Source organism: Ambystoma mexicanum, chromosome 5p (genome assembly GCF_040938575.1).
Source record: "Ambystoma mexicanum isolate Mex_15411 chromosome 5p, UKY_AmexF1_1, whole genome shotgun sequence".
Classification (NCBI taxonomy): Eukaryota; Metazoa; Chordata; class Amphibia; order Caudata; family Ambystomatidae; genus Ambystoma; species Ambystoma mexicanum.
The window spans coordinates 792,856,384-792,928,472 of record NC_090930.1 but is presented as its reverse complement, the minus strand read 5'-3'; positions in this window follow the sequence as shown (position 1 = coordinate 792,928,472).

Here is a 72,089-nt window from a genome sequence, read left to right as displayed (position 1 = left end):
GTTAATTATACAATTATTTTGATGTTCTTATATTATATTACTTTCAATGCATGTATTGCCTTTTCTTTTTCGCTTTTGCCTTGAATATGTATGCCATAATACATTGTTCTGCATATCTAATTTTGTATCAGTTTGATTACACCAGCCCTAATTTGAAAAAGGCTGATAGGGGCCGAAACACGTGTAATTAGAAGGGCAATTTTCATACTACAGATGAGAATAAATTACATCTACATTAACTTTTTTTAAAGGCGCAATGTCCTGGATCTTTTTGTATGCTTTTGCATATCTTTCTCACTATTTTTGACGGATTTCTTGTGGTTTACCGTCGGTCCAGTGGTTTGCGACACATAAATGAATGTGAGGAACAGAGGGGTGATTCCTGTCCCCAGTTTGGATTTGGTTACAACTATTTTTTGCATTAAGTTAATGTTGAACGAGTCGCCCAACAGACCAGCTGTAACCCTAAGCCCGGCACTCTTGTCTTAATCTGCATATTAATTGAGTTGAACTTGTATTCGGCTACCTGCCTGCCTTGACTAATTGGAAACTGTGTATTTCAAGCTAAGCCTCACATGAAGACTAGTTAAAACTCGAATCACGTGTCAGGCTGTCTCTCCATTCGATAATAAACTCAAGACTTCAATTCCTAATTTGAAACTTTCTTGGCGCAGCGTGACTGGGACCCCTCCTTCTGCTTTACTGTTTCTCCACAGTGCCAGTATATTGGCAGTATACCCACACCCTATTCACCCGCAGACTTGTGCCTCCTTATTTTCTGTTCATTACAAGCACTGTGGATACTTGACTTACCCTGCCAACAGTTGTCTATTAAAATAAAAAGTTCTTGCTCCTGCGAGAGCCTATTTTATGAATAGGGAACATAGGTGCAACCATACATAGATGATAGGCTGGTTCCATCCTGCCTGGAAGGACTCAGAGTATGTATAAATTGGCAAGGACATGCATTTTGTAAACAGTTTCAAAAGTCCAGCTTGGTTTAATCTCCAGAGCTTTTGTTTCTCAGGGCCTTGTTTCACATGAACTTGATGAAACCTCTTCTTTCAGGGTACAAGCTATTTACTTGCGTATTTGGCTGGGAAGAATTCTTGGGGAAAGAAGCATACACCTACATATGGATGTAGGTCGAAGGAAAAATGTCCACCTGCATAGCCATGGTTTCTTATTCTTGGCTTCCCCAGAAATCTTTTCATAATCATCTGTATCATTGGTCTCTGGTCTCACAGGAGTACAAATGGATTAACCCAATGGATGTGCAGACCAACGCGCAGCCCATAACACATTGTAGTGTGCTACCATTGAAATATGCCAGCCTATACACTGACTGCCCACACCCTATACGGTATGACGTCCTTTCATCGCCGGATGTTTATTCGCTGGGTTTTTACAGCAGATTTTTTAATGAAAAAAACTCATCGACATTTTTAGGGGGGGTTAGAAAGATATTTCTTTGGGGTGTGGGTGTTCGGGAATATATAACAAATTAAAGGGTATGGGGGATTGGGACCCCCCAAAAATAAAAAATAAAAAATTCAATTAGTTTTTTTGTTAAGAAATCTGCAGTAAAAAACCCAGCGAAAAAACTTCCCACGATGACATGACATGGAACCATGCTATATAGTGCTCCACTGTTCTTGTGCTGGGTACACTTCAACACTAAAGACAAATATGGATGATTTCCATAATGCAGGAGAATTTTACAGATGTGGGTTGGTGGGTTCTCCCCAAAAACACAGTGTGCTGCTGGAGTCACATAGGTACTCCAAATGACGCTGGAAGTTACCATGCTAATCAGCAGGTGTGCATAGTAGCAGAGCTAGAAACTGCAACATTGCATGGTTAATGGATTTCCAGGGCAGCAGAACATTTGTCCATCTTAATGGAATCCCTAGTAATAGACAGAGAACTCAAAGCATAGTTGAAGGAACACAAGGACAAACAAATGATGCTAAAAACAGGTCACAAAATCTTGAGTCAGAAGGCAGAGAGGGAAACGAGACCTCACTCTCTGGGTTGCCAAACATAAAGTCCTTCAGCAGAATATCTTTTGGACTCTATCAACAGCATTTCTCCAAGGTCGCTACAATGTGTGTCGTATTGAGTCAGGCTTCCTGTACTCTATCAACTTTTGCCTGGATTCTCAATTGTTTGAAATGATAATTGCTTGGTGAGGCTCCCAGTGGCTAATAGGTTTGCTTTGTAAAAACTCCAGGATTCCTTGTTTATTTTTCCTGGCTGCATGGAGGATAAGTGAATGATGGATGATCTGTTATCCCCTTTTTCCATGTGTCATCTATATGCATCTCCCCCTTTACCATTCTATCACATGTGCTCTTTACGATTCGGATGGAGAAATCTGAAGTGTCGTTGATTGCCTAATATTGCCAGAGAATGCCTTATTGCCACTGTTTTTTTTAAACTCCACCCTAACGTCCATTATCCCTGCCATGGTCGTCTGCCATCCCAGAAAACCACGCTTCCTCCAAAGCAATTCTTCAGGCACAATTTATACTGTGAAAGGTGAATTATGAGTATTCACCGTACTCATAATGAATCTGAATATGACCTTGGAGATGGCCTTCCCAATCCATAGTCCTCTTCATCCATTGTCTCGCCCATCCTATCACAGACGTTTGTCATTTCTTCCCACATTTGATCGTGAGAGCTCCATCTTGGAATTTGTGAGACTTCAAAATCATAGATTTGCTTCGTGATAGGGTTTTCTCCAGGCTATCTGAGAATACATATTGGAAGTCTTGAAATTCATGGGGTACATGTCACAGATGGAAAATGGTCTTCTGATTTCCTTCGGAAAGATAAATGGTTGGTGGAGATTCACAAGGCGCATTCTTGTTGGAACAGTGTTGGATACAAAACTCAGACCCTAAGAATAGGGTACCTGCATTGCAATTGATATGCAGAGGGTGTTTCTGGAGCCAATGAACTCCTAATACTACAGGAATGTGTGCAGCCTTGATCAAATCAAAAGAAAGTGCATTAGTATGCTGAGCTATTCTCATGTGGAGCTCGATTGTCTGTTCCACAATAGGCCCTGAAGAAAGAGGTTCCCTGTCATTACCTTCCACAGATTGAACATATTGCTTGGGTTGATTGGTTATCTTGTTTTGTTGACCCCAGATGTGATCCATGAACAATCCTGCTGCACCACAATCCACCAAGGCTAAAGCAGTTATGGGTTGAAAGGAGTCAGTGAAAAGGGTAATCTGCAGAATCATCAAGGAGAGTCACAATGCTGCAGTCAAAGGCAGCACTGTGTTAGAGCTAAATTCACTATCCCGATTCTTTGGTTCCTCTAGGAATGGAAGAGAGCATTTCCTGAGCATCGCAGAGTCACCAGAGTGCAATTCCTCAAATGGTGGCTTTTGGAGCCACAGTACCTACAAAGTGATTGTACTGTTCTACGACTTTGTTTTTCTGGAGTCAATGGTCTCAGTCTAAACGTAAATTGAATGGTGCACAAATCCAAAGAAGAATGTAAGGCTTTATGTGATCCATTATATTTGTCTACCAAGGCCCCCAGAGGCAGATTTAAAGGCATGGTCCGGTAAAAAATGTTATTGTCCCTACGGGTCGGCCATGTTTTTTTAAGCCTAAGTGGCTCGATTTTAGAAAACTTTCCTATGGACCTTACCCGAGTTTTCGTTCATTAAACGCAAGCGAAACCAGGCACCAGGGAGCTGCCATTTTGTGATAATCCTATCATTTCCCCCATCGCCCTGGCTGACCTGCTTCTGCGGCACTAAATCAAATCCCCCACCCCTGAGCCTGTCATCAGCAGACTCGTACCGCCCATTTCCCAACGCCAAAGTACGACTCGTGTCAACAATCGCTGCGCCTCAGCTAATGACGTGTCGCCATGGAAATGGCAGGACGCCTCTTTTCTCAATAAGTATAAACAGACCGTTTCACAACACACAGCAGCAGATTTTAATTTCCATTCCTCTCTCTGTTTTACTTTGAGTATTCTGTGACTCGTTTCTGTGCTCTGGTCAGCTACCTTCGCCGCTTGTAGCCCGTGTGAACACCTGTACCATCTCTATAAATTGTTTTACTTTGTTTACCACACAATGGCTACAATAATGCCCTACATGTACGAGCCCGAGTATACAGAGGAGGAACTACTGGAAAGGGAAACATGCGAAAACGATGGGGATTTGGACAACAGTTGGGAGGACGATTCAACAGATGAAGAGCCTGGGCCTAGTCGCATGGACGGCGTCTCCACCTGGTGCACATGCAATCGGTGCGAGCTAATGCCAACCAAGGACGAGAACTGCTGCTGCCGAGAAAACTCGGGATGCCTGGCCTACATTTCGGAAGGCGAGCCACGACCGCAATGCATCACCGAGCTGCCAGACTTCAGGGCAGCCTGCCTCACATGGTCCGTGTTGAGAATAATGATGGTGCTTATGCACGAACTTCGCGCAACTGTTCATCCTCGTAATCCGAGTAACGAGCAAGTATACTCTGCATGTCATGCCACTCCTATTTCATGGTCTTCTACTGTATCCAAAATTATATATTCATATCATAGTAATGCATGAAAGTCGTTCAATAGTGTGCATTGTCTAGATAGCATTTGTCCATGCAGAATGCCATTAGTTACAAGAATTGTTATTGACAACAAACGTTTATTAAACTTATCTTGGTCATTTAAAAACAGTTTGTTTCATTCCTTTTCACAGGTGGTACAGGCTGGTGGCCTATCGTTCCTTTACATGGTGGCTCCACGGGAGGCTTGGACACCGCGTTCGAAGTGTGATACCCGTCTGTGCCGTTCGTGCCATAAGACAAACGTTTCCGAGTGACAGCGGTCAGTACAGGGGATTTTCTCTCACTGTGCTGCAACCTGACCTGTATAATCTTTAAAGTCTTGTATTTTTGTGTCATGAAAATAAGATACAAAATAAAACACCACATATATTTTAACAACGGTTGTTTCGATTTTTTAAATGAATCAAGCGTGTCTCCATTCAAGGATGGACATCAGACATCTGTGCTCCGAATGGGTGAAGGTCTGGTCGCTGTGAAGCAGGGTGGTCACTATCTATCTAAGCTAACATAAAATATTCTCGATAATGCATGCACTAAATAACACTTGTTCAAAGTCTTTCAGTAGGTTATGTCTCTGTAAAAGTCACACATATATCTATACTAACAATTAACATTGGATTATACAGGCCTTAGGTTAATGGTCTTGACCACTATAATACACCGGTTGAAGTGTGGGTCTGTGCTCACAAGAATCTCTGGTATGTGGCATTTGTTATTGATAAGCAACAATATACTGCAGTAGGGGTCTAATGTTAATTGGTGATCTGCTAGGTGGGCATCATGTCGTGGTCAGTGGTCTGGCACTTGAAGAGAATACCTTGCAGTTACACAGGGTCACAATGGCAGCAAGTTTCCACTGGCGAGGGTGCATGGGCAAGGACACGTTTATGGAGATGAACAAGCGATGTGCTTAGTTCAGGCTGGTTCACATGCAGGACAGTGATCTCAGAGGAAGAGTCATGCTCAGTGGTCCCATCTATGCGATTGTCAACCAAAGTTATCACATAAGTGCAAGGGGTGAACCCACTACTGGAGGCACTTGGTCCGAGTTTCTACTGAGAAGTAAAGCATGAGAGGGGCCATCGAGAGGGGCCTGATGGCCCCTCACTCCCACACACTTATCTGCATGCCCACCGGCCCATCCATCCAACCCCCCTATCAAGGGCAGTTCGCACCCGTGGATGAGCGCTGGCATGTGGGGCTGTCTGGGGCGCGAACGGCCAAGGTGCCAAACAACATCTACACTTCAAAAGGTATCTTACGCCCAGGGGCCATTGTTCACATGGTCTCCTCAGACCCCGTGTCTCCCGGCAGGACTCCCGTGAGGCAGGCCACCCCCCTGCAATCCACATAAGTGTGTCTCCATTCAGCAGTCTTCCTGTGCCTTATCTGCACGCCCCAGGCCCATCCATCCCACCCCCCCTCTATCAAAGGTGGTTTGCATCAGTGGATGCGCGATGTCAGGGGCGCGAACGGCCAAGGTGCCAAACTACATGTACACTTCAGAAGGTATCCCACGCCAAGGGGCCATCGGTCATATGGCCTCCTCAGACCCCGTGTCTCCAGGCAGGCCTCCCCTTGAAGCAGGCCGCCCCCCTAATACCACGACATACACACGTCATTCATTCACAAACACACCCCTGTTTCTAATACTTTATAAACCACTTGATATGTCTCATGAGAACATCTTTGTGCTTTGCAAGTCAACTCCTGAATGTGCTACCTGGCAACCTCTGAGATCTATGCTAATCTGCTTGTCGTCGTGCTATCTGTGAACTTCTGTGACCACTTCGAGCAAATCCATCAGTGTGCTACCTGTGGCCATCCACCTATTCTCCTGCAACATACTGCTCTGCTTGCTGAATCCAACTGTTTGTTGGTCAAGGTAAGGCCATGTATCCTAGTCATATTTCACTGATTTTTACATTTCTATCTGTTTGCGAGTAGAGTACCCAATAGTGCTATGTTCATTGGTCTCATTGCTATTGACTTGAGTTTCCATTGTTATGCTATCAATAGATCTATTTATTTTCATCTGTGTCAATTGTCATCGAATTGCATCCTTCGGGGGTCCAGTCTATAATGTAAGCATGTTTCCTTCTTGTGCAAGACAGAACATCCAAGGGACGAGTCACATCATTTATACATTTCTGCAACTTATGCAAATACTAAGCCGCACATGATGAACTGGTATAGTTCCTGCGTCCAAGACAAACCTTGCATTAATCATTGTATGATTCATTGACTTTTGTATCAAATCTTTATTCATGAATATTGTATAATAATGTCGATATTTACTTTTCAGATTTATCAACAATGCCTGCCTGTTCGATTAGCGGTTGCCCTTCGAAGACCCATGCGAAATCTGAAGGCACTACAATGCATGTATTCCCGAAAACTGTTGATCGAATAAGAGAATGGGTCAGACATTGCGGATATCCACTGGATGAGCTGGAAAGTAGAGTCCAACAAGTCTTACAGGACAAGAGGGGTGATCGATACTGCATCTGCAGCCGTCACTTTTCCTCGGACATGTACGCCACATCTTCGGTAACAAAGAAGAATAAACGGCGAACGACACGGAAATTGCTCGCAAACGCTATTCCCACTCTATTCGTCCACATTCCGCCACTGGTGAGTCAAGTGTCCGGATATAGCTTTAGGCCTTGCGGTAGTGTGTAGGTAGCCAAATGGATTAATTGATATTTTAGGTGTTGTATCCCTTGTAATACTTTCGATATTGATATGAGTGTATAGCTTTTTGAATAATGACATTTATCAATAAATTCTTTTTCGATTTCATAACCCACAAACAAAATGTATATATATGGGAACAGGGAACTGTGCTATATTGCGCATTTTTCAAGTATTCTGTCACCTTACATGGCTATTTTTAATATTGGCATTTCATTATCAATCAATAATTTACCTTTACAACTTCTTGACTATCCCTTGAATCTGAAGCAAGAACATTCTACATCCTTGACGCAGTTATCAACCACTTCTAGTGCGTATCAGGTAATCTTACTAGGCTACTCCGCTACAGAACTGTTTTATGCATGTCAAGTAAGAGTTTTATTCTATCGTGTAATTATTTTACCGAATGTTTGGTTAGTGCTTTCCAATTGATATACACCTTAGTTATCGTCCACTGGTGTTTGTTTTCAGTTATAATTAGTGTTATCCATACTAATGCAAGTACTGTCTTTCAGGGAGATGCTGAAGTGTCCGCCACATCTACAACATTTCTAGATGTTCTTCACCAGCAGGAGGTATGGATACTGACAGCTCCATCGAGCGTCATCATCCGAGCTGTAATACTTGTCATTTGATTGTTCTACACAATGTTTCATTCGTGGTTAGCCATTGATATGTACCTGTGCTTTCGACCCCAAGTGTGTGTTATGTTTTCAATATTGTAAACCTTAGTAATGCGAGTACTATGTTTCAGGCAGTTGATGGAGTGTGAACCCCTGCACTTGATGCAGAGCCTGACATTCAAGTAATTCCAGGGGAAGTGGAAGCGGGACCTTGCGTATACGAATCGGCGCAACAGCTTTCGGAAGTGCGCTCTACATTTGCAACATCCATAGATATTCTTCAGCAGCACGAGGTATGGATACTGACAGCTCCATCATGCGTGATCATATAACGTGATTCCATTTGCTATACTTTCTTCCCTATTAACGCAAGTGCTGTGTTTCAGGGAGACGACGGAGCTTCCACTACAATCACAACATCCCATTTAGATGATGCAGATGTAAATAAATCGAAGAAATAAGTCGATGAAATGTGATCATATTTAGATTTTCCTTGATTCTTTTAGACAATGCATCATTTGTGGTTATCTCTTTATATGTACCTGTGCGTTCGACCCCAAGTGTGTGTTATGTTTCCAATATTGAAAACCATACTAATGCAAGTACTGTGTTTCAGGGAGACGACGGAGCTTCCACTACAATCACAACATCCCATTTAGATGATGCAGATGTAAAGGAATCGGAGAAATAAGTCGATGAAATCTGCATATTTATATTTTCCTTGATTGTTTTAGACAATGCATCATTTGTGGTTATCTCTTTATATGTACCTGTGCCGTCGACCCCAAGTGTGTGTTGTGTTTCCAATATTGAAAACCATACTAATGCAAGTACTGTGTTTCAGGGAGATGCTGATGCCTCCTCTCCAATACAACCATTCATGGCAGTCCATGCAGAGCCAGAGGTATGGATACTGACAGTTCCATCGAAATAGATCATCACAGGTCGAATACTTGTCGTTTGATTGTTCTACACAATGTTTAAATCGTGTTTGGCTATTGAGTTGTACCTGTGTGTTCGTCCTCACGTGTGTTTTATGCTAACAATATTTTGATACATAGTAATGAAAGTACTATGTTTCAGGGAGTCGATGGAGCCTCATTCCGTGCTGTCTATGCGGATACAGAAAATATAGTCGTTGCAGCGCAAGAGGAAGGGATGACATGCGGAAACGAATCGGAGCTACAGCGTGCAGATGTTGAAGGTCGAGTCAAAAAGGTTGCAAAGAAAAGAAACCAAAAAAAGGTTAGTTACAAACAGTTCATAACTTTAAAAAAATGTTTGTGCTGGGGACTATTTTATGTTTTTTTCCTGTCAATTGGACTACACTTCATCTTGTGTTTAAACTGAACATCCCTTTTCCAACCTCTCCTCTAGTTACCTGTGGGTGTCAGAACTATACATACACAGACAGTGAAGCGAATGAGAGATGTTGCTTGCCAGACCATGTACACTATGGTGGAACTATTAATTGAGGCGCGGCGTGTTCAGGCTCGAGATGCTCTTATCCAATGGCCAGAAAATGAATTGATTGTGTCCAGAGAATACAGCAAAGTTGCATTGGACCATTGCTATAGTGCGACCGCACCACCGCAAGAAGATGATATTGCAGATCAATTCACACAATCTACACCCGCCAAAAAATTGCCACCCAAAAACCTGTTGACATTGTTGTGTTCTCCCATCAATGTTGAAGTAACAGATGTCGAAATGACAGAGAATGAACCAGCAGCAACATCCACCGACGCATCAGAACTTGATGTCAGCGATATTTCTTTCAAAAGTGTTGAAATCTCTGCAACGTCACAGGCCGAAACAACGTTGACGCCGGATGACAGTCTAATGAAAGAGAGCAAATACATTGTATTTGACAGTTGTTTGATGGATATTATAAGTATGCTGAAATGTGGGCATTCCGTTAGAGGGAAAGTATGTGGGAAGCCATTGATTAATGTGACTCGTCAAAAAAAAGGCAGTAACGTCAAAATAAATGCCGCCTGTAGATTAAATCATACGTTCTCATGGTCTGCGCAACCGATGCTGGGGAAAATGCCAGCAGGCAATCTACTGTGTGCAGCAGCATCACTTTTTAGTCGCTCCAGTTTTAGAAAGTTAGAGGCTTTCTTTCAGTTTGTGGGACTCCATTTCATTTCTAAAACGCAGTACTACAAATACCAACATGATTATCTGTTTCCGGCCCTTAGTGATGCTTGGAAAATTGAACAATTGTCTCTAGCAAGTACATTCGAAGGGAAACTATTCAGGCTAGCCGGCGATGGACAGTGCGACAGCCCTGGATTTTCTGCCAAGTACTGCACCTACCACTTTCAGGACATGGATAGTAAGAAAATTGTGAGTTTGGTGGTCGTGCAGGTAACACAATGTACATCCTCAGTGGCCATGGAGAAGCTAGGAATTATAAAATCAGTGGAATATCTACAATCAAGGGGAATGCACATCGACATCATAGCCACAGACAGACATGTTTTAATTGCCAAGACAATGAGAGAGCAGTTCCCGCTTATTAATCATCAACTTGACTTATGGCATCTTCCTAAATCAATCAGTAAGAAAATCTCGGCTGCAGGAAAAAAAAAAGGTTTTGAAAGTATTTTGCAGTGGTCCCAGTCTATCAGCAACCATCTTTGGTGGAGCTCAAAAACTTGCGAAGGGTCAGTGGAAATACTACTTGAAAAATGGCGGTCACTGATGCACCACTGTACCAACGTTCACTGCTGGTCAGAAAACCTACATTTCAACCAATGTGAACATGACCCTGAAGAAGAAGTGGTTGATTCCATCTTCACCAACACACAAAGCCATTGAGAAGATTGTTTTCGACAAAACTCTATCAAGAGATTTGAGAGGACTGACAGAATTCTGTCACACAGTAGGTTTGGAGGTGTTCCACAATATGTGCCTAAAGTACAGGCCAAAGCGCTTGCATTTTAGCTTTCGGGGCATGAAACATCGCACTCTACTAGCGGTCTTGGCCCATAACAGCAATGTCGGCCGTGAACAATCTAGGACTAGGGGTAACGTAAGGATGCCTCGCTACACTAAGTCCTTTTCAAAACGAAGTAAGCAATGGGTGATCAAACCAGTCTATGATGAAATGCAGTTCGACTTTGTGAAAGGCCTTATTGTTGGTGTGTTAGAGAAGCACAGATATGGAATTTTGGATGTTTCTGTGCAGAGCAGTGATCCATTGCCTCCGAACATTGCAACAGTGCCATTTCCACCCAAGGGAGAGCTGGTTGTGAAGTACAAATCCCGGTTTAAATAATTGCAATACGATTGTCTTTTTGTAAATAAATGTTATTGTACAGTGTACCTGTAACCCTAACCCCTACCTTCGCCATCATGGGTGGCGAACAAGCTGGGTGTCATCTTTGAATTCTCTCTCTATTCCCCTCATATTGCTGACCATGTCTATATGTGTATGTATATATTTTTCTCATGTCTCATCTCATGTAAATGTAACTGCTGCGCACTGTTAACGGAGGGGAGGCTTGCGTATTGCAAATAATAAAACAAACAAACAATAAATCTCACTTTTAACTCAACTCCTCTGGTATGTTATACTTTCCCTGACCTTCCGCCAAAAATTAAATGTCTCCATAGTTATGATTCTTTGGGGCTGCAAAGCTCGCAGACAACGGGGACACAATTGGGGGCCTTAGAACGCGCCAAGCGGGCCGTGGCATTTGGGAGAGAAGCCAGTTCGTATTTGCACATTGAGGCGCACTACATAGATGGATTCGAAACTTCAAGTTCTCACAGATCCCTTTACTACGGGATGTTGCAAATAAAGAATGCAAAGGTCAGCGGCTTTGATTTTCAGCTCGTGGCCAGAAGAGGCCCACAAGTCGCACTGGAAGTATAAGGTTCTATTGTTTTTTGACCTTGAGACAGGGACCATGCCGAAAGAACTTCATTTGAAGGGGGTGCGCAATGACGTAAGAGACGATAAGGCAGACAATTCTGAAACTAGACTGAGGTCCATATTCAGTATACAAAAAATCGTTGTCAAGAGCACAGTCGGATTTACAGACTGCATTACGCAGAGACACAATGGAAATTTCAAATGTAATGTGAGTAAATCTTTAGACGCTTTTATACTGGAATGAAGAATTAATGAATGGATGCATGAATAAATGAATAAATGAAGAGCTAGGAAAAGCAAGGAAAATGTGTTCGTAGTGGGCACATGGGCATGCAGGTCCACAGGTCTCACCGATCTCGGTCCTTGGCCCAGCCACTCTTCCCTGCACTGCCTACCTGCACTACGGGACTGTCTCTGTATCCTTCAGCCCCTTCTCCCGGCACTTACTTTGCACTTGCCACCAACTGGCCCTATTATTTATCTTGTATTCTACTAACCATGTACAGCACTTTTCCCCCCTCCCCCCTGCCCCTTGCGCAATCTGAATGACACCTGGCCTAGTAGGATCGTTGTCTGTCTCCCCTTGTTCCCCCCCTACCTCGTCGTGCTTGAAACACTTGTGTATAGGCGCGTTACAAATGCCATATCATATATCATATCATTCTCACGCATGTAGACAAACAGTCATTTCTCATTGTGTGTTGGCCTCGATTTATTTCGTTACTTTGGCATTGATTTTAGAACCGAACATCAATAGACACCTGCAGCTTCGTGTGAACAACTGGAGCACGTTAACCATAGTATGGGACGATCGCCAAGGGCCCACATGCCCTCACGCTGTACTAGTGGCTAGAAGCAACATATCAACCATTACGGTGGACTAGTGCCTAGTTGATGGAACAGCCTTGCGGTTCACCGTGCTTCCAAAGTGCTTCTTTTAACAAAAACCAACACCCTGTGTACCATAAAGGAACAGCGCGTGGCTCACGATAAACTTTTACAGATTTGCGGATACAGATAAAAGAAAATAAATGGCTTTCGGAGTTCATATGGCAATTGCTGAATATTCTCTAAACATTTAATGTCAAATAAATGTACTTTACCAAATGTACCCTGTTGCTGTTTGATTTTGAAGTACCGTTTCAATTCCGAATTGTGGCGCGCTGTGTTGTGAGATGGTCTGTGTTGGTTTCCGGGTTCTGTGTGGAGTCGCGTAGAAGACGACTGGGCGCGTTTGCCTACGTAGCACAGTAACGTCATGGAGAGAGTGGAGGAATATGAATGTTTTGGTAATGTCAGGATCAGGGGTGGGGGATTTGATTTAGTGCCGCAGAAGCAGGTCAGCCAGGGCGATGAGGGAAATTATAGGATTATCACAAAATGGCAGCTCCCTGGTGCCTGTTTTCGCGTGCGTTTAATGGACGAAAACTCGGGTAAGGTCCATAGGAAATTTTTCTAAAATCGAGCCACTTAGGCTTAAAAAAACATGGTCGACCCGTAGGGACAATAAAATGTTTTACCGGACCATGCCTTTAAGTGAATGTGTCTCAGGTTAAGACAATACGTCCCAAGGCTATATTCTCAGTTTTGAGGTTCTGGACCTCAGTAGGCAGCTCCTGATCCATGTTTTCTAGTGTTTCCTCTTGGCATCTCAATTTGCAAGCAAAGGACCACTGAGCTAAGAAATAACATGAGGGTTGAGACGTGCCGGGCCATGGATGCCTGTGTTTTAAATAGTTACTTTGAGGGAAGGTGAAGTGGTGTGACAGTATCGAGGCTGACGGGAGCATAGCCATCTTTAATGGGGTAAGAAGGATGCAGAGGGATACAAGTAGGTCATCTTTGAATGAGCATTTGGCTGACTGGAAACAATTGTACAAGCAAGATGCCTTGGCAACTGCTATCAATGCCACAATGGCCAATTGTGAGTTCAGGGCACTGTGACAGTTCCATTATATTTTGCAAAATTCACAATCCAAGAACCTCCCAACACTTCAGAATTTATCAAGGTACCACTAGTTTATGGGCCCAGCATCAATGTAAAAACTATTTCGAGGAGGATGTGTGCTCTATTATGGACAGATAGAACACATTTGCTCAAAAGACATCCATCGCTTAAGAACAAACTCATATGTTTGCCACAAGGTTAGGACATTCTTGAACAAATTGTCCAGACTGGCTGCAATAAAGGCACAAATCCTCCATTCATCTACATTCCTTCTTCTCATTGGTTAACAATTGTGTAATATTTCCAATTTGCATGGGCATTACCTCTCCTACAGATTCTCCTACTTGAGTGAGTATATTCATTTTGGAGATCAAGGATTCACATCTACGTTCCTACCTCCTATCCTTTCTACAGGCCTGTTGCTATTGATCTACACTTAATGTTAAATCAATTAGTAGGTAGTTGTGGGAGGGCAATTCACTATCATTTATCAGGCATCTTTTAAAATCATCTGAAAGACCGTTATAAATGAGTGCTGCCGCTAAGTCATCAGTCCACGGTTGCCCTTTTTCTTGCTAGAAACGTGTCATGCAGGATAATGTAGCATTTGTGCTCCTCTGGAAGACAAGCATGGCCGTATAATTCTCTCCTGCCTAGTTCCGTGCTTGTGGAGTGAGCCTGAGATTCCAGCTTCACCTCATGGAATCCGAATGCGAGTCAAGGAATAACAGCTTCTTAGCCGCAGCATTGGTGGACACTGACTCCCTCCTCTTTCTTCTATTTAATATATATATAACTATCTATTATAATAAATACTATAGTTGTCTCCCTAATTTTGCCCCGTGTCATCACATATTTCATGGCCTAAACACTACAAATTGGTGACGAGGTCTACACCCACATGCAACGCTGTCGGGTGCTGTACTGCCTGCCCTTGAGGCCGCTCCGGTCACGCCCGAGCGTTGCAGCAGCCCCAGGCAAAGTGACTTCGTCAGAGGTAACGTACTTTCTGCTTCGGCAGTGTTGACACCTGGCTCAATCTGAGCATTATAGCTGCCCCAGGCTTGGTTATTCAAGGAGTTACGACATTCCTTACATTAGCACGGAGCTAATCTACTCAGCTGTGTTTTTTCCTGTTGGTGTTTCCTTCCATTTTCTGTTAATATACGTGCATGCGCGTTCTGCCTTTACTTTGGCAACGAAGTTCGTGAATGCAATGAAGTGCTGATTTTAAAGCTGTTTTACATTTAGTCGTGCATGTAACTACAGCTTAGTGGATGGTAAATGTTTAGTTGCCAAACAAGTACATTCACCTCCTCAAATGTTGTTTCAACTATTATAGAACCAGTATCTTATATGTTTGGAAGGAATTTTACACAAACTGACTAAAGGAGACTTCAGTGTCACGTTATATTTATACTATTAATATATCAAGAGGAATTATACTAAACTAAGTGATAAAATATTGCAGCAGCAATTATGGCCTTCAGCAGTGTTCCTCCTTCCATATTCTTCATGCCTGATACCAATGAACCCAGTATTCCATGGAAGAGGTGGATCAGGTCCTTTGAACACTATGCTGGAGTAGTTTGTGGCCCGAATTGCAGCGCAGAGAAGAGGAGATCATTATTATTACACTGTTTGGGTCCAGCTGGTCAAGAAAAGTACGAAACACTACCAGAACTCCCAACAGAAGAGGATATAGATATTAATGAATATGAACGCACGGTCAAAAAGATCGATAAACATTTTGAGAAGAAAATAAGTATTATATTGGAAAGATACAAGTTTGGCAAGAGAACACAAGAGGAGGGAGAAAGTGTTGAGAAATGTATTACTGCATTAAGGAAACTTGCCAAGACGTGCAACTTTACCGAACAACTTGATGAAAGACTGAGAGACCAGTTTTTGTTGGAGTGCAGGAGTGCAAAAGTAAGAGAAAAACTGTGCTCAGAAAATGATCCTTCACTAGACACGGTGCTGCGGGTAGCAAAAGAAGTGGAACATACTGAAGAGTGTGTAAAAGAATTAGAAAACAAAATCAAATGTATTCAAGTTGAAACCAATAACATGAGACCTGCTAAGATATCTTGCAATGTTGCTGAAGAAAGTGAGTCGATATCTATCATTAATTATACCTCAGTCAAATGGAAAACTTTTGGTAGGCTGTATAAGCCACCTCAGACTGACAAGGGGAAGTACAGAAACAATCAGAAAGGAATTTCATATGACCACACTAGGAGAGACAGTCCAGATAAACAACCTGTAAATTCAAGAAGACGTCAAGGCAAGAGTTGTAGGTGCGACAGCACTAATCATTGGGCCGACGACCCAGAGTGCCCAGCATTAAAAATCATATGCAGCAGATGCAAAGGGAAGGGCCATTGTTGCAGGTGCTGCAGTTTTCGCAATACCTCCACTAATTGGATTGGGGGCAACTCAGACAGTGGCCACAGTGGTGGAGAGGAAGGTGAAGAATGCATATTTGTTATAATGGATGATGATGACAAAGAGGTTTTAGAGAGTCCCAAAGCTACTGTTTCCTTTGATGGAGTAGAAATGAACATGATGATAGACTCTGGTGCGAAATACACATTGATACCGCAACAGTTGTGGAATAGAGAGAAACATGAATACCTACACAAAACCGACATCAACCCCAGAGTTTATGGTGGTGTAAAGATTGATACGCTAGGTTGGTTCTGGGGCAAGTTAAAATTCAAAAATAGGAAAGCTAAAGGAAGGTTACATTACCAGTGTAGGCAAAACACCCCTATTGAGCTGGACTCATCAAATAAATTACAAGTGAAATTAGACTCTGCTGCGGAAGAATCTGTCTTTGCAATCAACAATGATATGAGCAAGTCTGAGAGTAGTCCCGATGCAGTAACGAGTGACACCAATGATGTCATGGAAGCTGTGTTTCGTGATGGTGTCGGGTGTCTTTGTGGTTACGTGCATGAAATACAATTAAAATCTGATCATACTCCAGTGGCCCAGACATTAAGGAATGTACCTTTGTCCATGCGTGATGAAGTCGGGAAAGAAATCAAAATAATGGAAGATCAAGGAATTATTGAAGATATAGTTGCCAGTGAGTGGGACTCGCCGCTAGTGGTTATCAGGAAGAAGTCAGGCAAACTCCGGATTTGTGTGGATTTGCAGGAGCTGAACAAGTGTGTTGTCCCTGACAGACATCCCCTCCCCAACATACAGGAGCTGATTTCTACAATTGGGCCATCAAGTTTCTTTTCTGGATTTGACATCGGCGTACCACCAAGTGAAATTACACAATCACTCTAGACATCTCATTGCCTTTATTACGTTAGATGGCCTTTATCAATTCAAGAGGATGCCATTCGGACTGGTGTCCACTTCATCAGTGTTCAGAAGATGATGCACAATCTTTTTGAGAGAGTACCTGGAGTAATATGTTTTCAAGATGATATCTTGATATATGCTGACAATCAAAAGACACATGATGAGAGATTGAGATATGTGTGTGAAAAATTATATAAAGCAGGGATGACTCTGATCAAGGACAAATGCAAAATTAATTGCTCAGAGATTGAATACCTAGGACACAAGATCTCTGCTGATGGAATATCACCTAAGTCTCAATTAGTGAACACCATAAAAAGAATGCCTAGACCATGTAATAAAGAAGAGGTGTGCACATTCATCGGAATGGCAGAATACTATTCTAAGTTTGTTTGTGACTTTGCGGTACACACCGTCCCCCTGAGAGAATTGCTCAAGAAAAAAATCTTTGATTGGAGTGATGAATGTGAGGAAGTATTTGAATTTATAAAAGCTGCAATAGACAGGGCTCCAGCGTTGAAGAATTTCAGTAGTGACAAGAAAACCGTCATTACTACCGATGCTAGTAATATAAGTCTCGGAGCTGTCATCACGCAAGAAGATAAGGGCAAAGAAATGTTAATTGCATTTGCATCGAGATTACTCAAGGGAACTGAAAGATCGTATGCTGCTATTGAGAAAGAGGCATTAGCGATAAAATGGGCAGCAGAAAAATTCAAGAGCTTCATCTGGGTGTGAAGTGGAGTTCCGCACAGATAATAAGCCGCTGGTTTATGTCATCATGTATAAAGGGTTAGACAAAGTATCCAATAGAATCAGGAGATGGGTGATGCTTCTTCAAGAATATAATTGCACAGTACGTTATGTACCTGGAGTTAAGAACATCACTGCTGACTCTCTGTCTCGCCTTACCAATATTTCGGAAATCATAGATAAGGATGATGATATGGAAGTTGTTTTGAACATAGAGGCAGCATCAATCTCAAGGATGGCATGGAATAATGCCGAAAAGAATGATGAAGTGTTAGAACGCTTGAAGGAACTAGTCATCAGTCAAGGTCCATGGAATAAAGCAAGATTTGAAGAAGCAGATCTTATGGATTATTGGGTTGTTGCTGATGAATTACATGTACACAACAATATCATCATGAGAGGAGATAAAATAATTACACCCTCAAGTCTACGCTGAAGAGTGATTGAACTTGGTCGTGAAGGCCACCAGAGAATAGTAAAAACTAAACAGAGGATAAGAAATGACTTCTGGTGGCCTGGGTGCGATCTGCAAATAGAACGTTATATTTGAGACTGTATCCTTTGCAGTAGTAGTGAAAAGAATTGTGTGGGTGTGAAACAATCTATGGAGGTTACTGAGATTCCAAGTAAAGTATGGAGGGATTTGGGCATGGATGTATTAGGCCCTGTGAATAGCAATGGAGTACAGAAATTTTGCCTGATTGTAATTGATCTCCTTACTAGGTGGGTAGAAGTGTTAATTGCACCAAGTACCACTGGGAAAACTGTGATTGAATTTCTGACTGACATCTGTGAGAGAGAGGGGTGCCCAGGGAGCATCATGACTGACAATGGCACTCAATTCAGATCTAAGGAGATGGTGGATTTCTGCAGTAAGTATTCTATGGTACACAAAAAGAGTGCCATATACCACCCTCAGATGAATGGGACAGTAGAACGTTTTAAGAAAATATTGAAAGAGACCTTTAGAATGGCATGGTCCAATGGGGATAAACTGGGAGGAAGCGGTAATGGAGAGGATAGTAGCACATCGCTTCACACCGCATTCCACCACAGGTCTTTCTCCTTTTGAGTTAAGCAGAGGGAGGAAGGCAAGCACAGAATTAGCACCATTGTGGTTAGACAACAAAAGTAATGGAGTGGAGAAAGATTTTGGGACTGTATGTAGTAAGATCAGAAATGTGCAATGGAAGAACAAATTTGTCCATGATGAGAGAAGATCTGTAGATAAGTATTATAGGGATACTGTAGTGGGAAAACGTGTAAGAATTTATCTTCCCCCTGCCCTCAGAGAAGGCCTGTGTAAATGGTCTAGGCCAATCAGAGTTTTGGAGGCATTCAGACATGCTGTCAGAATGGAGGATGGAAGGATTTGTAATGTTGAGAGAGTATGGGTATGCAGTGACAGCAAATATCCCAATGTCAGTAGTGGGGAGGATGTTGGCGGATGTGTGAAGGTGACGGATGAGAGAACAAATTATCGGGATAAAGCATCTAGAGTGAAAAGTGTGGAAAAAGTATCTAGAGTAAAGGGTGTACAAAAAAGACTGTTCAAACGAATCTGAAGTTGTTTCCTTGCCAGCTTTCTTCAGAGATACGACTTGCAAGTCCAGATGGGGAAGAGCTTATCGTACACCAAAATGTATGGAGGACTATATGTGAACTTATGCCTATCTCCACTTTTAGTAGTTTAGGTTACTTCATTTTGGAACATTATAAAGGAAGGGAGATGTGTAGCATCCGTGCTCCTCTCGAAGACAAGCATGGCCGTATAATTCTCTCCTGCCAAGCTTCCGTGCTTGTGGAGCGAGCCTGAGATTCCAGCTTCACCTCATGGAATCAAGGAAAACAGCTTCTTAGCCGCAGTGTTGGCGGACACTGACTCCCTCCTCTTTCTTCTATGTAATATATATATATAACTATCTATTATAATAAATACTATAGTTGTCTCCCTAATTATGCCCCGTGTCATCATATATTTCCTGGTCTGAACACTACAGATATTAAATATTGTTTAACTCGGTGCAGGGTTAAAAAGTATTTGCGTGTGGACTGTTCTGCCTGTGTGCTTACACAAACAGTTGTGAACTAAGCCATAAGGTTGTCATCGTTCTCTAACAGATAGCTTTTCTCTGGGATATAAGGAGGAGCCCAAACAAGAGCGTCTTTGGACAGGCAAGAGAGGATAAACTTAATTTTGACATAATCATTCTTACACTTATACTTTTGTGGTCTATTAATGAAATCCATTTTAATGGAGTCAAGAAATTTTGACACATCATAGGTTCTCCAGAAAAGGCATCAGTTGAGGTTAAGGAAAGGGGTATTTTAATCACAGGGGGTGATATTACCGGTGCTGAAGTGGTCCTCATGCTAGTGTGCTGTACTTGTGGGGGTTGTAGGGCTGGGAGATGGAAATGTTCCTGCCCTTTCTTGTAATTGGTTAATTTCATCTAGGAGAAGAGCATAATCCACTTGTAATTGGTTAATTTCATCTAGGAGAAGAGCATAATCCACCTGAGCTATTTGCAGTTCTTTGTGTATGTCTTGAATGACCTTGGCTAATTCTGTTAAAGGGTTGTGCCGCCCCTCCATTCCACAATCTGCCAGGTGCCTCAAGAATAGATGGTAGTGTGGCTGGAAGATGAAACAACTTTCACGAGTTAGTCAATGGGCCTTGGTTTGGATGACCCTAATTCCCAGAATAGCATGTGGAAAATGGGACTGGATGGGTGGCGATCTGGTACGGGCTGATCCGGAGCCCCGATGATACAAAAGGGGAAAAGTCAGTGTCTGCAACGAGGACCTCCTAATTCTCACCATAGGTCTTATCGGATAAACTGCAAATGGAGGTCATATATCAATATCTGCGGGGGGCTCAGGAAGGAAGATCCAACCAAGAGCGTAATCAAGGTCAATGCCGCAGGTGAAATATACCATAGTCCAGGAGAGCATCAGATGCAGGTAGTGGGAGCAGAGGTTTCTACACTCTGCGTGCATCTCACTTAGGATGCTGAGAGCTTCACTTGACTTCACTGGGGTGTTGCGGATAGCAAGCAAACAAACTACACCTAAGAGAAGGCCTTCAATTAGAGGAGTGGGAGGTTCCAAGGATGAGTGAATCGAGTGGGGGCATAGCTGTGCTACGTAAATGCAGGAGAATCCATGACAAGGGAGTGTATGGAACGAGAACTGGACATAGGAGACATGGGAGGATCACAGAAGGCGGCCAGACACAAATGGGAAATGACAGAGCTAGAAAATGACATTGACAGACAAAATGTCCTTCTCACTGTTACTTTACCTAGGCTTGACCTGGAAGAACTCATTCACATTACCTTTCCCATTGTCTCGAAGACCCGGCATCTTGGAAGAGGGTTTAAGTCCTTGTATTCTTTCTATTTTCCCTCTGTTTAACCTGAGTCTTGTTCTGCTTACATTTTCTTCTTGATCCTTGCTGCTGTTCTATTGGTCCTCTTCTTACAATGTATTCCTCATAATTATTGGGTCAGGCACTGTACTGGAATTGTTGGTGTTAATGTCAGTCCAAGGAAATCTGCCTAAGTTATGTTTAGCATTTTAGCAGAATCAAGGTTGTGAGCCTATCCACCTGACCCTACCCAAAGAGTTGCCATTGGCTCCTGATAATCTTAGATGTCTCTAATTAAGTATGGAGCAGCACTGGATTTGCACAGCCCCCTAAAATCTTAAACTGTATTTTCTACCTCTGGCAGCACTTTTTCACGATGTTTATGTTGGTGTGTAAGTGGACCCTCTTTTTTGTTATAGGGGGGCCTGTGTCATGAGGGTGAATTTAACAGGAAATATATATATAAAACCATAAAAATAAAATATAAAACCAAGCGATTGAATGCATTAGACGTCACCTAACTCTACATATGACTCAAAGAAGAGTGCCCATAAACTTCATTGTAGAACTATTAGAACTGGCACTCACTAACAATTTCTTCAGTTTCAACAAGTCATTCTACCTACAAGTCTGCGGTACTGCCCTGGGCACAGCATTCACCCCTAGTATGGCAATAATATACATGGCTGAATATGAACAAAGCTTCATTCTTAATGATAACAACCCTTTCAAGGCAAGCATCCATTCATGGTGAAGATATATAGATGATATCATCTTTATCTGGAAAGGAGAGAACAGCGAACTACAGAACTTCTTCACCTGGATCAATGGAAGGTCAGAAGACATACAATTCACGATGGAACATAATAACATGAGCATTCATTTTCTGGATCTCAAAATCAGTGCTGATAACAACCAACTGAAATGCGCTATTTTCAAAAAAGAAACAGACAGAAATACCATCCTCCATTACAACAGCCACCATCCCAAAAACGTACGTAATAACCTGTCTTACGGACAATTCCTTAGAATACGAAGGAACTGCACCAATACAGAAGAATTCAAGTTTCACGCTAATCTTCTTCAACAGAAACTGGCCGCCAGGGGGTACCCCAAGAAATTGCTCAACAATACAATGAAGAGGGCCCTATACACACCCAGAGAAACGCTGTTAACTCCCAAGACACATGACCAAGGGACAGAGAATACATTGGCCTGCATCTCGCAATTTAGACACTTGATTAAAAAATACTGGCCCATCGTTCGACTCAGTCTACCCGACGAACCATTACCAAGGATGGCACTGAAAAGGAACAAGAACCTTAAAGATCTACTGACTCATGCCAGGTCCCGACGAAAACCAACAAGATCCACACTATGGAACATGCGGGAAATCAGAGGGCACCACCCATGCGGTACATGCCAAGCATGCAACCAGATGAAAAAAATGAAATCCTTCCAAATAGGAGACAAAGAATGGGAGCACCGCTAATTCACCAATTGTAAAACCACCAACATGATCTACCTCATTGAATGCACCTACAAACTGAGATATTTAGGCCAAACGACCAGACCGGTGCACAAAAGAATTAGTGAGCACAAATCAAGGATCAGGTGTAAAATACACACTGCACCCCTGGTATCCCACTTCATGGAACTACAACACCCCCATGACTCATTCAAATGGTGGGTGATCGACCAAGTCACAGGCACCACCAATATTGCGAATTCGCTGAATTACAAGGAGTCCTGGTGGATATTTAAACTCAACACGTTGACCGCTGGCCTTAACGAGGCGGCCCCCATGGACTACCAAACCACCACCTGAAGAGGCCCAGCCCCACCCTGTGGTCCTCACCTGCTCACCAATATGCAGGCACGTGCCTCCTGCCATCCATGGCAGGCCCTGTCCATCACCTTGCAGCATGACTCACTTCACCCTGCAGCATGACTCGAATCTACGTGCTTCCACTACAGCACATAGGCCGAGCTCCAGGTGCCTACCCCCTTTTAAATAGGGCCACAACTTTACTTTTTTGTCGACACAGGCTTCTTGCAGCTACGTTACATAGATATCTCAATCCTGGCTACCTCCAGCCTCTACATGTACCCAAACGAGGCTGGAGCGCACTCGCATATGGATCCAGTTGCCAACGCCCCCCGGTTGCCACGGACACTGTCCACTGACAACCGTCCACGCATGCGCGAGACGGCAACACTCACACGAGCGTCTCAGCACATGCGTGTTAGGCTCTAGCCACACTTGCCTCCTGGTCGCCACGGACACCATCCCCTGGCGACTGCACATGAATAGACGAGACCACAGACACACCTAGTCTCAGCGCATGCGCGCATAAACAGACACTTCCCGAGCACTCAGGCGCACTTATAAGATGCTCCACAGCTCCACATTCAGCACATCATGGATTTCCGACAGTCAAACAGCAAGTCTTTCCTCATTCAGGTGAGATCCCCCCAGGCCCCCTTCAGGACAAGTGGCACCACTCTGTGGCCACCCTTTGTCCTCTCCAATGCCATTATTTGCCAACTACCTGCGACCACACATTCCTGACTGTCGCCCCCCCCTCTTTTTTGTCACCCCCTTGTACCACAGGGCTTGAACTTGAGATTTGAACAAGGCAACCAGACACGCACGTGGATACCAGAGAATTATAGGCATTTACCACTCCTACAGAACACATTCTGTACAATGCACCCCCACCTACCACTGGAAGCACAGGAGTTTCCACACAGCTTCCGGGGACAGGTCAGTGGCTAGACTGACAGGGCTCACAGCCCTTCGCTACTTGTTTTTAACAGCACTCACCGAGTGCATTTATTTTAAACCTTCCCCCCATATACTGTGACCCTTATGGAAAACACTTGGTACCCTACTCTAAGTGGAGCTTTCTTTTCATTTTTTCTTTCCTTTTCCCTCAGGGAGACCTGCACATATAAGGCCCCAGAAGAAGATTGAGAATTACTATCAATCGAAACATCAGTGTTCCCCGTGGTTTCCCACTGCAAGACCACTACCAAGGAACACACTGAACTTTCTTTATTCTTTAAACAGACGTCGGACCAGTCTCTCTCGGTCTAGGACCAGCCTTGGCTGGCCACTATTATTAGAACTACTTCTACACAGAAGTGAAAATAACCCATCTAGATTATTATATGCAAAGAATCCAATTGCAAATATAATATTGGACAGCATTGTAACTGAGAGGTTGTGTTTCGATATGAAGTAATATGACATATACCTCTAATCCATTCTTTTGTTAAACATAAGGAGTTTCTGCATACTATTTATGCAGACATGTGAAAAGTTGACTTAAAAAACTGTTAACCTCCTCTTTTGTTTATACAACACAGTTCTTTACCAGTTTTTGATTGAATCATGTAATGTTAAAATCTTGGTGCTTGACTGTGCTTTCCATGCTTTCCTCTTTTCCTATACATTTGAATTGAATGTAATGTTTGTTTTTACAAAATTTACAAGAAAAAGCCATTTAAGAAATAAAAATAAGGCTACCACAAAAAACCAAACATTGCTAATGGTTGTTTTCTCACCCCATGTTCGGGATCCCTGTACCTTTGCATGGGGCACCTAGGAAGGTTGAATCATCTACTGCCTCAAATTGTGTGCAGCATAAAAACTCAGGGAGGACAGGACCACCCAATGTATACATACTTTGATCATTCAGCCCGCTATATCCTGTCCGAATCCAGGGCTGTCCCTCCAGTTATAAACTTTTTTACTGTTGTGGCATAAGGTATTATACATACGTTGAGGATGCTCAAAGTCTCCTTATATTAGATAGGAATAACGTTGCTGTCTTCCCGAAATGTATATTTTGCCTGACTAAGGAGAGCAATTGGGTAAACATAAACCACATAAGGTTCAATATATCAAAACTTAGTGCTGGTACGCATACAATCAAAGGCTGGGTGGGACCCGTGCATCTGCCCTCCAGAATGTGGAACCATAATACCCTAGCATCTCAAAAGCAAAAATTCCCCCAAGCCTGTTAGGTTCGGTTGTGATCACGAAAGAGGTTTGTTCATATTTGCTCTTTTAATCATCACATAATTCTTATAAATGATAATGTTTCAGCCAAACTAGACCACTGTGACTCTGGCTATCTGGTATTGTGTAAAGGGGACATTATGAAAATGCAAAGAACTCCAAGTATGACTTCCAGCTCTTTGCTCGAAATTCTTAGAAGGTCCCATATTTCCCCATCCCTGTTTCATTACATTGGTATACATAGACTTCAACAGAGTATGTGTTTGTGTCGCAAAAAGAGGGGCTGCATCATGAATTGCACAAACACCTTTAGAATGATCACATGCTCTCGAGGCCCATGCAGCTTTCTGGGTGCATGGGCAAAGTAAGGGCGCACATTGCGGCACACGTGAGTGCAAGACACAGTTGCAAAGGATGAGAGTCGAAAGGCATTTATTCCAGTGGGAATCTATCTGAGTGGGTCCAGAGGAGGCAAATGGGGAGAAACGGAGGGGTGTCAATGAGAGAAAGAAGGAACCAAAGGAAAAAGGGGATGAGGCCCATACCTGCTGCCTGTGTCTTTTTGCACCATGCAGCAGCCAGTAAGGGGGCTACAGCTTTCCATGCCGTTATACTTTCTATGATTGGATATCTTCTCTCAAACAGAGAGAGGATTACTAATCATAGAAAGAGGACTTCGACTTTGAGTAAGTATTCCAGTAAGTATCAGCCGAAGCTGGTTTTCAGCCAAAATTCAGGTGAATACTTACTCAAAGCCGAAGTTCGGTACACCCCTAGAACTAAGCAATCCACACACTCGCCAGCCAATTCCCTGCCTAGCCTCTTAGCACTGGCTGCCAAGCCCCTGGCTACCATCCCATGTACCTCTGCTGTCCAACCTACCTATGTTTTCTGATTGTCCCCTGTGGCTTTCATCTTCGTTGCCTCGCACAGCGACTCCTCCTCTCCCCACAGAAATGGCAGAGGGGCTCCTGTCAAAGCTATGGCATTCATTTCCTTGACTCTCATTGAGACCACAACCTGTGCACCTGCTGCGTGTCTTTTTTTTGTATTACTATTTACATTTCATGGCTTAGCCCAGAGGCTTATAGCAATAGCACGCATGGCTGTGCCCTGTATCACCTGGTACCGCCGCGCACTAATGGGGCAGCGTAAAGGCCCTCACTTTGCTCATGGCTCTAACTTTGCCCCCGGTAAGTTATAGTCCAATGCGGCTGGCCGTCGCAGGTTTTATTGCTTAAGTAGTAGGACTGGGCCAACTACTTCTTGTAGCCATAACATAGCATAGGAAGGATACCACACAGCATATCTAGATGAATACAAGGAACCCTCACCAAGGAAACTGGGAAAAGCTAACATTCTTGATGCAAAGTTTCCTTTGTGGTTTCTATAATGCTCTGTGGTCTGCATTATGGTTGATTGCACAAATGAGCAAACAACATTAGAACTGATACAAATAACTCTGCACTGTATTTCCGCTGTTGGTAATGGCATTTGCACGTGCATAAACTGCATTTTCTTATGCTTAATCTACACTAATGCTGCAAGTATGTGCTCTGCTTGACAGTTAGTGCCTGATTCACAGAAGCGTTTTTCATAATGGCGCAATCCCATCGGAAAACACTCTGTGAATCGGGCCCACTTAGTTGATGTTTCTTTTAGTAAGAGGCAACCTGTTCCTGTGAAAACATTCATGATGGAAAATGTGGTAAAAATGCTACTTAAAATGATGTATAACAGACATTTTACTTCCCACTCATCTTCAAAATAACAGCAACAGAATTTAGCGGACCAGCAGTTCACCGTGTTTGATGTATACTTCCTTCAAAAACAACTTCAGCCCCATTACGAGTTTGCTGGCAGTTCGGCAGTAAAATAGCCCATTTACCGCCAAACTCGATCATCGTTACTACCACTTGGTCCCGTGGGTATACCAATGGATTGCAAGTGGTGGTAATTCCCTATTTTTTGGAGTACATAGGACTCTGTGGGGATTTTTGGCAGATTTATTGCTGGTGCAATTACTTTTTTCGGCACTGCAGTGGCAAATTGTCCTAAATCCTCCACTTCACCTCCAAATCTATAATTTAACAGTGCAGGAAAAACTGAGGTTATTCCATTACTGCCAAAATAAGTGGTGGTAAGCGAATTACAACCATTTTTTTGCCGCACCGCCGAAGTTGTAATAAGGCCCACATATGACTGCAGTAATTAAATCTGTAACATCTCTGAAGAAAAAAACAAGCGCGTTCAGTATTTTTCATTCCATCAGAATATGAACCGTGCTCAATCTTGTTTGTCTCCCACAGCAGTGCGCCTCCTTGTGACTAATGTCTGGCAGAGGAACTCCCAGGACACCCCTTGTTAATTTGCATATTTAAGTAACTTTGGGTCTCACCCTAAGTTACTAGGGGAATCCAGATGTGGACCCCTTGCTCACTATTCTTAGATAGGCACAGATCCACCCTACTGATGAGGTCCAACCAGACCGAAACACGTGTCTGGGGTTTCTGTTGGTACTCTTGTTCAGAGGAGAATTGCCTAGCATTTCGGTGCTGGACTGCCCCAGGGCAGGACAAAGACTGATATGTTTGGGATATTTCTTCTCTGTGAAAGATAGTGAGCTAAAGACTCTGGGTAAGTCTCTCGTAACCAGGATTAATGTCTGGCAGAGGGACTCCCAGGACCCCAATTGTTAACCTGCTTATTCAAGTAATGTTGGGTCTCACCCTAAGTTACTAGGGGAATCCAGACATGGACCCCTTGCTCACTATTCTTAGAGAGGCACAGATCCACCCTACTGATGAGGTCCAACCAGACCGCCGAAACACGTGTCTGGGGTTTCTGTTGGTACTCTTGTTCAGAGGAGAATTGCCTAGCATTTCTGTGCTGGACTGCCCCAGGGCAGGACAAAGACTGATATGTTTGGGATATTTCTTCTCTGTGAAAGATAGTGAGCTAAAGACTCTGGGTAAGTCTCTCGTAACCAGGACTAATGTCTGGCAGAGGGACTCCCAGGACCCCCCTTGTTAACCTCCCTGTGACACAGCAAACTCGGTGGATGATTTCTTGCTGTGGAGTTTAGGGGGACTTTGAGCTCAACATTGTTATGAAGGCATCTATCAACATTACAGCGTCAAGCAGAAGCATTTACTTAATCTCCCTTTAAGGCAAAAGGTTTGTTCCCAAAAGGCAGATGAAGGATGCGGGTGACTCCAAAAACCTCTGGGCATTGATGTCTTCATTGGTGGTCGGTCATTTTTTCAAAAAAATAATGTCGAGTGACAATTTTTTCGAAAAAAAATGTCAAAAAAAAATGTTGAATTCCGTTTTTTTAAATTATATATTTATTTTGTTCGGGATAAAAAAAATGGGTAAAACAAAAAAAAAATTAAAAAAGAGAGGTTGGCGGGGGGACCCCCCCATTTCGAAAAAAAATGCATTAAAAAAATACGACATTTTTTTTTCGACATTTTTTTTCTCGAACAAATGACTTTCGACATTATTGGTTTCGAAATTATTACTATAAACTGTCTTCATTATTAGAATTTATTTTTGGCTAACAATCGAAACAGCTGTAAGAGAACAAAGCTTAAGGTATTTCGTATTGCTCTCCAAAATGTTAATCACTTGACGGACTGCATGTTTGATTAGAGGGTATTAGGACATGCAGTTAGTTACTTTTATTTATAACTGTGATTTGGCACTCTGAGTCCAAGCAAGTGTTTTGTGGAAGCAAAGTACGGTAGACACACTTGGCGCCCAGACACAGGCTGTACGTTTCTTGCACATGGTGATTCGAAAATAATCCCAGGTAATAGGGGTTTTGTATTAATAAATAAAATGATGGGGGTAAATAATTCTGTGTCTGAAAGGACAGTTAACTAATGAACGCCCCCCGCTCCTTACTGGCAAAAGCAGAGCGCATACATGTTCCCTTGCTGACAGTTAACTAATGAACGATTCCCCTCCCCCCCTCCTTTCATAAAGCTCACTGGAAAAAGCAGAGCGCATACATGTTCCCTTGCTGAACCAGACTCTACTGCACACCTTTCTTTAATGGCACAGAGCAGGTTCAAAGATCACATGTGCATTCCCGAAAGTTGCGTGACTGAAAGACACTGTAGACTGAGGGCCCGATTCTTATGTTGGTGCAGTGAGCGGGCTAAACAGCACGCTTCACTGCGCCAAATCTGGACGCCCAGGCACCACTATTCTTAAGTGGGCCCGGGCGTCCTCGGAGTGCACGACATTGCACGGCCTGAATTCCCCCTGTTTGTGGAATGGAAAATCTCGGCAGCACTTTGGTTAAATAACAAGAAAATCGTTATTTTACGAATGTGCTGCTGAGATGTCGGCGGCATCACAGCATTCATCGTACTAATTGAAGTTTTTCAATATAAGTTAATGATGTTACTCGCTCCCTCAAATGTATCTTTTTTTGCATTTTTCAAACCAAAAAGATGAATTACCAGCCATTTAGCCGCTGTGCAGCGCAGCGCTTCCAATCCACATCACGCCATCGTTGTTAGCATTGAAAATTCCTTGCAGGGTTTTCGAATTCCATTTATAATCGTTTTCAAACTGTCCAGGCCCACTGCAGAGAACAGTTGAATGAACTCTTGGCTCTGTTAGTTTCCAAAAAAGTAAAGTGCTCTGAGGGGCATTTTGGACTTATGTGCACTCCAACATTCCTCAAAACCGCCAGCAAAGAAACAAATACAGTCTGTATTCCGGTCTGCAACATATTTAGCCACCCACCTGCACTCTTTGCGCGGCTTCCTGTGCCACAAGAACAGCCAGTTTAAATGGCACTTACCGAATGTGGCAGTTGCTAGGTTGGTTTCCGGCCCATCCTACATCCTAGCAACTGCCACATATATCCCGAAAGTGGGGCATTCATTCCCACTTCGGAAGAATACGCCACCTTCAGAATAGGTCTTAAGTATCGAAAAAAGGTCATTAACTCTTTCTCCGACCTTTTCAGTACTTAACGCCCTCTTTAGAATTGACCCCTAGGGCTGCAATTTAACTTTTGCACCTCTGATCTAAAATATAATTGTCTACCCATCTGGTTGCAGGTAAACTCTATGAATAAGCTATACCTGGTTATGGAATGGTGACTGATATGAGCACACAATTATGAAAGCCACACTAATATGATATCATAAAGTGTCAACCCTGTGAGCTTAGACCAGCTATGTGAGGGCAATGTGAATTCATAGCAGCCTGGCCATCTGCACTGTTCCCAGTGGGACAATGGCCAGGATGCTGTCCTCCTTTGATTTTTCGGGAGGAAGGGTAAGGTCTCCCTTCAGAAAGATGTGCTCTCACCAGGATACCTTGCTTTCAAAGGCGCACTCGCATAGCATAGGGCATTCTCGCACCAGGGTGCCGCACAACAAAGAGCATTTGAAGTTGCGGGCTTGAGGAGTTGCAGAGTTAAGCAAGTCAAGGAAAATATAGAGGACATGAGCACGGATTCCACCATCTTGTGTTTCTGTGTGGTTCTTTTCCTTCCTCCATTTTGTGTGGAACATGGCACTCTGAGTATGATTCAAGCACATAATGTAGTGTAGAGAAGCAGGTGGACATGTCATCCCTAGCTCCCGCCCACTCTCCTTCATCGTACCGGAACAAAAGGAGAATAGCCCTTCGTGGGAAACCAGGTATCATCCCAATACCGCATTGAATGTATGAGAGACGATATGCACTCAGACAACCGTATCAAATGTACCCTCGCACTGAGAGGTGGAAGGAGGTCTGCACACACCATTGGACAGTGTTAGGGATAATTCTCATAAATGTGCTTATTCCCTTCACCCTAGAGACCCCCAGCAACTTTGCTGGATTTTGAGGACTTGTTTTTTTTCCCTGGAGAGAGTGTGAGCCTTTTTTCCCACTCTCTCATGTATTTTGATGTGTGTTTTACTCTTGGGTTCTTTGGTTCTGGACTTTTAGATAACTCCATAGGCATCATCTTTTTATTGTTGTGTCACACAGCACCTTTAGTGCAGTGGCACAGGGATGTCCTTTGGACTTCCCAAAGTTTAAATATCTTCTCTGGGATGAACTACTGTTCCCTATAGAATGTAAAGTTAAATTGACTTTATTATTCTTTTTAAATTCATAGACCCAGCACACACTTGCTTCCTATAGAGTGCTGGGGGGGTTACTTAGTATCCCCTATGTCTAAACCCTCTTGTAGCTGTCAAAAGCTACCCTTTCCTATGGACCCTTTCCTATGGAAATGGCTGGTGGCAGTGGTTTTATAACAAACTACTATGATTTTTCCCGACCGCGAACAACGGTAGCTAAAAATCAGGGCCGCTATCTTGTTCAATATGGCGCCCAAGACCCCTCTGTCAAAAAAAAACTCTGGTCATCTTTTTTTGCTGTTTCTTTGTGGAAAGGTCCTTCTGGTGTTTAACTCTGTGCGCCAAACCAGGTTTGGTCCCTTTGTTCATGAGGCTTTGGCGGGCTTCAGGACTGAAGTGAGGGAGGGACCCGAAACTCCCTGTGCTTGGTCCCCTAGGAGACCCAAATGCACTCTGGCGTGATTGGCTGGCTGACTGTCCGGCAAGGACAGCCATTCTGCTGGGTGAGTGGCAGAGTCGACCACTGGAACGAAAGAACCGAAGATGAGCTGGAAGAGGATGGCTGCTGCAACCACTGGACCGTTGGTTTGCCCGGTGAAGCCCTGCTGCAACCCCGGATTGCCAGATCTCCAATCGACAGAGAAGCTCCTTCAAGGACAGCTTCTTCCTTTAAGTTGGTGGGACCAATCAACTCAGCAAATGCCTGGATACCATTCTCGGAGCTGGTTAAGGTTAACCAGGGAGAAGGACACCAGTTTTTCTTTGGAAGCCACAGCTACTTGAGATTAAGTGACGCCATTTTGTTTGCCCCGACAAAAATCCTGCGCAACGCAGGAGTCCCCCGACGTCCTCCTTCTTGTCCCCATGACTGACGCTCAGGAACAGTGAGATCTGCGGGTACTGCCAGGAACCAACGTCTTCAGCTGCATCTTTTTGCTTCACTTTAAGGTACTGTGCCATCCGGTTGAGAGATCCTAACTCTTGCGGTGAAAGTTTGTGAAACTTTCCCAACTTGCAAGCCTAATCAGCTTGTGACCCCGCATATCTTTCTCTATCATCTGAACTACTTAAAACGTTTACAAAGACTTCTCCACCTGTACCAAAACTGTGCTGTCCTATCCAAGAACAATACACTATTGACTTTGGCCTGGCCTATTGAATTGAACTGACCCTCCTGGTGCATTGAACCATTGCATTAACTAAAAGAAGTGTTTTCTAACCCTTTGTACAAACCTATGCCTTTTTAATCCTATTTAAAGTATTGAAATGCCATTTGGCTCCCTTTTCAGGGGAGCTCAAACTGTCTTTTTAACAGAGTTTTGTAATTTAGTATATTGGTGTTTAATATTGAGTTGATTTCTACTAATGAATGTTTTCTAAACGACTATTTAAATAAATGTTTAAGTATTTTTACCAAGAAACCTTGAGTCTAAGTGTCTACTTGAACCACTGTGATTGTGATACATCTGTGTAACTTCTTCTACTGCTCACATTCCGTCTTGGGATAAACCTGGCTGCTCAGCTCGCTAACAGAAGTGTGTGGTACAGACTTATACCAAAGGTTGGTTTTTGCTGACACCTGTAGCCCTAATTGTGTGTGGTGTTCCCAGAGGGCGCTGCATGCAATTCTGCCTAACAGACACTCTGACAAGAGCAGATTGACATCGTAGAGAAAAGATTCTGAAACTCACTGAAATGATGTGCAAATACTCAAAGAAGAAAGATGTAACTGAAGTAACAAGAGAAACATGTAACATGTAACATGCAAAAAAGATAAAAGTACCTGCTGACAAATACTTGCATGTACGCAGAAACTCAAGGCAGATGAGGCATATAGAAGATTGCTGCAGTGGAAAACATAACATGGCTAGAGAGGCCATAATGGAAAGTGGACGCCAGACTCGTATTGAGACCAATTAAGCTACCTCAGTGACAGACCAGGGAAGTACAGTCTGCAGATGCTGGAAAAACAGCTTAGTGTAAGGAATAAAGTGGTGTCTATTGGTCTGGGATCAAGGATGCTACTTCAAGGAATAATTGCAAGGCACAAGGGGAGTCAAAAGGATAAACCATGTACGTAAGAGATATTTCGCAAAGATGAAGCAAAGAAGAAAACATCTTCAAGAGCCAAGTATTGGACAATTAAAAAAAAACCTATGCAAGATTGAGTGAGTAAGTCTCCAGAGGCCAAGAAGGGTAATGACACACAGCTCAATTGAATCAAATAGCAGTAAATAGAAGGCTGGGATGGACAAATGTGTTGTCTCCTCACACGTGATTCAGAAGTCTAAAACAAGGACTATTCCTTAAGCCCAAACGTATATAATGGTGGGCCTACATGTGCTTTAATGTCCCAGAACAGAGAACAGGCTTCGAAGTGAACTACAAAGGATAAGCCTTGGCTTGCGACCTGACGGATGAGAGTTGATGGACTAATTGGGAAAGAGGGGAGTAGTTTGACGTTACTCTCGGCACCTGAGTTTCAATTTGCTTACGTGCTGCTAGCGAGTCAAAAGTCCAAGGTTGCGAAAGCATGCCAACCAATCAGAGGGTCTATGTAGCAACATGCTATACAATGTTGCAAAGACCAACCCGTTGTCATTTTTCCCCACTATAATCAGTATTATACATGTTCAGAGGGGATTCAAGGCGTGCCCACCAGATAAGGGTCAGCCAATGAAGTTATTAACACTTATAGATTCTATAGGACCACATGTTCCCTCAACCAATCCCTCCTTTCAATAGGTTTTACAGTTTACCACATAGGATAATGTCATACATGATGCATATCGAGGTATAAAACCTTGGTATAATCACATTTGGATGTGAGTGTGTGAGTTTTTGCCTGTTGTTCGCCAGATTGCCCTACTCTATTTTTATACTAATAACAAAGTAGTACTTTGCCATATTCTTTGAGTCTGTCCAGTTATGTGGGTCTGAGATCATTACTGATATTTACATCTAGCACATGAAATGCTTCAAGTTGCTAGCGCACATGTTGGTAGTGGTGCGGATGGTTCTGGTCGAATCGCCCTAGGCCCAGATCTAGACTCTTGGATGATCGACGACTTCTGACATTAGCCAGAAGACCATGGAGCTTCCTGATGAGTTTGGCATGCAAAAACACATGTGCGAGAAGAATCGTTTGGCAGGAATTTGAAGAACTTCATGTCCGTTCCTCGCAGGTGCCCCGCGGACTGAAGGCAAACTGGTCGATTGGGGGAGAGTCGATGCCGAGAGACTCGAGCTGAGCCACAGATGTAAGTAGAACATCGAAGGTGTCAAAAATAGGGGGAGGGACTGTATTGTAATTATATGTATAGAAGTAACTGGACCTGAAGTAACTGGACCTTTGGGGATTAGAAAGAAGAGAAATAGATACCTCAAATCCTGGTTCCAAGAGGGGTGGAAGGGTATGCACTCAAACTCCAAATAGGGGTATTATTTAAGGAACCCTGAGGCAAGGCCAAAAAGAGGAGTGCATATCAAACTGCAAAACGGGGTACAAAAATGAGATGTCGTACACAGAAAATGTAAAAGTGCACGTGTGTATGGGGTTATAAATATGTCAGTATAAAACATTTATTGTGTCTAGATTAGGAGATCTAAAATGATAGTAAAAAGTTAAGGTGATCATTAGATTTTTAAATCAAGAGATTGACGTCAATAAGAAGGCTAAAAAGACGAATGAATAAATAAATAATAGATTTTTAAAACATCAATAATAAAACAACTAAATAGCAATAAGAAGTTAAATAATTGTTTTTTTGGTAATACGCAGCGATTGACGGTGCCTGCTCAAATTAGTCAGTGTGGTATACTTGATAAAATAAATAAAAGAATAAAATATCTGGTAAGTATTGACAGTAGAGATCCTCTTTTACACCTATGCTGGACACTGCCGAGGTATACAGTCAAGATGAGACAGTATCACGCGGAGTGGGTCAGAGGCTCGACTAATAAAACACTCATGCCATGGTCTCAGGAGGGTTTGTTGTCATAAACAGTATTGTGACATATGACAACATATTTGCATGCTACATTCAAGGAGAAAAAGTAACAGAAAAGGTTGGCCATTTGAGAGTTGTAGAAAATGTATCAGAGCGAAAAAGAAGACTCGCCTGAGAAGGAGTGGATGCTTAATCAGCATAAGGAGGAAAATATAATGCTTTTGGCTCCTCTTCCACTCCTGAAAAAACTAATCTTTCCCCTTCTGAAAACAAGAGTGCATACACTAAGGAACAGGGATTGTATCTTTTAAAGGAATTGAAAGCAGTGGGGGTGTAGGTTAATCCGACATATGAGCCCCCCGTTTATAACAGGTGGAAAAACATGGAAGAGAGCAAAAGTAGAGAACACAAATATATGCTAACAAGCGATGAAAGTAAACAGCATGATAAGAGAAAGGACAGACTGGACAGACCGATGGAGATAGAGGAGGAAGAAAGAAGTCAAAGGTAAGTTAAATATAATGCTAAGGGAGTAACAATAGTACACAATTAATGGATGGGAGGACATATTTTACTTAAACTTGATAATAATGGCATTGATGGTGTTTGAGAAAGAGAAGAAAGAGAAGAGCGGGAAAAGAAAGACTGAGAACAGGATAGAGCATACAAAGAAAAGAAGGAAAAAGGAGGAAGCAAATGAAAGAACGAAGAAGGTATGAGCCAAGGAAAGAAAAAGAGAGACTAGAAGAGAAGAGGCGTGAGGAGATAGAAATACAGAGAATGCAAGTATGCAGGTTGCAAAGAAGGCGAGAAGAAGAATAGAAAAGAGAGATGAGAAGAAGGGAAGGTGAGATGAACAGAAGTAGGAGTCTAAAGGATGATGAGATAGATCATCGATTTAATAGAAGTATAGTGCCGATCGAAGCACAAGAATAATTTGAGGAAGAGAGAGGGTACTACAGCCCCGCAGTGAGCTGCAAGGCAAACCGAGAATACAGACATGGGCTGACAAGCATGAAGCAGAAAACAAAGGGAAGAGGATTGTGGATTTATGAAGTTAAATTAGAGATTAAGATGGAAATAAAACCTAAGAGAATGTTGAAGGGTTTTTATAGAGCGAAACAAGAAGAAGGTCAGGTGACATATTGACAGATGCGCATAGACCGCTGTCTTCAAGCAGAATACATCTTGATGATGTCGAAAGGGATGAAAGTCATACAAGCTGGGACATAATTATTTCAGATCAAGAGAGGGCAGAAAATGAGAAAGCGTGAAGAGAAGGTGCAGGCAGTTTTTGAAAGAGTTAAGTACAGAGAAAGGGGTAAAATGGTCAGACCTAGAGGACCCTAATGAAAAAACACCAGAACCAACACCATATGATGAGCGACCACAAGCACATTCGCACAGTGCAGGGGATGTATCCCCGCCTTATGTAAGCAGATTAAGGTCACTACCTGGAAGGAGACAAATGGGCTAGACAAGCCCCACCTAGAAAACACAAAGCATAGGTGGGTATGATTATGGAACAGGGTTTTCACAATTCCCATTATTAGAGAAAGGGGGAGGATGACCACAATATATTCTGTGGCCACAAATGGATAAGGATAATTTAAAATGTAAATTACCTGGTTTGACTTCAGATGCAGGAAAATACATTCATGAGCTAGAAAGAATGACATCAGGAATGACGTTAGGTATAGGTGACATAAAAGGCCTGCTAGCAGCCATCCTAGTGGAGAGGGCTGATGACATTTGGAAGAGAGCAGGGTATGCGGAGGTGACTGCACAAAACACGACCCACAATGGAACACCATTTAATAATTGCAGAACAGATGTGTGGCGCACGCATATCAGATATGGCTGCGATCATGTCTAGGAAGATGGGCGAGGATTAAGATCCTGTTGCTTTTATTCAAGATATTCAAGAGAGTTGGTGTCTTGAGACGAGAGAACTGTGGGATCAAACAGTGGCATTATTTTACCACATTTTATGTCAGGCACTGCCCAAGCCAGTGCAAAGGCAGATGAAGAAACAGGTAGGGATGGAAGCAAAGCCATGGGCGGAAATACAATTGACTATTGTGCACCTTTGCCGATTGTTACAGAGAAATATAAGAAGAAAATTGAGAGTAGAAATCAGGAGGAAGCGAAGTTAGTTCTGAAAGAAATGACAAAACTACCTATAGAAGGAGCAGTATTGACTAGTCGCGAAGGTGTGGCGACACAAGAGATGTGATCAGTGCATCAACATAATGTAGTATACCCTATGGATAGAGTGGGTAAAATTTTTGTCCAAAAGAAAGAGGAAATGGACCCAGGGGAGGAGGACGAGGTGGATTTCAGAACCCTCAGGGAGAAGGAGGATTTAATGGTGGACAGCCGTAACACTGCTGGAACTGTGGGAGGATGGAACATATAGCCAGAACATATAGAAGTAGAGGGGGCATGTAGCAAAGTGTAACGCTCACCTGAGATCCACGGGATGCCATTCAGCCTGATTGGACGACTCGCGATCTCAAACCCCTCCCTTGGAATCTGTTCGATTGAGGATTGGGCCTGAAATACAGGAATTTCTGATTTAACTTTACTGTCTCTTGTTGCTTGACTCCCACCTCCCTTAAGGACCAAACCTTCCCCATTGTCCTCTCCTCACCTTGTTTTCTTGTATTGTGCACTCTCCATCCTGCTTCTCGGTGCAGGGGTGCGTTGTTGATGTGGGTGCGGCGCAACCTAGTTGCTTCACTGGTGCGGACCCTATGAGTCCGGACTTGCTGTAACTCGAGTCCGACAATGTAGGTTTGCTGGTTTTGATGAACTGTCCTTTTCTTTTCTCTTGCCCCTAATAATGACTCCTCTACTCCCTTTAGGTGCTGGAAGAGGTCGTTGATGGTGTCGTGCTGCTTGGGGCGGGGCGAGCATGAAGCGGTGAGTTAAAGCGTGATGCGTGGGGCTATTTGCCTTTTTCTTATGCTGACCTATGTCTCCCTTTTCCCTTGCAGGCCGCTGCAATGTCCCAGAATGGCTGCGGGCTGAGAGAGTAATTAGTGGTGAGCAAAGCGTAATGCGCAGCGCCTTTTTGTCTTTTCAAGTGTTAACCTGTGTCTTTTCTCATTTGTAGGTTGATGGTATGCTCCAGAACGGATGTGACCATGAGCGGCTCGAGTCCAAGTAAGCGTGTGATTATTCTTGTTGTTTTCGGAATCGGAATATGAGAACGCTTACTAATGTCTTTTTCCTTTGTTCTCTTCTTCCCAGGATGCGGTGTCCTGCCGAGATGCTGTTCTCTAGACCAGAGGGGTGATGGATGGAAGCAGGATTCTACTCAAGGTAAGTGTTGTGCTAAAGTTGTTCTTGTTCTTTCAGGTATGAGGTTCTAGGAAGGCAGGCGAGGATCTCAGGAGACCAATCTGAGTGCGGTGAGTGTCAAGCTGCAGGCGCAGAGTAAATCGAAGTGTGTTCCTCTGTCTGGCATGGTTTATATAGCCTCCAGGTATCCCAGGTATTCCTAGGCCTAACCACACCCAAAATGTTAGACCGCATAGCACAGTTCATAGAACTGAGCTTTGTGGCGGCATCCATATTGCACCGAAGTCCATTACCAAGTCCAGTTCTCAAGTCTTTTCTCTGAACATGCATGAGCCTGGCACCAGTGGCGCCAGGACTGACTCCAAGAGGGTCTCAGATGAGATGGGGAGGCCTTTAAGGCCAATATGGAGGATTGTAGCCTGGCTCCAGTGTTTTGCCTAAGAGGGTTAGGGACAGGGATCATGACAGCACTCCCCCCCAAGGCCCCTCTCATGGTAGTTCTTCTGCCTGACCCTGGTTTGGTTGGATGATTTTGATGGAACCTTCTTAGCAAACGTGGTGCATGGATATACTCGCATGGTTCCTATGTTCTGTCCTGGGGGGCATACCCTTTCCAGTCCACTAGATAGTATAGTTTAGATCTGACATACTTTGAGTCCAAAATGTCCTTGACCTCAAATTCCGGTTCTCCATTGATCACCACTGGTTTTGGCAGTGTTGTAACATGGGCTCCAGGTTCAACAGGTTTCAGAAGAAATACATGGAACACAGGATGAATTTGCATGTTGGATGGTAATGCTAGTTTAACAGCTACTGGATTTATTAGAGATGTGATGGTAAAAGGACCTAGGTAATTGTGGGCGAAACGTCTGGGTTCCTTTTATAGGCACATGTTTAGACGCCAACCAGACCTTGTCTCCAACCTGGTAATTGGGGGCCTTTCCACGAAGCTGGTCAGCAAATTTCTTTTGACGGTTCTTAGCTTGGAGTAAATGTTTGACTGCCTTTTTAAAGGTTTGAGAAATGGTTGTGTGTAAGGTTTTAATTGCTGGCATTTCCAGGGTAGTAGGAACATCTAGATCGGAAGTGTGTGGATGTCTGCCGTATATGGTATAAAAGGGAGTCTGCCCTGAACTGGTATGTAAAGAATATTATAGGCATATTCAACTATCCATAACAAGTCCAGGCAACTCTCTTCCACTTGTTGTAGCGTACAGCGTAGGTACTGCTCGAGCGTTTGGTTCATTCTCTCCGTTTGGCCATCTGTTTGGGGATGGTGACTGGTGGATAATCGGATGTCGATATGGGCCATAGAACAACACTTCCTCCAGAAGTTGGACACGAATTGAGTACCTCGATCTGAGATCAGTACCGAAAGAAACCCATGGAGCCGTACGATGCGTTCAAGAAATACCTTCGCCAGACTAGATGCATTTGGGAGACCCTTAAAAGGAATGAAGTGTGCCATTTTTGAAAATAAGTTCACGACCACTAGAATGGTGTTAAATCCTTGACTGGGTGGTAAATCGGTGATAAAATCAAGAGATAAAGTATGCGAGGGTGCTGGTGGAATTGCCAATGGTTGAAGGAGTCCAGCTGGTTTTTGCTTCAATGATTTATTTTGCGCACACACGCCGCAGGATAGAATGAATTGAATAATGTCCTTGCGCCATGTGGGCCACCAGTAGCTTTGTTTCACCTTGGCTAGAGTTTTTGCAATTCCAAGGTAACCCTCAATTAAAGAGTCGTGATACCCAGAAATTACGTGTTCTTGGAATTCCTTATTCGGCAGGAATAAACGGTTCCTGAAATAGGGTAGTTGGTTTCTAATTGTGTGATGTTCTCCTTGTGTGCTCCACTCTTGTAATTGTTCAGGACTCATCAAGCGTTGGATCTCCTCATGTAATTCACTCTGGCCCTCATTACAAGTCAGGCGTTAAGGGTTTAACGGCGCCGTCGGCGCCGTTAACCCTTAACGCCTGATTCACACTTTAACGCCTGCTTTTTGCAGGCGTTAAAGTCCAAGGCGCTAAGCGACCTTGGTGCTAATTATGGCACCGTAATTAACAGTGCCGTAATTAGCGCCTTCCCCATCCCCATTATGCCCTATGGGGCAAAAATAGGAATGGGGAAGGGCAAATGGTGAATGTGGAATTACCGCCCCACTCACCTTGGAATGGGGCGGTAATTCCACCATCCACCATGGTGGAATCCGGCATGGACCATGGTGCTAATAGCACCATGGTCCACCGCCTGACTTGTAATGAGGGCCTCTGAGTCAAGGTTGCTGTAATGCCCAGGACTTTGTCACTTGGAATAATGGCTATTGGATCGGGGGTCATGTATACCTGCTCATCAATGCCCATACGGGAAAGGGCATCGGCCTTTCCGTTTTTTACTCCTGGCTGAAACATGATCACTTCATCCTAATCTGCAAAGAAAAGGGACCAGCGTAGTTGCCGTGAAGATTGAGCCTTTGCTGTTTTTAGGTGTTGTAGGTTTCGATGGTCAGTTATTACAGTGATTGTGTGCCTGGCACTTAGGAGATAATGTCGCCAGGCCCTAAAGGCTGACTTGATGGCTAGGAGTTCTTTGTCCGTGATAGCGTAGTTGAGTTCAGGTAGTGTGAATTTACGCGACCAGAAGCCTACAGGGTTTAATTGACCAGTTTCTGGGTCCTTTTGTGAGAGAAAATCTCCCATTGCCATACTTGAGTCGCCCGTTTCCAACACATAAGGGAGGTCTGGGCGAGGATGTCGTAGAATCAGGGTGGAAGTGAACCTCACCTTGAGTTCCTGGAAGGCCTTCTCTGCTTCTTCTGTCCATTGGAACTTCTTATTGCTTTTTCTTAACAATGATGTGATTGGATGCACTATTTGTGAAAACCCTGGGATGAATCGGCAGTAGAAGTTTGCGAAATCCAACATGCTCTGGATTCCCTTGAATGAATTTGGCGACGGACAATTTAGAATAGCATCTACCTTGTGCACATCCATTCGAATTCCTTTTGGGGTGAGGACGAAACCGAGGAACTCCACATTTTTCGAGTTTGGCATAGAGCTGATGTTGGCGGAGGTTTGCAAGAACAGAGCGAACATGCTTGACGTGGTCCTGTTTTGAAGCTGAATATACCAGGATATCGTCAATATAAACTAGGGCACAAATGTCAATTAATTCCCTTAAGACATTGTTCATGACGTAATGCAATGCAGCGGGAGTGTTGCAAAGGCCAAAGGGCATTACCTGGTATTTGTATAAGCCATATTTGGTACGAAAGGTGGTTTTCCATTTATCAACCTTTTTCACTCGAATGAGATAGTACGCTCCTCTAAGGTCCAATTTAGTGTAGATTTGGGCGTCTTTAACTTGATCTAACAGTTCCGGAATGAGTGGTAGAGGGTAGCGATTTTTTACAGTGATAAGGTTTAATGCACGATAGTCGATGCAAGTCCTCAAATCTCCTTCCTTCTTTGGCACAAAGAATAGAGGAGAGGCTGCAGGCGACTTCGAGGGGTGGATGAAACCGTTTGCCAGGTATTGATCTAAGTAGGACTTTAAATGCTGGTTTTCTGGTTCTGTGAGTGCATAGATTCACCCACAAGGGATTTGTGCACCGGGTACCAGGTCGATCTGCCAATCATATGGTCTGTGCGGCAGTGAGGTATTAGCTTGTTCTTTCTGAAATACATCTTGAAAGTCCTGGTATCCACTTGGTAGGGTACCGGTTACCCCCAGAGTTATTGCCGCTGCTCCATGAGCAGAAGTACTTGTATCTGTTGACTGCTTTTCTTGATGGTAACAAGTGTGAGCACAACTTTTGGAAAAGGCCAAATCTTTTGCACGGCAATCTATTCGAGGATTGTGAGCTACCAACCGCAGCATCCCTAAAATCACCCTAAACTGGGGCGCCTTGATGAGGTCGAAAGCGATAGATTCCCGGTGTCCATCCTGGCACAGAAGGGTTAAAACTGCTGTGCATTGGGATACTAGACCTGAAGCTATTTCCGTACCATCAACAGTGGTGACTGTGTCAGTGGTTGACTTAGGGCATAAAGGAAGCACCATCTTTGCTGCAAGATCTTGGTCCATATAGTTCCCAACTGCTCCACTATCTATGCATGCTTTTACGGCATGCATCGAGACGGTTGCTGGTGGTTGCTCAATATCACTGACAATGCAAAATGGGAGGTCTGTAGTTCACTTTCTTCGCTCGACAAGTGGATCCCTACACTTGCCAAGCTTGGTAGTTTTCCGACTCCTTGTTGGCATCTTCTTTGTCAGTGGCCCCTACGGTTCTCCTTGGTGGTTTCACTTGACACTCTTTAAGGAAATGGCCTCGTTTTCCGCAGTACAAAGATAGCTGCTGCTGCCTTTTCTTGTCCCTTTCAGCCTTAGTTAAGGGGGCCCTTACCACTCCGATCTGCATTGGTTCCACCGAACTTTCTATTGCTCGTGGGACATTGTCCTTTGATCGGACATACATAGGGCGAGTGTCCCGTCTGATTTGATCTGCTCTCCGGTCTTGCAACCTATGATCTAGTTGAACAACAAGGTTAATGAACTCTGCACAGTCTTTTGGTGGGTCAACCACTTGAGCAAGAACATGTTTTAGCTCCCCCCGTAGGCACCAATGAAATAACGTGGTTCTTTTCTCCTCAGGCCATCCTGCTTCGACCACGAGCCTATTGAAGGTTGCTTTATATGTTAATAAGTCTTGGTTTCCTTAACGAAGGGACAAAAGTTTGTTGTCTAATGCCTGTCCATGGGTACGACGAGCGAAGAGCTTCTCCATCTCCTGCTGAAAACCCCTGAAGCCATGTAGCAAATGATCATCCTGACTAACAAAGGGTGCAGACCAGTCTGCAGCACTGCCGCTCAAATAAGATAGCACGAAAGCAACCCGTGACTGGTCGTTTGGGAAGGCCCCAGGCCTACAAAGGAAATGAAGACAACACTGGTTCATAAATGTGGCATACTTCTTGGGATCTCCCGTGAATCGTTCAGGTGGGGCCAAAGGAACTGCCCCAGGAAAGGTTATCTGTACAGGATTGGCTGATGGTACTGGCATTGATAAAACGTTACCGGGTAGTGGTGCTTGTCCCGACGGTGACTGGAGAAGTTGCCGGCTCAAGTCGTCGGTGCGTTCTTTAGCGACTATCAACTCTCTCCTCATGGCGTTGGTCTCCTGCCTGGCTGAATTTACCGTAGCACGTAACTGCCCCAGCATTTGGGCTAACTGGTCGGTTTCTGATGTTTCCATGACGTCGAGGTGGATTATGGTATAAAAGCTTTGCTTTCTGTAACACTCACCTGATATCCACGGGGATGCCAATCAGCCTGATTGGACCACTCACGATCTCAAATCCCTTCCTTTGAATCTGTTTGACCGAGGATTGGGCCTGAAATACAGGAATTTCCGATTTAACTTTACTGTCTCTTGTTGCTTGACTCCCACCTCCCTTGAGGACCAAACCTTCCCCTTTGTCCTCTCCTCACCTTGTTTTCTTGTATTGTGCACTCTCCGACCTGCTTCTCGGTGCAGGGGTGCGTTGTTGATGTGGGCGCGACGCAACCTAGTTGCTTCACTGGTGCGGGCCCTATGAGTCCGGACTTGCTGTAACTCGAGTCCGACAAGATAGCTTTGGTGGTTTTCATGAACTGTCCTTTTCTTTTCTCTTGCCCCTAATAATGACTCCTCTTCTCCCTTTACGTGCAAGAGGTTGTTGATGGTGTCGTGCTGCTTGGGGGGGCCAAGCACGAAGAGGTGAGTCAAAGCGCGATGCGCGGTGCTATTCACCTTTTTCATGTGCTGACCTATGTCTCTCTTTTCCCTTGCAGGCCGCTGCAAAGTCCCAGAATGGCTGCGGGCTGAGAGAGTAATTAGCGGTGAGTAAAGCATAATGCGCGGCGCCTTCTTGTCTTTTCAAGTGCTAACCTGTGTCTTTTCTCCTTTGTAGGTCGATGGTATGCTCCGGAACGGATGTGACCATGAGCGGCTCGAGTTCAGGTAAGTGTGTGATTATTCTTGCTGTTTTCAGAATCGGAATATGAGAACGCTTACTAATGTCTTTTTCCTTCGTTCTCTTCTTCCCAGGATGCGGCGTCCCGCAATTGGAGATGGCGCCGCCGAGATGCTGTTCTCTGGACCAGAGGGGCGATGGATGGAAGCAGGATTCTACTCAAGGTAAGTGTTGTGCTAAAGTTGTTCTTGTTCTTTCAGGTACACGGTTCTAGGAAGGCAGACGAGTATCTCAGGAGACTGATCTGAGCGCAGTGAGTGTCACACTGGCAGGCACAGCCTAACACGAAGCGTGTTGCTCTGCCTGGACGTGGTTTATATAGCCTCCAGTTATCTCAGGTATCCCTAGGCCTAACCACACCCAAAAAGCTAGACCGCATAGCACAGCCAATAGAACTGAGCTATGTGGGGGCATCCATATTGCACCAAAGTCCATTACCAAGTCCAGATCTCAAGTCTTTCCTCTGAACATGTATGAGCCTGGTGCCAAAGGCGCCAGGACTGACTCCAAGAGGGTCTCAGATGAGATGGGGAGGCCTTTAAGGCCAATACGGAGGATTGTAGCCCGGCTCCAGTGTTTTGCCTAAGAGGGTTAGGGACAGGGATCATGACACAAAGTTGGAAAGCTAAAACAGGGGGGATAAGCTATGTTCTACAATATAATGCAGAACTCAGGAGTATTATGCCCAAGATTATATGCAGAATCAGGCACGTGCACCGCAAACAGAGCAAGCTCCATTACAAATGCAATCGCCACAAGGGCAACCACAGAAAGTGCCTATGCAAGCACAACAGATACAGACCCAGCTAGCACAGACACAACAGGCCATGGTACCACAATCAAACACAAATGTAGTAATTCTGCAAGCACCTGCACCTAAACTAGGGATTGTGACCGTGGTAGGATCAAATCCTTTCACAGGTACAGGGATGAATTTATATCCACAGTAGGGCAACCCATAGAGCAACCTGATGTGTTCAGTACAATTAGTAACACTGGACCCCCAAGCGGAACCATGGGTCAAGGTAACGATTGGAGGCAAAACATTTCCGTTCCTTGTAGACAATGGAGCAACTCGTTCCTGTGTCTGGGAGAGAAAATAGCCCATCTCAGACATTCCCATGAATTCGCAGGGATTCTGTGGGGTGATAAGCGTAGTTCCTTTTACAGACGAATTACCAATCTCTATAGGAGAACACAACATGTCAATGCCATTATTATATTCTCGGCAGACACCAGTTAACATATTAGGATGTGACTTGATGACAAAACTGAACATGACAAAGGAATAGTGTGCTCCACTCTAGGGAAACATACATGAATGTGAACACATTCATATTAGCCTTTTCAGGCCAGAAAGAGTTTTTGTTTAGAACAGAAATACCTATGGATGATGAAGAAGGACAGTTTTCCCTTTAGTGCAGAAGCAGTAGTGGTCCAAGAGGAAAGAGTGGTTGTCCATCGAACAGATGATGAGGGGATAGGATGGAGGATATAGGTTGGCATACTTAACAGATGAAGAGCTTTTTAGGGATGATTATTCTGATGATAAATTAGTATTGTTCATATGTCTCATTTATTAGATTAAAGTGGAGAGCAGTGAGATACTTCAGAGAATGGCGATGGTAAAAAAGAAACCGCACTTTTTCTAGGAAGATTTGTTAAAGGTGCCACATATTTTATGGACCACTCGCCCATATGACGTGGGCCTATTGATAGGAGTAGGAGCAGTTCATATCAAGCTTAAACCAGGAGCAATTTTCCCATGAGCAAAACAATATCCCATGTCCTGAGAAGCAGATGAAGGTATATTCAAGACCATTTCCGCTTTAATGAAGCAAGGAATATTAGATTTTAGATCATTATGAAAGGTCATTATCCTTGTGAACAAGCTTTTGCGATTAAAATGGGGTGTTCAATAGCATTATTTGTTGAGCACTCATTATTTGCCATTCTAGAGAAACCGATAAGTACATTAACCACACAAAGTGTACAAGGTAATTATCTCAAACCCTGCGATCAAAATTGTTAGATGCAGAATAGTGAATCCAGCAACATTCATAGCGGAACGAGTAAGGGAGGATGATTATGGCATGAATGTACAATGTAGACTGAATTTTATGATGACAAACCCTGTGTTAGAGAAAATGCTCTCGGAGGAGAGGAAGTTCTTTTTATTGATGGTTCTTCTAATATTGATCAAAGGACTGGCCAAAAACATACAGGGTCAGCAGTAGTAAAGCAGAACCGAGAGGGTGAATTTGAAATAGTTACAAGCGCAAGATTGCCTTCATATTGCTCAGCATAGAATGCAGAATTAGTGGGGCTTAACATCGCACTCCAAAGATATGAGGATGAGGAAGTGATGGTGTACTCTGACTCCACCTATGTGAGGTCAACTGTACATGCAGGTTTGTCATGCTGAAAAAAGGAGGGGATTCCTCCAAACAGACGGCACTCCAATGCAACATGCGGCCCTATTGGATAAGCTTATTGAGGCATTGAGACTCCCATTGACTATCGCTTTTGTAAAATGTGCAGTGTGTACTAAAAGAACAGACCTAATTTCTTGCTGAAACAAAGCCTCAGACATGGAAGTCAAAAAGGCAGCATATTTTCCAAATATTTATGATTTTGAAGTAAGAAGTGTTAAGTGTTAAGCAAATGACAGGACAATGAATGTTGGTAAAGAAGGGCTTTCACATGCTGTCTATGGTTCAGTTAATTGATCGGGTCTCACAGGAGGAGCAAGATTTATGGAGAAAACGGGTGTGTTCTTTATCCCCCACTGAGGCAATCTGGGGCCAGGATAGCACTGCAAAGCCAGTTATGTCTGTAACATTATTGAATGTAGCGTTGGAGCAGCTTCACTACCCCGCACATATGACTCAAGATAGTCTTGCTGCTATAATTGCAGAAGATTGGTTTTCACCAAATTTGTCAGAGGATGTGGCATAGTTTATTGTGAATTGCATCGTGTGCCAGACATTTACTGCAGGCCACATTTTAAGAACAGTGAGCGTAGAAATCCCTAGACACAATGGCCCATTTCAGCATCTAGATATCGATTATGTGGATATGTTGCAGACATGCAATGGTTATAGATACATGCTGGTAGTGGTATGTCCCTTTTCTAGATGGATTGAGGCATGAGCATTTATGCACCCTGATGCCACATGTGCCACCAAGTTCTGTGTGCGTTAGGTGATATATGATATGATATGATATTGCATTTATAACACGCCTATGCACAAGAGCTTCAAGGTGAGACAAGGAAAGGAAGGGGAAACAGAAGGAGGACAGACAATGATCCTACTAGGCCAGGTGTCATTCAGATCGCGCAAGTGCATGGGAAGGGGGCAGGGATAGTAAGTAACGGCCAGCATGTGGCAAGTGCAGTAAAAGATGATAACAATAAGTAAGTAGCAGCCAGCATGTGGCAAGTGCATGGGTAAGTGCGGACAACAGGTGTCAGGGCTGGTAGGGGACTGTAGGGATACAGAAACAGTCCCCAAGTGCGGGGTTTGCAAGGTGGACAGTGCAGGTGTGAGAAAATGGCAGTGGAGGGACCTGGACCCGAGATCAGAGGGTGTCCAGGTAACCAGTGTGTTCCCAAGATGTGGTGTGTGCGAAGTTCTGTGGTCTGACAATGGACCACATTTTGTAAGTGACCTATTGAAGCAGGTCACTCGTTTATTAGAAATAAAACACATGTTCTCTTCTGTCTATCACACACAGGTGAATGGAATTTGTGAACGATTAAATGGATTACCTAAGGAGAGGATATCTAAGATTAAAATTACTTTAAAGAAGGGTTGGTTACACTGCTTAGTCCTTGCACTATATGCACTGTGAAATCAGCATGGCTCAGGTCATCATCTATATCCGCATGAGTTGTGTAAGAAGATTCAATCCAGCACTACAGCCAAGTCAATGCCTAGCATGGGATACTGAATGAAAAACCCTTATTGATATATCTTTATGTCCAGGTTCAGATTCTGGATGACAACCCCTGTATAACACCCCTCTCTTAGAATCCCCCTGACCCGACTGAGCCAAGAAGTAGATCTGTTTTGCAAGTTTAAAAGGTTTATTTGAAAAAAAATTAAACAGTATATATATATATCACACTTTTATAATGAATTAATAATTGAATATCACACTTAATCTGAGCAGTAATCAATAATGGATAGTCTGGCACTAGCACACTTCTTTATAATCAATGATGAGTGGGTATAGGATGGATAAGATAGCAACAATACTTTTATGGTTTCAAATAGATGCAATGTGGAATGAAAATGCAGTACAGAAAATAACTTGATAGGATTTCAGCAAAAGACAATGTAATCACTTACTTGGACAATTCACCCCCCCCTTTATGCAATGTAAGGAGATGAAGAGGAGAGCACTCAGTTCTTAGGAATGCAATCAAATAGAATTCAGTTCAATTCCCCCCCAGCAGCTTATACAACAGATAGGAGTTTTGAAACACAGGCAAAAGCAGCTATCTTTTTACAAGTAAAGAAATCGGGCCAAATCGCAAATCGCGGCAAAATTCGCGAGTGCGTGAATCGTGATTAAGGCAAAAGTATAAGGAGTAGCAAGTCGGTTGTTGAAAAGCTGAGATTCTAAGCTTTCAGAGGAAAGTTAAACCAAGTTCCTAGCCCAAATGGTTCCAAAGATATGAACGATTTTGTAAAGGTCGTTTTTCGAATTTAAAGTAACTCAAATTGACAGGTGACAGCTTTTAAAAATAACAGGTGACAGCTATGCGGCTGCAGAATTGACAAGTGACAGTTAGGAGGCAGTTCTACTTAGATTAAATAGATTGAATTATATCACTGGAAACTAAGAGATTTGGTTTCACACCGTCCTAGCTGTACTCACAATGTATTTGGAAGGTGTAGGTCTCACGGATCGGGTCAAGATGGCTTCGGTTCTGGTTTCGCCCCGGATGGTCTCTGCACACAGCGTCTGGTCTCTGCTCTGCTGGTCTGGTCTGACACTGCTCCTGGCCCGGCTCCTGGATCTCTGTGTACAGCGTCTGCGCACAGCTCCTGGATCTTTCTGCACAGCTTTCTCTGGACACAGCACTGATCTGCACGGCTCCTGGATGCTGCTACCGCTGTTAGGTTTGCTGGATGCTGAGGCCTGCTGAGAAAAGTTCTCAGTTTGTGGGTTTAGGCCCTTGCTTTGAGTTCTGAATCAAGTTCTTTGGAGTTTTAAAGTCTAAGTGTTGGATCTGGTATCTTCTGGATGTTGTGTGGTCCGGCAGAGGGCGTTGCAGCAACTGGATTTGAATGTCTCTACCTGTCCCAGCAGTCTCTTTTTATGTGTTTTGAAAATGGGTGTGTGCCTGGGCCTAGCAAAGCCTGCCCCTCTCTACTTGTCATTGGCCCAATTCTCCCCTCTCCCATGATTGGGGGAAGGAAATGTGAGTCAGAGTGATGCTGTAGGTTTTATGGGTCAGAGGATCCTCCCCTGGTCAGTTTGCCCACAAATCTATATTTGATTCAAATACATATTGCGCAGATACACAGTTGTTTAAAATTACATGCACCCATCACATATCACATGAGGTATACTCTGTTCAAACTCTGCTCTTCCTGGGGGCTTGCATTCAGAAATGGCAACATTTTGCACTTTATAACTGGTTTTGCAATATCGGACATTTACCCAAATTTACACACAAGTGCGCAAGGAGTGTGGACATTAATTGATGAAGTGTCCGATTTTTAACATGCAGACATTTGGAGTGAAACCCTATTTTCCGCTAGCAACCCCCCAGATCATACCACCAGGTCCTAAAACCTCTTAAAATGTGGGCAGAAAAATCACAAGAATTATGGTATCATTTAGATAATTTTGACAAGTCCGCACCATGAGTTATACATCTTTCTTAAAATCATATTCTGGTCAACAGGGGTGTGTCTTCCCAGGTCACATGGTGGAGAAACCAGTCTATCCACTTTCTTTAAGGTCAGCCTGTCCTCAGAGGGGCTGCCCCTCCCCGTTTCTGCCAAGAGGAAGCCACTTTACGACCTCCCCTATAAACCATCTGCCTGAGTCAAGGAAGGGCTTTGTTCAAAAGGAAGCCATTTACGACCACCCTAATAAACCATCTGCCTGGGCCCAGGACAGGCCTTTGTTCAACTCCCTGTAGCTGCTCCACCCCTAATCTAATCAGAGAGGTGACAACTCCTTTTGGCAAGGGGAAGAGTGGCTGAGCAGGTTTTAACTCTTGTGGGGGTAGATGTCAGGCAGAATTCAGTTTCATTAAGCCAGGTTTCAGCTAAATGTCACTTTTTGTCCCCCAGTTTAAGTCTATTACGATTTTTACATACACATTAAATAATTACTTCCTTCAAGTCATTTCAGAGTATAGTTTTACATTGTATCCACCTCTTAGCAAGTCTTTCCTTGGTCTGGTTTTGTTTCATTTGTTCAGTTTTACACACAAGTCTGGTGGTTTTAAAACGCCGGCTTTCTGATAGTGGTGAGTACTGGTAATGCAACCATTTTTGGGATATAAGAAAATGAATTCCCCACAGTTCTAGGTTGCTTTTGGCAATCAGCATTGCCATTCCCAATGGTTTCAGGCTACTGTGTGGGTAGCCCAATGGTGGTTTTAGGCAGTGCCCTTCTGTGCCCATAACATCGGCAAAAATGGGTGGCAGCCTATTCTTCATGCATTTCCCTGTGCATTTTCTGGGAAGCTCTGGCCATCATGATGTTTTCAATGCCAGTAATGCACAGTTTTTTTTGGTAGGGCTCGGATGCATGGGTAAAAACATCCCACAAGCCCCCCTCTTGCGATAACCATTCTGTTTCACTGATGGAACTCGCAAGATCTGGGATGTTCTCCTCATCTTCTTCCAATAGATGGCACAGTTCAGCATCTTTTTCTCCATCCGGTCGGATCGATCGGTTCTCCTCGCCGGTCCTGATGGGACGATTGGGCAGTACCCCGGGCCCCTAGAGTCTCTGCTCCCGGACTCCGGATCGTCCTCCTTGGCCAGTCTCCAGGTTTTCTTTCTCCTAGGACGACAAAGGAAGAGCGGCAATACCTATTCATGGACATTTCTCCCCCACCATTTAGTGGGGTGGCATATATATTTTAGAACTCAACAGATATGAACATGCACATTTTTTTAAATTAAGAGACAGGAACACATAAACTTGAGAAACACAGAATTTGATAGGCTATATGTAGGATCTTTTAGGGTTGGAATTGAATTACTCTGGAGCGGTACCCTCTGGTAATTACAAAGGACTCCTCCAGTTGCTGCAAAGTGTGCCTGGGATGGCAACACTTCAACTGGTTTATGTGGACCCACTTGTCTTCCCCCTCTGCCAAACCGCCTTTGGGGATGCAGATCTTGTAGGCCACAGGGGAGATCTTGTCTATAATCTCAAAGGGTCCCTTCCATGTAGGCAAGAATTTTCGCTGTTTTGCCTGGTTTCTTTGGAAGTTGTATAAATAGACCCGATCACCCACCTGATATTCCTTCCTGGAAGTTTTCAGGTCATAGTGGGTCTTCATACTCTCAGCTGATCTTTCTAGATTCCGCTGAGCATAGGCAAAAGCATGCTGAAGGTGTTTCCTTAAATTCTCCACATACTCATGAGTTGTGGAGGCATTTATCAACGTTTGCTCTTGGGTTCTGTAGAGCAAATGCTGGGGAAGCACCATCTTGCGTCCAGTCATCAACTCAAATGGTGACATTTTGGTTGCAGATGAAGGGGTAGATCTGATGGCCATTAGGACCAGAGGTAATCGGATATCCCAACTTGGCCCAGGATCTGCCACAAACTTCTTTAATATGCTCACAATGGTACGGTTGTATCTCTCTACTGCTCCAGAAGAAGCTGGCCGGTAAGCAATATGTAACTTCCTTTTGACCCCCAGTATCTCCCACATCTTTGTCATTACTTCACTGGTGAAGTGGCTACCCCTGTCTGACTCAATGGGAAAAGGTGTGGTTAATCATCAGGGCAGCTGCTGTTTCTGCCTTGCAATTTGGAGCTGGGAGACATTCCACCCACTTGGTAAACAAGCATGTAACGGTCAACATGTACTTGTTTCCTCTAGACGAGCGGATTACAGGGCCTACAAAGTCGATTTGCAAATCTGACCATGGCAGTGTCATCCCCCTCTTTTGGAGAGGCGCACGGTGCGCAAGGGATGATGGCTGAAATTGTGCACACACAAGACACTCCTTCAAGTATTGGTCGAGGTCCTGCCCCATGTGTGGCCAGTATGCAACCTCTCTTAAGATTTCCAATGTTGTGTGAAACCCCCTACGACCGGCGGTGGCCGCATCATGGGCGTGACTTAACATCAGGCTTCGGAATGAGGTAGGGACCACCCACTGATCGTGGCCAGCTTTGGATTTCCTTACCAGCAAATCGTCTTGGATTCAGAACATTTTTGGACATTTCATCAACACTCTTAGGTCCTCTTTCCCAATGTAATCGGTATCCGTCAGGGGAAAGTTCTCAGGGTCCTCAAGGTGTTGGTAAAACTTACCAATAATTGGATCCCCTTTCTGAGCTGTAATCAAATCAGCATCAGGGGTCTCCTTGCTCCATTGGGCAGTTGAAAGATCATTGTGAGCACTTGTCTGGGACCTAGTGATAGCGGTGACCTGGATTTCCCCAACAGAGACTCTATTTCGATTAGATCCCCTTGGATGGCCCCGGTTTTGGCCAGCTGATCAGCTAAGTAATTTCCAGTTTTCACTGGTCCCTCTACTTTGGAATGACCCTTGATCTTTTTCCAATAGATGGTCATCTCATTCGAGGTGACCAGATCATCAATGTTTTGGATCAACTTCCCATGTGTCAAGGGTTTGTTGTTAGCACATAACATGCCTCTGGTTTTCCAATTAACCAGGTGCTCCACGGACCCGTTCCGTACATAATCCGAATCTGTGATTATGACCAGTTCGTGGAGTTGATGCTGGACAGCAGTGAGGATGGCCTGATGCACAGACATCAATTCTGCCACCTGACTACTTCGGGGACCAATTTTGTATCCAGCGGAGGGTTCTGGGAACTCCTTCAACCATGCATTCCCTACGCCAGCCACCAGTTCTTTCTCCTCGTCGTTGTCAACATGGTAAGAGCATCCATCCACATAGACAGTGGGCATTCCCTCACACTTGTCTTCTTCAAAGACTTTGTGTGGGGAATTAAGGTATGCCTCCATGTTGTCCTTGATTTTTAGACTTTCGTCCTCGAGACAGTTTTCTCTGGCACAATCATGCAAGTCAGCCAGACCTTGCGCGAGGGGACTCTTCTTGTTTTGGCCATATCTGACCTCCACAGGAAAGCCTTGCATTGACAGAATCCAGGAAGTAATTCGGGAATTACTCACCTTCCCAGCCCGGATTCTGTCACTTTGGAGATATTGCAGAAGCTGGTGTGGAGTCTCCACTATGATGTGTTCCCCCTGGATAAACGGGCGGTAATTCTTCAATGCCCACACCGTTGCCAGGAGTGCCTTCTCACAATCGTTGAATTTTTCCTCCACAGAGGATAAAGTTTTGCTCGCATAGGAGATTACTTTATTGACCTTGTCATGCTTTTGGTACAATACTGCCGTCAAGCATGTATTAGAGAACCATGTCTCCAGGAAGAACTCCTTGTTTCTGACAGGGTAAGCTAGGCAGGGCGCTTGTGAGAGGCTTCTTTTGAATTGTCTTACTGCCTCGGCTTGTTCTGGACCCCATTCCCACTTGACTCCCCCCCCCTTCAGGAGATGAGTCAGGGGTCTGGTGATCTCTGCGTAGCCCTCAATGAACTTTCTGCTGTAATTAGTCAGTCCAAGGAGGCTCCTTAGTTCCCGCAGAGTTGCGGGGTCTTTCAGTTTCTGAAGTGCTTCCACTTTCTTTTCCTGGGGACAGAGACCCTGAGGAGTAATCTCATGCCCCAAGAAATTAACATGGGTTCTACACCAGTGTGCTTTCTGAAAGGAAAGTTTTGCTCCGGCGGCCCTCAACTGGGTCAGAACATAACGGATCTCCGCTATGTGTTCCTCCACAGATGAACTTTTGATGAGGACATCATCTACATAAGCCAGGTTACCCCTTGCACCCAGGTCGGGCATGGCCTTGTGTAGGAAAATGTTGAATTCATTGCCGGAGTTGAGGTATCCGAAGGGAGTCCGGGTCCATGTGTACTGCTGGCCCCCAAAGGTAAAAGCCAGCTTGTATTGGTCCTCCCTACTGACAGGCACAATCCAGTATCCATTGGTCAGGTCTATTGCAGTGAACACCTGTGACCCCTGGATCTGGGCCAGCCCTTGGTCAATGTAAGGCAGAGGCCATCGGGAAGTATGGACCTGTTTGTTGAGCTCCCTGAGGTCGGCGCAGAGTCTCCACTGGCCGTTTGGCTTCAATATTGCCAGCACCGGTTTATTGAAGGTGCTGTGTATTGGACGAATTATCCCCCGGGACTCAAGGTTCTTAATTATTTCAGTAAGGGACTCCATTGATGCGAGAGGCAAACGATATTGCTTCACAAACACTGGAGTCATTCCATGGTCCCGTGGGAATTGTTGTTGTGTGGATGTCGGTGCGACCACAGTCATATGAGTCTACCGAAAAGAGATCTTGGAAATCCAAGAAAACTTGTTTCAACTTTTGCTTCTGTTCCTGAGTCACACAGGCATCAGCTAGGTTGACTCTCTCTTCCACCATCTGCCTGAAGCCTGGAAAGACTTCTGGTTTGGCTATTTCCGCGGCCTCCTCCAGCTGGGTGGAGAAGTCCCTGGTCAGAGTGCTGATTTGGACTGGAGGCTTCAGGTGGGAAAGGCAGCCCTCATGGACCTGGAAAATCACCTCATCCCTCCTGAAGTCACAAGTCACATCTTCCTTACCATAAGGGCAGGAAGTGTACACCAGGAAGTTCCCCCCATGCCGGGTAAAAATCCTGTCTCGTGTTGTATTGTCATCACTGTCACTGTCAAAACAGTCCTTGGGGATTGGTCCTAACAGTTCATTTCCTAAATCAATGGAAAAATGTCGGTCATCAACCACCATTCCAATAATGGTTCCTGCGGCTAGAGTAATACTCTTTAAGTCGCTGTTATCCACCTCTATTAGAATGGTGTCATGTTCTATGTTGACTAATGGAGTTGGGTTTACTCCCAACCCTTGCTGTTGGAGAGAAGCGTTTAGATGTATGTAAGCATGAGGGTTTTTCAAATGTTGTCCTCTTTTAACTTTCACTTCCAGGGAGAATTGTCGGGTCCTTTCTGGGATGGTGACTTCCTCTTTAATCTAAATTTCAACTGCATAAGGTAGCAATTGAGCTGACCTAAATGCTTTTTCTGAATCATCAAAGCCCATGGGATTATCCGCTAATCGGGACCAAGCTTTGAAGTTTATTAGGTTCAAACTAATGGCAAAGCGATTGAGAATGTCACTGCCTAAGTAAAAGGCGGCAGTGACGTCTCGCACGACCCAACAATTATGGACTATGCTCTTGTTGCCAATGGAGATTTTGAGCATACACCTGCTTGGCAGGAGCTGTTTGGAATTAGGTGCTTCCAGGTCCCTTTCCCATTTGTCTATCAGTTTGAATGTGGGAATGGCTGGATCTTTTGGGAGTTGGCGGAACATGGCTTCGCTGATGAAGCTCTTACCGTTGTTCACGCACACTCGAGCGAGAACAGAGTCCTTCCCATCATTTAACTGAACAGGGATGAACAACTGCTCTCCAATTTGCTGAATATCAGCCAGGCTCTGAGCTGATTTCACATCTTTCTGCACTATAGGAGTGAGAGTTTCTGATTGTGGATTAGTAAAGAATTTCAGGGTGTTTCCTTCCAGTGTGGAATACCACCTTAAACTGGAAGGAAGGTTGATTTTCAGACATAGAGAGGACCCCCCATCACCAGTCTGTTGTCCTACTGCTATTACTGTCACGTCTGGAGTTTTGGTTGTTCTGGAAGTGAAATTCTACTTGGTCAGATTTTTGTTCAACCATGTGGCAGGTGCCGTTTAAACTAACATGGTTGACACTCTGTTTTAATTTTATTGGTCGGCTATTCTTGGTCCAGAGGACCTTATTTACACAATCTATTAGGGGTGACAACCTTCTCAGGAGGTCATTCCCTAGTAAACAAGGGGTGCCCTCTGGAGTCACTACTATGACCGGGTGTTTCACCTTGTGTCGCCCAATTTTGATGTCCAAATCTGCAGTCCCCTCAACAGGAATTTCCTTCCCGTCAAAGTTCTGCAGTTGTCCAGGAAGAGAGGTCAGAGGAATACTGTAATTCTCCCCCCTTCCTGCATTTAGTTCCTCAAAGGCCCTTTTGGACAGAAGGGTGGCTTGGGATCCAGTGTCCACCAGTGCCAAAATTGTACCCTGCCCCTGTACTTGTACCGGCGCATAGTATATTCCCTCCTTCTCCTCAAGGGGGCACAGATAATGCACATTTTTGGACAACTGGTGGGCTAACTTTCTGGTTTTGGACATTGCTAGAGAAGAGATTTGGGCAGAATTCTGTGGAGAGTCTTGGGAATCTGAAAGAAAAAGTTGGCAACTGGAGATCAGAGCCATTGTGGGTTCCCCTGGTTCCAGTTTTGGGCCGCCCCCCCCTTTTTGGAGGCAGTCACCAGGATGGGTTTGAACCAGGGGATTTTGGTATTGTGGGTTCTGGGATGAGATGATGGGCAGCGGTAGCTCAGTCTCCATATCTCCCCAGTCTGGATTGGAATCCCTTGGGACATATTTTTCTTTGGGAGGAGTTCCCCCATCTCTGAAGGAGAAGATCCTTTTCCCAGGATCTTCTGAGGATCCCTCTCCCTCAAATTGGAAGATCTGTACCTCCTCCACAAAGTGGGTCTGTTTGGGTCCTTTGTTTCTCCTACCCCCCCTCTGCTCCTTGGGAGGCAGGCTTTCAGGGGTAGGAGATTTTGTTTCCGGTTCCTGGTTTTCCAGGGGCTGTTTACAAGTTGGCAAGGAAGCATCTTCCAAGGCTTTACACCCCTCTTCCCCTTGTGCCTCCTCCCTGGGAACCGGTGTGTTGACGGGGTGCTTCCCCTGTCATTGTTCTGGAGTACCCGGTCCAGAGTTTGGGGCATTCGGCGGTGGCATGCTCATCTGGGGGTTCTGTTGAGCCCTCAGTATGTGACCCAGATCTCGTGCCATATTTTGGCCCTGGCGCTCAAGTTGTGAAACCCGATCAGGCTGATACGGGGCTCTATTTTCTCCCCTGGGCTGATCCCGGGAAGGGTAGCTATCCATTCTCTGGTAGTACCCCTGGTTGGGAAGATTTGGGTACCCCTCCACCCTTGGCCTCCCCTCTCCCGGATTAGGTTGTCTGGGCTCAGGGAATTGGGGAAAGAAGTATGGATGATTTTGGGGCTGGAAATTGGGTGGATACCTGGGGAAAAAGTTATGCCCAGGATTTGGAGAATTTCTGCCCTCCTGGGGGAAGTTAGGAGGGAGGTTCCCCGGGTCAGGTGCGTGGCTGGATCCCCCCCTTGGGCTGGAGGAGTCCACATATAACCCAGGATTGGTCGGTTTCCCTTGTAGCGGGGACTTACATAGTCAGGGGAGCGGGGGACCCCATTTGTGGGACTACCTCCTCGACTCCCTGTCTGTGACTGGCCCAAGGGCCTTCTGGGCTGTGAATTATTTGGTGCAGGCAGGTTTTTAGGCCCCCCCATCTCCAAATCTAAAACGGGGGCAACCTTTACCTCTGCCACCTTGGCAGCAGCAGGGGTGCTGTTGGTTTTGGGGTTTTTCGGCGCGTTATTTTTATTTTCGATAGGCTTCTGCACCTCATAGATCCGGGTAGCCTGTTCAATGACCCAGTCTAACGATCTTTTCTCATGAAAATCTTTCACGAGCTGCGTCATTATATATTTAGGGAGAGCATGGAAAAATGTATTGACAAACTCTTTGCTGTCTGTGCGCACCCTTCTGGTGGTCTGCGCAAAAGCACGTTTTAATTCTTGCACAAACTCTTGTGGGGCCTCATCCTCCCCACATTGCAAATTGTAGGCTGCCTTTCGAGCTTCTTGAGGATTTCTGTGAACAGAAAAATGTTTCAAGATGGCCGCCTTATAGGTGGACCATCTTAAATGATTTTGGTCCTCCAGCCCCGCAAAGAAACTGGAGTATTCTGGGGAGAATGTCCATTTGACGTACTGGATGCAGCTACTGCTGTCCTTCAAATGGAAAGTCTACATCATTTGCTCATAGAGCTCCAAGTGTTCCCAAATGGAATACTTGGCGTTCTTATGATAAGGCGTGATGACACTCCTTATTGCCTTTATTTGCTTCAATGGGTCCTTAAACAAGGCCCTTTTTGCCTTATTGGCCTTTTTGGTTCGGGTAACCCTGGTCCATTCATCCTCTGACTCAGAGGCACTGCTCCCAGACGTTCCTGTCTGATCTTCCAGGTTTTCCCGGATTCTGCGAGCCTGGGAATGGCTGGCAGAATGTGGGGACCTGGTCTCCTGTGTCCTGCGCCGTTCAGAGGAGTCTTCAGATTCCTCCTTGCTGCCAGGATTTGATGGGTATCCCCCCTACTGACCTAACTGGGCAGAGGTTTTCAGGATGCCCTTAGTGGGCCTACTCTCCTGGGGTTCCCCACTAATTTGCACTGTGCTTGGGTGCCCATACCCGGATGCCCGCCCCTCCATTCCTGGGAGGTACTGGCCTATGAGGCCCATACTTCTGGTTGGATAGTAATCTGCCAACCCCGTGGCCCTGGGCTCATGTGCGCGAGGGGACATGGGGGTGGCAGAGTTCAGGGACTGAGAGATATGAAGGCCTCTGGTACTAGGGCTCCTGAGGTTATGCTCAGGAGTTTCTCTCTCCCAGCGAACCTGGTCTCTATCCGCCCCTGCTCCCTGTTGCAATGCAAGAGCCTGCGCTTTCAGTTCCTCAGTTAAGGCCTTACTAGACTCTATCAGTCTCTCCTGCATCACTACCTGTTGTTGGAGCCTGTCATTGTGCTGACAGGGAGCCTCATTTTCTCTCTGTGCCTCCTGATTGGTCCTGGAGTATTAGGCCAGTCTTTGTTGCAGGAGGGTTACCTCCTGAGTCCCTTCCCTACTGGCCTGCTCCTTTCTTGCCAGAGCCTCCTCCACCCTCCTGGTGTGCTTTAACAAGTTCTGGTTTTCTTTTTGGAGGTCACCCAGCCCCTGGAGGGCCAGGTGATTTTCTTCAATTTCCTTTTTTAAGTGGCAGACTTCCTGGCCTAAAGTGTCTCTTTCCTGACTAAGAGCCTGCATCTGTGCTGCCAGGTCGTCCCTCTGTCGTTGAAAGGCACCAGCTTTCTGGCGCTCTTCATCAAACTCTGCCTGGGTATCCAGGTCTTTCAGAATTAGTTTGTTGCTCTCTGCCTTCACTCTATCTAGATGCGTTTGCAGGGTGGCTACCTTCTCTGTGCATGCCCTGTTAAAGTCTAATTGTTGCTCCAGCTTTTTCTGGCTCTGCAGTAGGGAGTCCAAACCTTCTTGGTACTCCTTTTGCAAGGCCAGAAATCTGGTATCCTGGTCAGCCTTTTCCTGTTGCAGGATGTCCATATCCTCTTTTATTTTAATGATATACTGCCTACTATCATTTTATAACTCCTGGCTCCTCTGCAGCCTCTGCTCAGAAGAGACCAGGTCAGATTGGACCTTCTCTAACGCCATCTGTCGCCTATTTGCCAGATCTTGGCTTTCAGTACATTTATCCTGCATGTCTCCCATATATAGGTACAGGTATGCCGCTATCCTGGCAATCTTATTGTGTTCATCTTTGGCTTTAGGAGCCATATATAGTTCACTCAGGGCCACATGTAATGGACCCTGATCTCTCCATGTGTCTGACCCTGTTTCAGTGACCTGTTGCGCGATGGCCTGCAACCAGACCGTTTGGTCCTGGTGAGTCCACTCACCTCTCACAAATAGCTTATGTAAGAAGTGCTCCCTCGCTATTTTCATGTCTACCAAAGTCGTCATTCTAGAGATTGATCTCTGTCCTGACTTACAGAAATTAGTATTTTATTTTTGCAAAACAGACCTTTTCCTTAGAGTGTCCCTTTGAAGAGTGCTTTACACCGTAAAACAGCGTGGTGATCCGATCGGATGTATGTATCCCGTCAGTTATTAAGTATTAAGCTGCACAAGTGATAGATCTAACCCAGACGTCCGGCTCGAGCCCCCAATATGTAAGAAGATTCAATCCAGCACTACAGCCAAGTCAATGCCTAGCCTGGGATACTGAATGAAAAACCCTTATTGATATATCTTTATGTCCAGGTTCAGATTCTGGATGACAACCCCTGTATAACACCCCTCTCTTATAATCCCCCTGACCCCACTGAGCCAAGAAGTAGATCTGTTTTGCAAGTTTAAAAGGTTTATTTGAAAAAGAATTAAACAGTATATATATATATATCACACTTTTATAATGAATTAATATTTGAATATCACACTTAATCTGAGCAGTAATCAATAATGGATAGTCTGGCACTAGCACACTTCTTTATAATCAATGATGAGTGGGTATAGGATGGATAAGATAGCAACAATACTTTTATGGTTTCAAATAGATGCAATGTGGAATGAAAATGCAGTACAGAAAATAACTTGATAGGATTTCAGCAAAAGACAATGTAATCACTTTCTTGGACAATTCACCCCCCCCCTTTATGCAATGTAAGGAGATGAAGAGGAGAGCACTCAGTTCTTAGGAATGCAATCAAATAGAATTCAGGTCAATTCCCCCCCAGCAGCTTATACAACAGATAGGAGTTTTGAAACACAGGCAAAAGCAGCTATCTTTTTACAAGTATAGAAATCGGCCAAATCGCAAATCGCGGCAAAATTTGCGAGTGCGTGAATCGTGATTACGGCAAAAGTATAAGGAGAAGCAAGTCGGTTGTTGAAAGGCTGAAATTCTAAGCTTTCAGAGGAAAGTTAAACCAAGTTCCTAGCCCAAACGGTTCCAAAGATATGAACGATTTTGTAAAGGTCGTTTTTTCGAATTTAAAGTAACTCAAATTGACAGGTGACAGCTTTTAAAAATGACAGGTGACAGTTATGCGGCTGCAGAATTGACAAGTGCAGTTAGGAGGCAGTTCTACTTAGATTAAATAGATTGAATTATATCACTGGAAACTAAGAGATTTGGTTTCACACCGTCCTAGCTGTACTCACAATGTATTTGGAAGGTCTAGGTCTCACGGATCGGGTCAAGATGGCTTCGGTGCTGGTTTCGCCCCGGACGGTCTCTGCGCACAGCGTCTGGTCTCTGCTCTGCTGGTCTGACACTGCTCCTGGCCCGGCTCCTGGATCTCTGGGTACAGCGTCTGTGCACAGCTCCTGGATCTTTCTGCACAGCTTTCTCTGGACACAGCGCTGATCTGCACGGCTCCTGGATGCTGCTACCCCTGTTAGGTTTGCTGGATGCTGAGGCCTGCTGAGAAGAGTTCTCAAATTGTGGGTTTAGGCCCTTTCTTTGAGTTCTGAATCAAATTCTTTGGAGTTTTAAAGTCTAAGTGTTGGATCTGGTATCTTCTGGATGTTGTGTGGTCCGGCAGAGCGCGCTGCAGCAACTGGATTTGAATGTCTCTACCTGTCCCAGCAGTCTCTTTTTATGTGTTTTGAAAATGGGTGTGTGCCTGGGCCTAGCAAAGCCTGCCCCTCTCTACTTGTCATTGGCCCAATTCTCCCCTCTCCCACGATTGGGGGAAGGAAATGTGAGTCAGAGTGATGCTGTAGGTTTTATGGGTCAGAGGATCCTCCCCTGGTCAGTTTGCCCACAAATCTATATTTGATTCAAATACATATTGCACAGATACACAGTTGTTTAAAATTACATGTACCCAACACATATCACATGAGGTATACTCTGTTCAAACTCTGCTCTTCCTGGGGGCTTGCATTCAGAAATGGCAACATTTTGCACTTTTTAACTGGTTTTGCAATATCGGACATTTACCCAAATTTACACACATGTGCGCAAGGAGTGTGGACATTAATTGATGAAGTGTCAGATTTTTAACATGCAGACATTTGGAGTGAAACCCTATTTTCCGCTAGCAACCCCCCAGATCATACCACCAGGTCCTAAAACCTCTTAAAATGTGGGCAGAAAAATCACAAGAATTATGGTATCATTTAGATCATTTTGACAAGTCCGCACCATGAGTTATACATCTTTCTTAAAATCATATTCTGGCCACAGGGGTGTGTCTTCCCAGGTCACATGGTGGAGAAACCAGTCTATCCACTTTCTTTAAGGTCAGCCTGTCCTCAGAGGGGCTGCCCCTCCCCGTTTCTGCCAAGAGGAAGCCACTTTACGACCTCCCCTATAAACCATCTGCCTGAGTCAAGGAAGGGCTTTGTTCAAAAGGAAGCCATTTACAACCACCCTAATAAACCATCTGCCTGGGCCCAGGACAGGCCTTTGTTCAACTCCCTGTAGCTGCTCCACCCCTAATCTAATCAGAGAGGTGACAACTCCTTTTGGCAAGGGGAAGAGTGGCTGAGCAGGTTTTAACTCCTGTGGGGGTAGATGTCGGGCAGAATTCAGTTTCATTAAGCCAGGTTTCAGCTAAATGTCACTTTTTGTCCCCCAGTTTAAGTCTATTACGATTTTTACATACACATTAAATAATTACTTCCTTCAAGTCATTTCAGAGTATAGTTTTACATTGTATCCACCTCTTAGCAAGTCTTTCCTTGTTCTGGTTTTGTTTCATTTGTTCAGTTTTACACACAAGTCTGGTGGTTTTAAAATGCCGGCTTTCTGATAGTGGTGAGTACTGGTAATGCAACCATTTTTGGGATATAAGAAAATGAATTCCCCACAGTTCTAGGTTGCTTTTGGCAATCAGCATTGCCATTCCCAATGGTTTCAGGCTACTGTGTGGGTAGCCCAATGGTGGTTTTAGGCAGTGCCCTTCTGTGCCCATAACATCAGCAAAAATGGGTGGCAGCCTATTCTTCATGCATTTCCCTGTGCATTTTCTGGGAAGCTCTGGCCATCATGATGTTTTCAATGCCAGTAATGCACAGTTTTTTTTTGGTAGGGCTCGGATGCATGGGTAAAAACATCCCACAGTTGGTGACTGGCCGCCGAATGAGAAAACCTCTTGCTCCTTCAACTAGGGTAGAAACATATGCCCACAGTGTAGCAAAGACATTAGGTGCTGAGATGTATGATTATTTGGCAACTATGACCGCTGGTGTCTCTTTTATTTCTCAACAGATCAAGAACTGGAGTGAGGGGTCAAAGAGGATTGAAGGAGAAAGCCAGCCAACTGATCCAAACAGCCTTTTAAAAGAATCCAGCTTGTATTCAGGGGACCAGGTGCTGATACGAAAATGTGTGTGCAGTTGGAATAAACCCTGCTTTGAAGGACCCCAAGAGGTGGAAGCAGTTACTCCCACTGCTGTTAAGCTATAGGGAAGGTGAGCCTGGCTACATCTGCATGGCATCAAACCGTACAAGGGAGAAACTTCAACCCATGCTGCATCTACTGACAGTGAAGCAAGATAAGAAGTTCTGTGTATGCAGACAAGATCAGCAAGCAAGAGCAAAGAAAAAGAGTTTATGGAACAATAAAAATAATCTTGAAATAAAGGTTGACATTTCTTTAATCAAATAAGCAATGAATGGACTTGCAGCTTTACTGGAACATGTTTAGATAGGTACAAGGAACAATGCGTTGATGCACCAGAGCCAAAAGACAAGGAATACAATGCATCTTCTATGCTACCCATCATATATAAGATTGCACACATTCTTGTTTGATGTTTTCACCAGCATATTACAGTCTTACCCAGCTTTATAAGACGACATTTAGACATTATAAAATGTAATGGCAGTCCTAAACATATTCATTCCTGAATAGACAATCATATTATTTTCAGAATTATTGTGGCAATTATTTTACAGTTCTTGATATTAAAGTGTAACAGAAGATAACGCAATTACATATTAAATTAAACAAATGGGCAGGTTTCAAAATATGAGAGACTCACTACCACCAAGAAAGACATTTAATTTTTCTGGAATGGTAATTGTGATTTCATTTTGTCTTATGATATGTATTTTCTTGTTATTATGGTAGACACGTGATAATTAAAAATGCAGATACTGTAGGGGACAATGAAACATCCTTTTGTCATGGCCACAGGACCAGAACACAAAAAAACACACCATCTATTGATGGGGCAATGGGTCACTTGACTCAGTTATGTCCGTTTGGGACCCATAAACACAGGAGCCTGGCGGGACTCAATCCTGGTGCCTTTGGCGCCAGGCTCATATAGAGATGTGAGCAGGAACATTTTATTTCAGTGCAGGAGTGCTTTTATTTTACAAGAACTTTCCAGGAACTGAAAGCCTTTATTCCAGAGAACATCCTCATGTCCTGACTCATCGGATGTGTCTCCCTAGGCCTGGTCTTCATGTGCTGACTCATCGGGTGTGGCAGGGTGTGGCAGGCAGGCTGAATTTGGTGGGTGTGGCTTCAGAAGCTCAGCTATATAAGCTGCTCCATCCTTAAGACCAGTTCTTTGTGTTACTGTGCAGAAGGGGCCTGGAAGGGGATCAGGCGCACAAGCTGGCATACTCACGCCCCCTATTCTCCATGCAGGAGCAGTCCCGAGCAGCATCACCTATTACCACCAGTCACCACATAAGCGCAGAGGGTGAAGTCGGACCTAAGCGACCTCACCCCCGGGAGGGCTGCAACAGTGCCCCAACGCCTCCGCAGAGACCAGGTGAGCGTAACACCTTTTTGATCCCTAACAAAAGCATTTGCAGCATGTTCCCTAATTTTACTACACAAATTGTTTGACTTAAAAGAGATGTTGGAGAATATTATGAAGGCATAAATACATATCTTGATAATTCAGCTCACTTAAAGAATAATCTATGGTACCAGTACATGAAGGAGCAGCACATGAAGGAGGTGGGAGAGAGAATGTCAGATGAAAGCTGCTACCTGTGGTCTTTCATCCCCTATGCCATGAACGCAGCCAGAACATTTATTGCAAAAGAAATGTCTGCACATGATGCAAAGTGCCTCAGTTAGAAAAATGGGCAACCCTATGATGGCGATCAAGGGGATCATTTCCATATGAAGATACTTATGTGAAAACAGTAGATTCATGGAAAAGTGCACATTTGTCCCGCACAGGCAGCGCGCAGAGAATGACACTGCGTGAGCCTGCGCACAGAATAAAAAATGCGCACCCCATGCATTCATGGATTTTCCTGCGCAAAGTAACCATATAAGCCAGTCGCAACCGGAATGCTCCTGACACACCAAAGCAAAAACAGCCAGAACAGCCACCTTTGCGTGTTCTCCCGGGTGCAAATACATGCACCCTTCAAACATTTTGTGGGGACCTGCGCAAGCAGGCCTGAATCTTGGGGACCCTGAGCGGGGTCCCTCATAACTGTTACCGACACCCCGACACCATGCATACATTGTATCGTAATTTGGGTGAAACTCAGAAAATGTGCATGCGTACCCACATAAACCATTCCACAGAGTGCATAACGTGCACATGTAGGTCTGGTCAGGTCCACGGCTGTGTACCCCTAAATCCTACATGCAAACCAAACTCTGCGCTGCTATTCAAATGCACAAGCATACTTATGCCCTCCTTTGTGTGGTGGAGAGATGGAGGGATTTGCCTGGACAGTTCCCTGCTGAGAGATTGCACGCTCGGATCCATGAATACGTATCCTTCAACGCAATAGTGGGCATGCTATGGACTTGTAACATCCACTTTTTCCATTGTTCCTCCTCATTTTCTGAGTTCCGCCCCCTACTGGTGTCTCACGCAAGGCACTCAACCGTTCGCAGAGACACGCTGAGCCTGCGCAAAGTACCTGCAAGTTACAAAAACATTCCATGCAGTCAATTCCATGAATGGACAAACAGGTTTTCACATGCAGAATGGCGTACAAATCCCCAATTTTCCACATAAAATATTTCATGCATTTGCCCTACAGGATGGAGAAAGTGATGGATTGGACAAGCAAAGAACATATGTATCCATCTCAGATTGGAGCACGAATAAAGGTTTTCAAAAATGAGGAGGATGGAATGTTCAGACATAGTGGAACGATCAGGAGTACCAGGATGCTGGGAGAAACCTCAGCTATTGGCGTATGGACGAGTTGCTACCAGCCGAGGAAGGAAAGAAGGCATGTTATCTTGCCCTGCACACTAATTGAAGATGGAACCAGTAAGCATAAAACAAATAGTGAATGACATGTGTTTAGAGTCATGGGCCAAGTACTGTAAGCTACTGATAATGAAGCAAGACCAATATCTATAATACCACTAAAAAGTGCGACAACATATTTTAAGAATGAAGTCCTGGTTCTGGTTGGAGAAAATAAAATATGTAAGCAGGTGGTCGAAGTACCAGCAATGAATGGAAAAACTGCTGTGCTGATGGATCGATATTGGGCCTGTCGAACTAGGCTTACATGCAGCTGCCTAAAAATTGGGGAGGAGTATGCTCCCTTGGAGTCATACACGTTCGTGCATTAGTGATTCCTCAAAGTGACCTCAATATTGACACCAGAGAAGGAAGAGGTTGCTCAGCCTCTGCTCAAGAGGGAGGGCTATTTCTCATCAAATTCAAAAGAAGCATATTATGGCATGCCAGATGAGTGTAACTAATTCAGCAAGATGGCAATGATAATGACATCTATATTCATGCCAGGACTCCAGACTGCAGTGAATGCTAAATGGTTGCATATCATCAGATCAGAGTTGCTACAAACAATCAATGCAATGATAAAAGGATTTAATGCAATCAGAGAAGGACTGAGGGCCATTAGGTTTAGGACTCTCCACAACAGGGATGTCCCGGACTTAATTAAAGCAATGGATGGAGGAGCGTGCACCAAGGTCATGCCTTTTTGCTGTACTTTATACCTTCTCATGATGGAGAAAATGGAACCTTGAGAGAAGCAATAACTATGCTGACGACCCTACATATGAGGATGAAGGATGAAGTTGATGAGACAGCAGCACATAACTGTTTTTTTGCCTCTGCTTTCGTGGATTCCAACCTGGCTGGTAAAGGCCTTCAAACTACTTGGGCAAATACTAGTGTTGGTATTGCTAGACTTTTGTCTCATAAGGATCATTTTGGGACAACGCCAGAAGACAGCCAAAAAAGCTGTTCAGATGAAGATCATGATTGATGTGAATGGAGACCATACACCACAGACTGAAGACACCACCCATGAGATCATAAAGCAAAGTCCCCTGCAACCCCCAGGAACAAAGTTCCACTACCCTAAGGAACACAAGAAATATGTAGGATGTTCGGTATTCTGTCAATCAACTGGTGAATGCTGTCACATGACCTGACATGTGGATGAGTATATAAAGAATGGAGGTGACCTGAGGGGGGTGATGAGAATATGGATCCCAAAGAAACCTAGATGTGAAGAGAGGATGAAGAAGATTGAGGAAGATGAGGAGATTGAGGACTTGACCATGGGGGGAATGTAGAGGAGCAGGTGGACATGTCATCCCTAGCCCCCGTCCCCTCACCTCCATCATACTGGAATAGCAGGAGAAGAGCACTATGTGGGACACCAGGTATCATCCCAATACCACATCAAGTGTTTGAGGGATGATATGCACTCAGACTATCGAATATACTCTCATACTGAGAGGTTGGAAGGATGTCTGCACACATCATTGGACAACATAGAGCTATAAGTGAAATCCGCCAAGAGCAGAGTGACGTCATAGAGGAAATATACTGAGACTCACTGAAATGATGTGCAAATACTCAAAGAATAAAGATGTAACTGAAGTAACAAGAGAAACATGTAATCAAATATGAAGAAATCATAGATGCAAAGACAATACAGTAACCTGCTGACTATTAAGTGTATATATACAGAAGCACAAGATAGATGAGCCATATAGAAGCTTGCTGCAGAGAAAGACATAACATAGCTAGAGCGGCCATGATGGGAAGATGGACGCCGGACTCGTATTGAACCAATCAAGCTATCTCGGAGACCAGAGCTAGAGAGTCAGGAGATGCTGGAAAACAGCTTAGTGTAAGGAATAAAGAGGAGTCTATTGGCATGGGATCAAGGATGCTACTTCAAGGAATAATTACAAGGCACAAGGGGAGTCAAAAGGATAAACCATGTACATAAGACATATCTCTCTTAGATTAAGCTAAGAAGAAAACATCTGCAAGAGCCGAGTATTGGACATTTAAAGATTCGGACAACCTATGCAAGATGGAGTAAGCAAGTTTCCAGAGGTCAAGAAGGGAATGACACCCAGCTCATTAAATCAAATAGCAGTAAATAGAAGGTCGAGATGGACACATTTGTGGTCTCCTCACACGTGATGCAGAAGTAAAAAACAAGGGCCATTCATTAAGCCCAAACATAGATAATAGTGTGCCTATACTCCCTTGAATGTCCCAGAACAGAGAACAGGCTTTGATGTCAATACAAAAGAAAAGGTTTAGCTTGGGGCCTGACCAATGAGAAATGATGGACTCATTGTAAAAGTGGGGAGTAGTCTGACATTGCTCTCGGGGCCTATGTTTTGTTTTGGTTATGTGCTGCTAACGAGCAATCAGAGGGTCTATGTAGCAACATGCTATAAAATGTTGCAAAGACTAGCCTGCTGCCATTTTTCCTGCTATAATCAGTATCATACATATTTAGAGGTGCTTCAAGGCGTGCCCACCAGATAAGGGGTAGGGCAGAGCTTTTGCTCTTTTTCACCTGCATCCTTTTTGTCCTGCCTGGTTTCAATATACACCATGTATTCCAATATCTTTTGCAAAGCCAAAGGAATTTCTGTAGGTCTTTTAATCCTTCAATCCAGTGGTCTCCAAACTTGGTGATGCTGAACTACCTCCTCCCCCCACCGAGCACAGTCACTACTCTCTGTCGTTCCCACTTGCCAGAGCTGTTTAAATACAACTACCATCTTCAAATTTGAAAGCGTCTTGTGTCCCCCTTGGATAGCCACCAGTCTGCTCTATGGAGATCAGCCCCAGAGTTTGAAAACCACTGCTCCCATCAAAAATGTGCAGATTATTTTCTGCAATGTTATGATGCATCCTTTTCTTTCTAATGTTTTTATCTGATGGATATTGTAAAAATACAAAAGAAAATCTCCTGGCGCACCTTAAACCATGGTGACCTTGTGTACCATTCCAGCGTGAAAAAATATATCTGCCACTGCTCGAACATTCCACCCGGCAATTTCATTTCAGAATGAATTCTCACCCGGGAGACTTTATTCTGAAATAGAATCTCTGGGGGGAGGAATATTTTTGCGCCCCCTGTAAAATTAATTCATAAATTCTCCCAGTGAGGCTTTATTTCAGAATAAAGTCTGCCGGGGACACTTTGTCACAGGGGGGGTTTATTTTGTAAAATCAGCACAAAGAAGGATAGAGCGCTATTGTATATTAACATTAATGGTTTACTTCCATTGCTTGCGCAAGGTCGCCTACAGCGTGGAGGTAAAACCTGATCTCAAAGAATAATTTCACACCATTGGGGAGAGGAATATTTTTAATACCATAGAGAACCACCTATACAGAACTGTTCTGCCCTCAGGTTTATTTCCACATGCATGCCCCCTTTCTAAACAATTGCAGTGGAATAGGTGTTGCGGGTTGCAGTCTGAGGTTTAGGGTCTGAACATGAGCTAGGCCGCAATGGTAACAGAGGCAGCATTTCAGAATACACCATTGTATGGCTATGCCTGATTATGAAGTGTATGTTATTTACCACAGCCAGTATTTCTAGGAATACTGACTATGTATTTAAATACAGCATAAAACTACTCCAATATTAATCTCCACCCAAGAGGTGGAGCTAAATATTCCAAAGAATTTGTGTTTTTTTGAAGTCCAAGCATTTCCCTTTGTACTATTGGAAGACAATTATGAGGTTGCTGGCAACCTCGTATTACCGTTACCGCCACCTGACAACCTGGTGCCACTGGGCTATCACAGGTGGCGGCAGTACGATAAATTCCCATTCCCACGGAGTCCCATAGGAATGGGAACCCTGAAGCACCGCACTGTTAGTAACGGTGCCGGTGCTTCATTTTTTGAAACCTGCGGGTAGGGGCCTGAACTCCAGGCAGGTCAGGCCTGCTGGTAGTTCAGTGCCCCTACCGGCGGACTCGAAGTGAGCCGGTCCGATAAGGGTGCTGGTGAGTTATTACCGGCAGCTTTATTGCCAGACCAGAACACTTATCATGAGGCCAAATGTCCTCCTTGGGGGACATCCAAAGGGGGTGAAAATCTGGGCCTCTTTGAATTCACCCTTCTCAACACCATGCCATGCAATGTACAAAAGGGTCAGAAATGACACTTTTTTGTATTTACATGTTTTGTACAGTAGCAGTGTGAACAGCCACTGAATGCAATCCATGACCATCCTCAAAATGAGGATAACATTGATTTTTTTTTAAAGAAAAGGAATGCATGCAGATTTCCGGAAACCCTGCCTGTGTTACCGCCATCCCAGCGTATTTCTCACAATTACTATGATTTCCAGGAACCGCACATACATTAGCGCTAATAAATGCTTATGGTATTTCCGGTTAGAAATCTGCCATTTTATATCCTGTAATGATAGTATTATACTATCATTGCAGGATATGAAAGGTTGGCAATTGTGCAGGAGCCTGATTTATGCATTTAAGGTTTGTCAGGATATCAGTGATTTTTAAATTATTAAAAAAACAAACTGAAAAATAGTTTTAATCTCGATGTGATCCCTTCAAGTTATTATTTTTTGGGGAGTAGGCACTTTTGCTTCAATGCCACCAATCCTCGTTCTTATAATTCGTAATGAAGAACTTACTCTCCTTACGTCTAACCACCCCTCAAATAGAAATGCAGTAGAGTAAACGAGTGGAAGCTTCAAATACACAAACCTCATTATTGGAGTTATCCTGTAGCCTCCCAAGTGCACACTAAATGCTTCAAGGCCAACATTTCTGTTTTGGGCTAATTCAGTATGGCGCACATCCCTAATCATCGTTAACATAGGTAGGTGTTGCTACTTCTAAGTGAATACCATTTAGAAATGTGTTATCAGTTGTCACACGTGTATTAAGGGGAGCTGGGTCCAGCCCATGGTTTATTCCCAGCGTGAGGAGGGCAATTAGAATGGGAGGACTCAATCCAGCACAGTTCAACCGTGGTTTTACTGCTGCAATGTTACATGTGGCTTGATCCTCTGTAATGTGCAAGGAAAGCTGGCCGCTTTTGATTGGTAGAGCAAGCGAGAGCAGAACAGGATTGCTTTGCTGTTGTGTTAGTGTCTGCAGATCAGAAGAAACCAAGCTCTGTTCCATGGCTTGGTTCCAGTCGATTTCTGATAAGGGCACTTATGGCATGTCTGTCCAGGTAAGAAGGAAGTGTGGTGTGGGACTGTGTTATGCATGGTGGCGGGAGAGGTTTAAAGTTCTGATGGTGTTGGTGTGT